This window comes from Cornus florida, unplaced genomic scaffold (genome assembly GCF_030987335.1).
Source record: "Cornus florida cultivar Cherokee Brave unplaced genomic scaffold, ASM3098733v1 CherokeeBrave_3.0.0_Hap2_Chr05, whole genome shotgun sequence".
Lineage (NCBI taxonomy): Eukaryota > Viridiplantae > Streptophyta > Magnoliopsida > Cornales > Cornaceae > Cornus > Cornus florida.
This window is the reverse complement of record NW_026775575.1, coordinates 103,774,164-103,846,083: the sequence shown is the minus strand read 5'-3', so window position 1 is coordinate 103,846,083 and position 71,920 is coordinate 103,774,164. Positions and strand designations below refer to the sequence as shown.

The 71,920-nt window shown below is 36.6% G+C and overlaps 6 protein-coding genes and 1 long non-coding RNA gene across 8 annotated transcripts; 2 read left to right on the top strand and 5 right to left on the bottom strand.

Moving 5' to 3' along the window:
- Window positions 1–37,582: 37,582 nt before the first annotated feature.
- LOC132309888 (uncharacterized) lies at window positions 37,583–37,996 on the bottom strand. Its single transcript, XM_059808149.1, has one exon. The coding sequence runs from the start codon at window positions 37,994–37,996 to the stop codon at window positions 37,583–37,585; it is 414 nt and encodes a 137-aa protein (XP_059664132.1).
- Window positions 37,997–38,444: 448 nt separating this feature from the next.
- Window positions 38,445–39,047, bottom strand: LOC132309887 (uncharacterized). The gene has a single exon (XM_059808148.1). The coding sequence runs from the start codon at window positions 39,045–39,047 to the stop codon at window positions 38,445–38,447; it is 603 nt and encodes a 200-aa protein (XP_059664131.1).
- A 5,880-nt stretch (window positions 39,048–44,927) lies between these two features.
- LOC132309886 (uncharacterized) lies at window positions 44,928–46,236 on the bottom strand. Its single transcript, XM_059808147.1, has 2 exons — window positions 45,375–46,236; window positions 44,928–45,331 (listed from the first exon to the last, which is right to left on the bottom strand). The coding sequence occupies exons 1-2, from the start codon at window positions 46,234–46,236 to the stop codon at window positions 44,928–44,930; spliced, it is 1,266 nt and encodes a 421-aa protein (XP_059664130.1).
- Window positions 46,237–49,742: 3,506 nt separating this feature from the next.
- On the top strand, window positions 49,743–52,710 carry LOC132308146 (growth-regulating factor 8). Its single transcript, XM_059806148.1, has 4 exons — window positions 49,743–50,490; window positions 50,638–50,826; window positions 51,154–51,493; window positions 51,783–52,710. Exons 1-4 carry the CDS (start codon window positions 50,001–50,003, stop codon window positions 52,486–52,488), a joined length of 1,725 nt encoding a protein of 574 aa, XP_059662131.1. The 5' UTR covers window positions 49,743–50,000; the 3' UTR covers window positions 52,489–52,710.
- Window positions 52,711–56,947: 4,237 nt separating this feature from the next.
- LOC132308144 (uncharacterized) lies at window positions 56,948–61,417 on the top strand. Of its 2 annotated transcripts, none has more exons than XR_009482389.1 (3): window positions 56,948–57,052; window positions 60,171–60,233; window positions 60,853–61,417. It is a non-coding gene; the product is annotated as an uncharacterized LOC132308144 (long non-coding RNA). The 2 variants fall into 2 exon arrangements; XR_009482390.1 differs by lacking the exon at window positions 60,853–61,417 and adding an exon at window positions 60,580–60,842 and having other exon boundaries at window positions 60,171–60,492.
- On the bottom strand, window positions 57,427–60,361 carry LOC132308143 (protein IQ-DOMAIN 17-like). Its single transcript, XM_059806147.1, has 5 exons — window positions 60,128–60,361; window positions 59,717–59,995; window positions 59,296–59,541; window positions 59,078–59,215; window positions 57,427–58,995 (listed from the first exon to the last, which is right to left on the bottom strand). The coding sequence occupies exons 1-5, from the start codon at window positions 60,248–60,250 to the stop codon at window positions 58,219–58,221; spliced, it is 1,563 nt and encodes a 520-aa protein (XP_059662130.1). The 5' UTR covers window positions 60,251–60,361; the 3' UTR covers window positions 57,427–58,218.
- Window positions 61,418–66,325: 4,908 nt separating the features above from the next.
- LOC132310439 (NAC domain-containing protein 43-like) lies at window positions 66,326–67,997 on the bottom strand. Its single transcript, XM_059808612.1, has 3 exons — window positions 67,678–67,997; window positions 67,222–67,496; window positions 66,326–67,033 (listed from the first exon to the last, which is right to left on the bottom strand). The coding sequence occupies exons 1-3, from the start codon at window positions 67,859–67,861 to the stop codon at window positions 66,326–66,328; spliced, it is 1,167 nt and encodes a 388-aa protein (XP_059664595.1). The 5' UTR covers window positions 67,862–67,997.
- Window positions 67,998–71,920: the final 3,923 nt, after the last annotated feature.

The window sequence follows — 71,920 nt, the reverse complement described above, 5'->3', positions numbered from 1 at the left end:
GACTGTAAATTACTTGCTTATTATTTATATGCTATAATTTACATGGATATGGAGGATAGTATGCACCGGTATGGGATGGTGACATACTAGGTATGGTTTAACTCAAAACGCTCATTCCTACCTTATGGATTTTAATTGGTGAACAGTTTTACCTGTTCAATCAATTATATGGATTTTGTGGATTGTATGCACCGGTATGGGACAGTGGCATATTAGGGACAGACTGATTCAAAATAACTCAGTCCTACCTATTTTGGATTAAGGGTTCGAATTATAAAAACATAATTCTCCTTATATTTAAGTCTGTGCAGCTGAATAAGCTGAACGACTTATCGAATTTCCTATGGATGGATATGAATGGATTTTAAATATATGTTTATGGTACCACGAGATGAGCTTGAGTCTCAGTCTCATTGGTTAGGGTGGGTATATGCAGTGGATGCGTAGCTGGCTATAGTAGGTTGAGGTGTACCCTGTTATGTCTAGGTATTCATGCCCACCTTTGGGTGCGTTTTCTCATGTTGCCTTCTATTCAGATTGAAACCCCTACTGTAGACCAGTGAATGTCCCTTAGAGTGGATATATCTATATGTATGGACTAGATAGCTATTGTTGAGATATTTAGGGTGTATCTGCGTATCGAGTCACTGTTTGGATTGTAGTTAGAGAAGAATTTGCATGTGGGCCTGACCCACTCTTATTTTTACAGGTATTCGTTAGTTCCAGACTTAGAGCTGGATCGTGCTGAGCAGATACAGTCTTCACTCCACCGATGACCAAGATTTTATTTCATATTTTAGACTTGGGTCTCATTTCCAATCTTTTGAGTTCAGTGAGATATTTTAGGGGTCCGCTAGATAGATTCCCGAGTTGTAATAGAAATGGAGAAGTAAGATGTATCAGAATTATTCTTTGTTAATAAAATTTTATTCTGAGGTTTTTGGATTATTATTCTAGTTTCTTTTCAACAATTTATTTATTCCTGTTTTCTTATTTGTATTTTGTGTTCGATTATTGCTAATTGAATGTGAAATTAAATATGTTATTTTTATTTTTAAACGGAGTTGGGCTTGGATATGATCAATAGACTATTTGGATAGTGTAAATGGGTACAGTTTTAACCTATGAATGGATATACATGTATATATGGGTATATATGTATATTGGGTTTGTTTAATTATTAGTAAATGTTGATTATTAAATTAGTTTCATTATTTTTATATATATAATATAAGTTTTAGGGTTTTATATATATTCATTAAAATTGCTGACTTATATACTTATATGTATTTTATATTTTATTTCTGTGTTTTCTTTGCCGACTCCTCACATGAATAGAATTAGGCTAAAACTATTTTCGCCTATATATTTATATCGTTTTATGTCTGCTTAGGGTTTAAAATACAAACCCTATTCACGAACAGTGAGGTTTGAGAGAAAACAGAGAGAACGAGTTAGGGTTTGGCCAAGAATAAGGGCTGAACTGAGGAGGAGTATTGGAAGCTTGCATGTGGATTGAACCAGGAGCAATAAAGGAGTTAAGAACAGTCTTGGATTTGCCAAAAAATTTAGGAAGGCGACGTTAAGATTTCAAAATTGAAATCAGAAGCAGTTCTATTTCTTGCTCTTTTCCTTTGACCTGTGTTCTGTGCATGCCTAAATAGTCTCCAGGAACTAAACGGACATTAAAATTAATTATGTATGCATGTGATTTAGAGTTTAAACCATTGTTACATGTTGATAATTGAGATTGAATTATTGTTTCAATTGTTTTGTATTATGTAGTTTAATTGTTGTTCATGATGCATATGATGTTTTAAAAATTTCTGGGATAGTATTGGGACATAAACGGACCTCTGGGAACCTAAACAAAACATTATAGAGGGATTTTAACATTATCGGAGATGAAGACGATGATGGGAAACAGGGACAGAGCCGGCTCTCAAGGGGATGGAGCTGGCTCCCTAAGTATTTTTGTCTGTGGCTCTTTGTGAGAGAGAGAGCCGTTTCCATGGTGAAGGGAGCCGGCTCCCTAAGGCATAGAACCGGCTCTAAGGGTAGGGGAATTGGCTCTCATGGGTACAGAGCTGGCTCTCAACTTTTGAGAGCTTGCTCTCTTGCCTAAATGCATACCGAAAGTTGTTTTAAGTACTGTTTTGATCTTTTTGGGGTTCTTGAACTGTTTTAGGTTAATATTGAGGGTTCTAAATATTATTTCATGTTGTAATAAAACCTCATGTTGCATAATTCATATCTATATGCTAATGAATTGAACAGTATGAAAGTTTAAACAATTTTGCATATTGTCAACGGATATAAATGATTTAATTGTTTAGTCTTATTTTATTAATTTAAATGACTGGAACATGATTTTTAAGTCTTGTATTAGATGCATAATATGGTCATATACATATTAGACTTTATTTATGCTTATTTCTGAGTATGATTGATAATAAGCGCTGAATACTGTATATTTAAGCGCCCTAAATTACATTAACAAAGTCCATTAATTGATTATTTTATGTAGATTAACTCCATTTGCATGTTTTTATGCATTTTCAGGTTAAAGTGTAAAAAGGAAGCAAAAATGTTGCCTTGTGGAATTTTGAACAAAAAGGGTGCCAATTCTGAATTTCTGGCAGCAGTAGAACCTGACTTTTGTCACCATTTTCGACCTAGCAAACTCAAGAACTGGACTTCCATCAAAACATGAAAGATTTAGAGCTCTGAATCAGCTTTCCAAATCTTCAAGCGGTTCGTCATTCAGAGTTCGGAGCAGAGAGTTATGATCTTCTTAACAGAGGTGCACAGAACTGCCTGGCAGCACTGAAGTACTGCCTTTCTCCCCATTTTCGACCAACCAGACTTGAGAATTGGGTCTTCATCAAAACATGAGATTTTTAAAGCACTGAATCAGCTCTCCAAATCTTCAAACAGATCATCATTCGGAGTTTGGGGCACAATGTTATAGCAGTTTTACCAAAGTAGGTCAGTGCTGAGCAAGAAGAGCATGTTGCACATTACACTAATTTAGAGTGCTCGAGACCACTCTTCGAGTGCTCGAAAATCAGGCAGATTGCACTCGGAAATGGCTCAATTTCAGCCACTTGCACATTGGTTTCCTCAATGCCATCTTCCTTCTTTATGAAGTGGTTGGAGGTGTTCCTTGGAGGAGAGAGAGGGTTTTGTTGGAGGACAAAAGGCAACCAAAGGCCACACATTTGACATCCTACATTTTCTATAAGATTAGAGGAAAGAGAAGGGAGCAAAGGAGGTGTGTTCTTCAAGTTCCAAGAAGGTTGCACGAAAATGGCCATGAAGATGGAGCTTCTTCCTTCTTCTAGCTTAGCAATGGGTAACTAATTCTTTTTCTAGGGAGGTGATGAAGTCCCTCCCTTGTAAACATGTCCTAGGATAGTCTATTTTGGGGATTTGCCATGTATATTTTATGGTCTTTTCATAACCAAGAGCACCTCATTTGTTGTAATGAATGTTGATACATGTATGGATGATTTCTTTAAGTTGATTATCTTGCTTTAGATGATGTCTTAGAGTAATCATATTGCTTGAGTTTTTCATGGTGAGAGTGGAAGCAAGGTTATGAAATGGTTTCATGGCATGTTGATAGGTGACTTTGATAGACCATTGCTTAGGAAATCCTTTGATGGTGTATGCTTAATCTCTAACTCCATGTGCTTTATCATTTTGTCAAGAACTTGATAATCTCTCATTTAAGTAAATGTGTATAGCTACACCTTAGTTAGGTAGTCTAAGCATGTTTATCTTTTGATGGATTATATTTGTTTGAGACCTAATGTACCTCTTGATTACTTATATGGCAACCATGTGTTGCTATGTAAGTCTTGACCATCATACGTTGTTTTTCCCCCAATTTAGGTCTAATCTAGCATATGTATAGGGATGGAGGCGGATTCACTTCCCTAGTCTCCTCTTCTCTATTGTTCTATTTCATCCTAAATTCCTTGCAAATTAGTGTTTTATGCACTTTGAATTCCTAATTTAAGTGACAACAAACAAAACCTTTATGAACACCCCCTCATCATTCTAGAAAGATTCTAGACACTAAGGTTGCCGTAAGACTAGCGCAGTCCCAGTGGTTCGACTTACCCGACCAATAGCCCTATTTTACAATGATTCGTGCTATTGCGAAGGTTGATGTTTAATTGACCAACCGATCAATTTTTGGCGCCGTTGCCGGGGACTTGCAAACGGTTTAGCAACCAAAGTCTAGGGTTAAATTTTAGTTTGATTGTGAATATTGTGTTTTGTGAATATTCCTTGTGTGTTTTAATCATCTTTAAGTTGTAAGTGAGATTCTAGGAACTCGAAGCTCACCGTGGGAATGCTAGCAAATTGTAAGTCTAGAGGACCCCGGGTAAGTCTCTTGACCTTCTAGTTTCGAATTGTGAATATCGTGCATGTGTTAAGCTTAGAAGTAGATAAATTGCAAGCCCTTGTCGAGGCTAATCTTTATTGTGTATTTTCAATTCCAAGCATCGGTCCTTGTCGTGGCCAATTTAATTTTTGTCTTGATAATTGAGGAGAAAGGGAATATCATATGTGGAGGTTATGGTGATGAAGTGTTGTATTGATTGCTTTGTGTGTTGTTGAATTACTCCTAGATGGAGGATAATTATCTCCCAACTCAATTCTACACACCACATGCGTTTTGTGCTTTTTGCTCTAGTAATTCACATCATACAAGAGATTGTCTTCCAACGAGACAATTCTCGGATTTTTATCTAGAGCAACCAAATAAAAATTTCTTTGAACCGGGTAGTGATCCATACTTCAATGGTTACAACTCGGGTTGGGGAGACCAACAAAACTTCTTGTGGCATGACATAGGAAATTCAACCCCACAATCTCATATGCAACCTTTTTAACCCAATGATCATTATTTCCCGCCCTCTTCTCCTTTTCCACCGTCTCCATTGGATGAGCTAATTGTTGCTAACAAACAAATGATGGAGTCTATGCACACGCAAATGATGGACTCCAACAATCAACTATTGGTTTCCCTTGCTAGCATGCAATCCACAGTAGAGTCTATCAATCAAGTGGTACCATATCACCAGTCCCAAGTTAGTGCAATGATAGATGACCAAATATCTCAAATTCAACAAAGGATTAATGCTAAAAATCATGAAGAGGAGGAAACATTTTCATTTGAATTTATGGCCAATCCAAAAGAAAATTCTATGAATGATGAGATTACTCCTAGTAACTTTCATCATGAGAATGATCAAGTGGTTATTACATGTGAAAATGATGAAATGGTGGTTGAAGATCAAATTGTTACCACTCATAAAATGGAAGAATTTGTGGTTAAAAATGAGGAAAAAGATGATGAGATTGCATCATTTAAAACTTCAGAACAACCCCTAAATAATCCTTTGCTTGATGCACCTCCTTCAATGGAGGATCCTCTAAAAGCTTGTATGGCTCATTTCAATTGTGAGGATTTTAATGTTGACAATTCCATTTCGGAGGTGAATTCTTTGCTTAATATTCATCCACCTATTCATTCTCTTCCTTGGTCAACATCAAATGTATCTCTTTCTTGGGAGCTTACATCTACTCCCATTCCCTCACTTGAGTTGTCTCAAGTTGTTGAGCCCGAACCGCCGGATAAGTGTGAGGAGGATGTTGAAATTTTGAACGATAAGTTGTCGAGCATTCCCGTGCTCAATATGACCCTTCAAAAGCCTTTGCTAGGTGCACTCTCACCTACTCCATCTTCCTATAATCCAAATCAGCCCCATAGTCCAAAGTTCTTCATTGAGGATGAAGAGTGGATTGAGGTCTATCCATTACCTCTTTCCAACTTTTGTCTTCAAGCTCTTTTTCTTCTGCTTCCAAAAGAACTTTCTTACTTAGGGAAGCTTGAATCTCTAGAGAGACATGGTATAGGGTAAGGAGGACTAACCTGATCTTAGTGTGTCTAGCTATCGAGATTTTTGAGGATTAGTGCCTGCTCTAACTTCGTCTAGCTATCGACATTAAATTTAGCAAAGCCAGGGAAGCAATTCTTTCAATTTCCAAGCTTCTCTACCTTCTTAAATTGCTCGTGCCTTGAAATTTTCTAGGAAATGGTTAAGAAAAGCCAAAAATTTAATTTTTCTGGAAATCTCTTCAGTCGTGTTCCAAAATTTTAGACTGGCTTCTTAGACCTTCTCAACTCTAATTTTCATTCCCGGAAGTTTCCATCGCTTTCTAGCAATTTCACCGCATCTTGGGAATGCTACTCATGTGCATAATGTCTCATTTTTAATGCATTTTTGAAAAAATTTCCCAAATTCCATCCATGCATTGAAACTCTTGCACCGTTTAAAATTTTTCCATGCATTTGCAATGTTTGAAAAATTTTCAATATTCTCCATGCATTAGAGAAAAATTGTAACTTGTGAACAATTTTCAAAATTTTTCATGCATTGGATTAAAATGAAGTTGCAAAGTTTTTTTTTTTTAAAAAAAAATTTCCATGCATTTGAGATGATGTGCAATTTCAATTTTTCCCTCCTTGCATTAGAATGGACTGAAGTTCAAAAGTTTGAACATTGTCCATGCATTAGAAAAAAGTTAAAAAGTTTTCAAAATTTTCCATCCATGCATTACATTGGAATGAATTTGCAAAGTTTTAAAAAAATTTCTGAAATTTAATTCATGCATTGTGTGATGTTACAAAGGTTTAAAAATTTTCCTACATTCATCCATGCATTGGAAATGTGTTACATTTTGAAAAATTTTCCAATTATATTCATGCATTAGCAAGATGTTGCAAAGTTTGACACATTTGTTTCAGCAATTGCATCCACTCAAAATGCTCACTGGGCCAAGATTTTAGTGCTCGAATGATCTAACCAAAATTCCATGAGCTACTACCCATTTTGGAGCACTCTAAATTCCATTTGGATTGCTCCAAATGTTTTTACCATCAATCCCAAGCTCACTGCCCATTTTTGGAGCACTCTAGCTTCCATTTGGATTGCTCCAAATTTCAGTCCTCACAGCCGAGCTCACCCCCTAGCCTATTGAGCCATTTTCGAGCACTCTAAATTCTAGTATGAGTGCTCGAATTTCATGTACCAACCCACCCAACTCACTGCTCTCAGTTCGAGCACTCGCCGAGCCTATGTGGAGTGCTCGAGCTTCCTTGCATTTTTCCTCGAACTCTCTGGCTTCATATGGAGCAATCTAAACTCCAATTTGGAGTGCTCGACCTTGCTTGAAGTTTTAACCCCAAAGCTGCTGAGGCTACTGTCCCATCTTCGAGCACTCTACTTCCATGCTTAGAGTGCTCGAACAGTATGCATTAACCCCTCTCCAACTCACCTTCCTTTTTGCTCAAGTCAACCTACAACCAGCACAACTCCTCTCGGCCACCTTCACTTCCCTCTCATCCTCATCTCAAACCCACACCCTGCATGCACCTTCAACCACCTCCAAACCTCTCTCTCTCTCGGCAACTTCAAGCTCCATCAACCATCTCTCTCTCACCCAACCAACCCACACTCCATGCAAACCATCATCTCTCCTCATCAACCTCTCAAACCCGAGCCACCCTCATACCCACTTTAACCCCCCCATGCATGAAACACCAAACCAACCCTCCAACCTTCTCACTATCACACTTCTCATAACCAACCTTCTCTCTCTCTCGACAACACAACAACAACCCACTTCCTCAACCATGCATGCCCATGCATGCCCCCAACAACCAACCAACCCCCACTTCACACACCACCTTACCACCTTATACATCAACCTTCCCTTATCTCTCTCTCTAACCTACACACCTCAACTCCACAACACCCCCATGCATGCATGCATGCACCAACCTTCCTTCCTCTCTCTCTCTCAACCCCAGCTTGCAAACCATGCACAACAACCCACTTCCACAACCCACCATTTCTCTATCCTCACCACTCTCCAACACCAACGCACCACCACACTAACTCACCATCACCCCCTTTCAACCAAACTAACCCTCACCTCTCTGTAATAATTTCGAGCACTCGAAGCCAAGCTTCGAGTGCTCGCCAATGCTCGAACTCTAACACACCCAACAGCTGAGCCCACTACCGGATTTTTGAGCACTCGAAGACACCCTTCGAGTGCTCGAACCAAGCCTCTCTATCTCTCTTTTAAAACCAAACCCCCTCACTCTCACTCACCCCTCTCGGCACCATCCCCACAACCACCTTACTCCCCATGCATGCAAGCCCCATGCATGCACCTCAATCTTCCCTCATCTCCCATCATCCACCCTCACCATCTCTCGGTTTCTCACTTTCCAACACCCACAATGCATGAACCACCCCATGCATGCCCCTCTCGGTTCTCTCTCTTCAACATCACCCACCTCAACTATTTTCTCAACCCACATCATCAACACCCAAACCAACCTACCCCTTCTCTCTCTCATCCCCACCACCCCATCATCTCACCTCCCTCTTCCTGCCTTCTTTCTTGCTCTCGGATACACTGAAATTCAGGTCTGTGTCCTCTTCATTTGTTTTTCTTTTCCTTTGTTCATTCATGGTGTTTTACAAGGAGGATGGGCTTGTAATGTTGGAGTTTGGTTCTGTTGATGCTTTATTGTTGATTTGTTGATGATAGAGCTTGATTTGCTTGTCAAAAATTTTGGGCTTCATCATCCACCCCACTCATTTTCACCTTCTCCTTTTTGTGGTGCACGCCAGGTATTTGCTGAAATTCCTCAACCAAGTCCACCTCTCTAAATGTCTCGTGCCGGTCCTTCTCGCCCTCCTAGACCCTCTTTGGGTGCCCGCGCTGTCAATCGTGAGCGACCACGTGATCCTTGGGATTGCAAACAACTCAACTACGAACTCTCATTTCCGCTCACGGATGCCTTTGACATTCTACCCACTACTTCGTGGGCTGTCGCCGAATTGACTAACCGGCGTCTACAGCACATTTGCGCGCCCCTTGCCAGGGTTGCCTACCCCCGTGTAGTGCTCCTCTTCTACCAGAATCTCCAATGCCTTGAAGAGCCACCCATTTCTCTCACTACATCCACTGATGGCACCACCTATGCTTTCACTATGACTGACATCATTCAGGTTTCTGGTTGCCCTATTAAGTGCCCCGATGACATTGTCAATCGTGAAAATCTCCCTTTATATGAGGAGCCAGATACATTAACTGTGGAGCAGATTGCCGCTGCCATTTGCACTGTTGACGATCCTACCAGGCCCCGGTCTTTTATCCGCAAAACCAATCTTCCAGAACGCCTCTGGTTCATTAACACTGTCTTCAAGCACAATGTCTGCCCTTTAGTGCATAGCACCGAGCGTCGGGGCCTCCTTTTGCAAGCCTTATATGCCATGGACTAAGGCCAATGGTTCTCCATCCCAGAGCTCATTTGGACCACATTTATGAAGTTTTGGCATGACATTCATAATGCACGGGTTCCGCGAGTTGAAAATCGAAAATTGCCTTTGCCGTTTTTCATCACTCGGCTCCTTCAGCACAAGGGTTTCGTTGTTCCTCCCCATGAACCGAAAGGCGAAAAGATTAAAATTTTTACCAAGCGCCGGTGGATCAATGTTCTTAGCCATTCTAGTACCCCTCAGCCTGCTGCCCCCCTGTTCATCCAAGCTCCACCTCCTCCTCCTTCTGAGGATGCTTCCACTGCAGCAGCCGCTGCAAGGGTAGAGCCTCCGGTCGACTCTCACCAGGACCAGGCTTTCATCCGGGCTAGCATTGCCGGTATTCATGAGCGACTGGATCGTTTTGAGAATTCTTTGTCCGCATACACTCGGACTCTATGTGAGACTTCTTCACGTGCTGAAGAAGATCGTCGTCTTGCTGCTGAAGACCGTCGTGTCGCAGCTGAGGAACGTCGTTTAGCTTTCGCTGAACGGCGTAAGACTCAATCTCTCCTCCATTCCATCCTCGCCCGTTTACCCTCTGGACCGTAGCTTGTTGCAAGTGTTGGCCCTTATCTTTTTGTTTCATATGTAACTATTTCTCTTGTATCTTTTGTTTTCCTTTTGAACTGTAAGAATTTGCTATGTATAGGTTGCTCTAGTAGACATGATCCCTGGACAGCTTTTTTTGTAATCATGTAAACTCTTTTTGAAATGCAAATTCTTTCTGTTCTGTTAACTTTCGGTACATTCTTTTTCTGTATTTATGCTTGTACTATTAATGCTGTTTGTGGTTGTTTCTTTTTGTTCTTCATGATGCTCTCCAGGTTGCGCAGTCCAATTTAAGTTTGGGGGTTTTTGTATCACCATGCCGTTTCCTCCTCCTGGGTATTGTTGTTCCTTTTTATACTCTTTGTCATTTTTGTCTCTAACTTACATCCATGTCCCACATTGAGGACACTGTGTAGTTTAAGTTTGGGGGTGCATCAAAGCATTCTTGGCAAAGTTTTGGTATCATATTTTTGTAAAGCAATGATAGTGTAACTTGGAACTTGTCGGAGACAAAGCATATGTTTAATACCTTGTGTATAGAAGCAGTTGAAAAATTTTTGAAAATAAAGAAATTTGAAATTAAAGTGATCATGCAAATACAATGTAGTCTGTATAAATGCCTCAATTAGATTCTTGCTGGATTTACACTCTTATAAGCTTCACAATGCACAGATGCACATTGGAAACTTAACTGTGAGGCATGCAACTTGATCGACCTTGACCTTGGCCTAGTTAATTTGATTTGATGAACCTGATAGATGAATATCTTTGGCATGATTTAAGTTGGACCTAATGTAAAAAAAAAAAAAAAAAAAAAAAAAAAAAAAAAAAAAAAATTGATTGAAAAGATGACCAGTTGACGTTCGTAACTTTTCCAACTCGAGCTATTAAGCCCTTTGGAGTGTCTCTACACTTAACACCCTAAAGCCATCTGGTTTGGGAGTTGTTGGCCTAACGCTTGCTACAAGGGTTGGTTAGAAAGCTTAAGGGACTTAAACATTGCACGGTCATTCAAAAAAAAAAAAAAAAAAATTTGTAATAAACATAGTTCGCTAGAGTTCGTAACCTTTCCAACTTAAGCTATTAAGCCCTTTGGAGTGTCTCTACACTTAACACCCTAAAGCCATCTGGTTTGGGAGTTGTTGGCCTAACGCTTGCTACATGGGTTGGTTAGAAAGCTTAAGGGACTTTAGCATTGCACAACCATTCTATGTTTCGCTAATGAGTTACAATAAATTGTCAACAGGCAACAAAAGTTGCCTTGAAAATAAAATCATGCCTTAGGGACTTCATGTAAAGGGGAATCCATTGATTTGAAAACTTGTGCCTTGGAATTGGAAAAGAAAGTAAAAGCCGCATGTTGAGAATTCAATTCACTTTCACTGGAGTTTGAGTTATTTCCATTTAAGAGATGACAATTGAATTATTTATATGGACTATGATGTTGATGCATGCATGTTGAAATGGTTTTTCCCAATTTTTGTATCAATGCTTCATATATGCAAGGTAGTCTTCCCAATGATCCCGTCTCCAGCTCTTTATCTGTTTCAAGTTGTATTTGAGTTATGTTTATGTTTATCTTTGCCATGGTGAATATTTTTGTAATAGCATTCCTATGTTTTCATTCCATTGAGCTTTGCATTTTGGTTTTGCTAAGGAACTAGCAAAATGTAAGTTTGGGGGTGTGATAAGGGTTGAATACTGTATATTCAAGCGCCCTAAATTACATTAACAAAGTCCATTAATTGATTATTTTATGTAGATTAACTCCATTTGCATGTTTTTATGCATTTTCAGGTTAAAGTGCAAAAAGGAAGCAAAAATGTTGCCTTCTGGAATTTTGAAAAAAAAGGGTGCCAATTCTGAATTTCTGGCAGCAGTAGAACCTGACTTTTGTAGCCATTTTCGACCTAGCAAACTCAAAAACTGGACTTCCATCATAACATGAAAGATTTAGAGCTCTGAATCAGCTTTCCAAATCTTCAAGCGGTTCATCATTCGGAGTTCGGAGCAGAGAGTTATGATCTTCTTAACAGAGGTGCGCAGAACTGCCTGGCAGCACTGAAGTGCTGCCTTTCTCCCCATTTCCGACCAACCAGACTTGAGAATTGTGTCTTCATCAAAACATGAAGTTTTTAAAGCACTGAATCAGCTCTCCAAATCTTCAAACAGATCATCATTCGGAGTTCGGGGCACAAAGTTATAGCAGTTTTACCAAAGTAGGTCAGTACTGAGCAAGAAGAGCATGTTGCACATTACACTAATTTAGAGTGCTCGAGACCACTTTTCGAGTGCTCAAAAATCAGGCAGATTGCACTCGGAAATGGCTCAATTTCAGCCACTTGCACATTGGTTTCCTCAATACCATCTTCCTTCTTTATGAAGTGGTTGGAGGTGTTCCTTGGAGGAGAGAGAGGGTTTTGTTGGAGGACAAAAGGCAACCAAAGGCCACACATTTGACATCCTACATTTTCTACAAGATTAGAGGAGAGAGAACGGAGCAAAGGAGGTGTGTTCTTCAAGCTCCAAGAAGGTTGCACGAAAATAGCCATGAAGATGGAGCTTCTTCCTTCTTCTAGCTTAGCAATGGGTAACTAATTCTTTCTCTAGGGAGGTGATGAAGTCCCTCCCTTGTAAACATGTCCTAGGATAGTCTATTTTGGGGATTTGCCATGTATATTTTATGGTCTTTTCATAACCAAGAGCACCTCATTTGTTGTAATGAGTGTTGATACATGTATGGATGATTTCTTTAAGTTGATTATCTTGCTTTAGATGATGTCTTAGAGTAATCATATTGCTTGAGTTTTTCATGGTGAGAGTAGAAGTAAGGTTATGAAATGGTTTCATGGCATGTTGACAAGTGACTTTGATAGACCATTGCTTAGGAAATCCTTTGATGGTGTATGCTTAATCTCTAACTCCATGTGCTTTATCATTTTGTCAAGAACTTGATAATCTCTCATTTAAGTAAATGTGTATAAGCTACACCTTAGTTAGGTAGTCTAAGCATGTTTATCTTTTGATGGATTATATTTGTTTGAGACTTAATGTACCTCTTGATTACTTATATGGCAACCATGTGTTGCTATGTAAGTCTTGACCATCATACGTTGTTTTTTCCCCAATTTAGGTCTAATCTAGCATATGTATAGGGATGGAGGCGGATTCACTTCCCTAGTCTCCTCTTCTCTATTGTTCTATTTCATCCTAAATTCCTTGCAAATTAGTATTTTATGCACTTTGAATTCCTAATTTAAGTGACAACAATCAAAACCTTTATGAACACCCCCTCATCATTCTAGAAAGATTCTAGACACTAAGGTTGCCGTAAGACTAGCGCAGTCTCAGTGGTTCGACTTACCCGACCAATAGCCCTATTTTACAATGATTCGTGCTATTGCGAAGGTTGATGTTTAATTGACCAACCAATCAATTGATGAACTATTTATTCCTGTTTTGTCAATTATACGGATTTTGTGGATTGTATGCACCGGTATGGGACGATGGCATACTAGGGACAGATTAGTTCAAAATACTAAGTCCTACCTACTTTGGAATAAGGGAATGGATTAACAATAATGTTACATCCTACTTATATATCGTGTCAAGGCAACGAACAGTTGAGCGGCACTACTTTGAATGTGGATGGACTTTAAATATATATTTATGGTACCACGATATGAGCTTGAGTCTCAAAATCGATGGTTAGGGAGCGTATATGCATTGGGATGCATAGCTGGCTATGATGGTAGAGGTGTACCCTGTTAAGTCTAGGTACTCATGCCCACCTCAGGTGCGTTTTGCATGTTGCCTTCTATTCAGGTTGAGACCCCCTTTGTAGCCCAGTGAGAGTCCTGTAGTGTGGATATATATATTTATGGACTAGATAACTATTATTTTAAACATCTAGGTTGTATCTGCGTATCGGGTCTCTATTTAGACTGTAGTTAGAGTAGAACTTATTCGTGGGCCTGACCCACTATTATTCTTTTAAGGTATCGGACGGTTCTAGCCTTAGAGCTTGTTCGTGTTGAGCAGAGATGGTCACTCATTCTTCCAATTACGTAGGCCTGCTGTTTATGTTTATGCTTTAGTTTTGGATTCTTTCTTTAGTTCAGTTTTTCAGTTGGATTTTGTTTAGGGGTCCACTCGATGGATTCCCGAGTTGTTTAGATATTGGAGGTTTTGGATTATTGGATTTTAATTATTTAATTTTAAGGATTTATATTTTAAATTTCTTTCAGCCTTTATTTATTTCTTATTATTCTTTTGTATTCTGTGTTCATTTATATACTTAATTATCTAGTAGCCCTCGGATCTGTGCTCGAACTTGATCACCCGTGACTCTAAAATCGAGGGGTATCACGTCACCCATTCACGACCCTATAGAAATTGTAAACTCTAAGTCTACACCCTCATCTTCCCCTAGTCTCATTAGGGTTCCTCCTCTTAGGGTTTCTAACCCTCCTGAATCCACAAACGATTTGACTGTGCGAATGGGTGATTCTCTTCCCCAAGCTGAAGTGTCTACTTTCGGCGGATCAAATAGTATTTTCTCAAAGAATGAGAGAAAAATGATTCTGTCCATTCGGCATATCAAGTTCACCATCGAATCTGTGATGGAAGAATTTGAAATCCCTAAGGAGGTAGAAATTACTGCGTACCCTAAGAAAGCCGATTTCACTTCAGGTGAAGGGGTTGAGGAGAATGAGTTACTTTTATCGGTTGGGCATCTTCATGCTCTTCGTTTTCCTCTTCACCCTTTCTATCATTTAGTTTTCAATAGGTTAGGTATTGCCCCTCTTTAAGTCAATCCTAATTTTCTTCAAATATTCTTGGCTCTTCTTGTTCGCCGAAGGCTAGAAAGTCTTGACTTGACTCTCGCGAACCTCTTGATTACTTATTCCATTTCCAGACATGGGACCGAGCCTGGCCATTTTTATTTTACTTCTTCTCACCAGCAAAGGATTTGCACGGACCTCCCTTCCTCCGAGAAGAGGTGGAAAGAAAGAATGATAATTATTAGGGGAACTGGTTTGTATCTCTGTCGAATGAACTCCCTATTCCTAGCAAATTTGGGAAGCTAGGTATAGAGTATTTTCCCTATCTTCATAGGAAGTGCTCTGGTTGCTTCCTATGTTAAGTTTTACTCTTTCGTCACACTTACGAATTTCTTGGTGTTTTTTCGGCTACATTTCCCTCCTCTGCAGCTAAGATAAGGCTTGTCTTTCTTGAAGAACAAGTTTGGAGTCATCCTCTTTTTGTTGAGGACTTGCTTTCTTCATCCAACCTTAAGGAAATTGTCTCCAATGCTTCAGCTACTGATCTTATGGATTTGACACTCCCTTCCTTTGACAGCTTCCCTCTGATTGACGAGGAGAAGAAAAGAGCTGAAGCTCTTAAAAAGAAGGCGACTGAGGACCAACCCCTTGTTGTTATCCGTTCAACTAAGCAGGAAAAGGAGATTGAAGAACCTCCTCTAAAAAAGAAAAAGCCGAACCCTCCTTTAACAAGCAGGGGTAAGGGTGCCAATTCTTCTAAGAACAAAGGGAAGAATGCTGAAGAAGCTGACCCTGAGGAAGAGGTTAGGGCTTTTGTCTTAGCAGAGGCCGGAGAGCCTTGGAGGCCCACTTTCTCCAAAGCTGACAAGTCAATTCTTCACTCTGGAGATTCTATAGTCACGGACCCCTCTACAGCTCTGGCTGTAGCTCGTGGAATGTGGCTGCCCAAAGATGAAGAAATTATTAAAAAAATAGGGCTGAACCAACTGTTTCATTTTGCCCCTGTGTTTTACACTATGTTAATTTGTACAGAACATGTACCATATTATGGCCCTGTGTGCCACTGCTGAGGCCAAGTCAATCTTTATTCAGAAAATAGAGAAGGAACTAGAAGCTGCTGAGAAGAAACTCTCCCACCGCTCAAAGATGCAAAGATGGCTTACAATGCCAGAGACACATACAAGAGTTGGCTTACTTCTGCTGAAACTAAGGTAAAGGAGTTGGAGGTTAAGAACCTTCGGTGGAAGGATGCGGTAAACACTTGCACAATTGCTGGAAAGCAGATACATGAGCGCTACTCCTCCTTAGTGCGCCTATCAAGTGCGAAGGCTTTCCGGTCCGGCCTTAACCAAGGCTCAGGCGATAAATTGAAAGACCCAAACGCTTTTGATGCTGACATGGGGGTGTCTTTTTTTTATGCCGAGGGTCCAAAGGCCCAAGAAGCTGAGGTATTGTTTGCTGAGATGGTGAAGTCTCATCAAGGGGATCTTCCAGCGCTGAGTTCCTCAGCTACACCGGTTCCAAGTCCTTTACTTCCTTCAGCCTCAAACCCTTCAACCCCTCCAGAAACTGTTTCCAACCCAAATGTGATTGATGCTTTTGATTCTGCTCCTTTTGACCCAAAAAGGAAGTAGAGTTGTGTAATTTCTTTTTATTTTGAAATAATACATTTTGAAACAATATATTGTTGCTCTTGGACAGTAATGATTAAACTTATTTTAAGGCGATTTGCATATCTGTGAATGCTTTTGAGTTGCATATAATTACTGAGTAGTAATGTTTTCACGTCTTTGAGAAAACTTCATTACCTGAGGGCTTCGAACTCTTTATGGTCCGAAGTGAAAGCAAAAAGGGTGGTAAGAAGGAAATTCTTATGACAGTTCGGCTACTATCTGAGGATTGTTTTCCATCTAGTAACCTAACCATCAAGGGAACCCTTCTTGCCATTGATTTGTATGGAGTGGGTATATCCATACTTTCTTTTCCTTGTACTATTTCGATGTGAGACAATCTACCTGATTGATTCAGTAATTGCCTTGATCAAATACATGGATTTTGAGAATAAAACGTCAAAGAATATATCAACCTATGTTTAGGTTTTGGCTAATTCATCTGGGTTTTGACCCATTTATTTGTATTCAGACTCCTAGTGTCTGAAGCGTGAAGTTCCTTTTCTTAGAGGGATGTTTTTATAGCTTTGGACTCTTAAGATTCGAGGTACGTGCTTGACTGGTATCTTCAGACTCCTGAGGTCCGGAGTGTGTACCTCCAAACTTGGGGCCTTTGAACTCCAAACTTGTTGGAGTATATGCTGCATTCGTATTATCATGATCCGAGGATTTTGAAAAGGATAGGCTCCAGAAAGAGGGTCCCTTGATAATTTGGTCTCTGATTGAGCGATTTCACTTGAAGACCTATTTATCAAGAGGCACCTTTTTTGGCGATCAATAAGTGTAAGATTACACTATATATTGCACTCACGTTTTTCATTTATTTTCGATATGGGACAAAAGTTTTTATGGTTCGGACACTATTGGGCCAAGTATGGTGGCCTGTAAGTGTGACAGCCATGAAGAATATTTGCCCCCACTTGAATTCAAACCTTATTAACGTAACTTCAGACTCAAAGCGTCTGAGGTGGTAGGTTCCTCGGCTATGAGCCTGAGAGGAATTGCATTGTACCGGACTCTTGTAGTCCAAGGTAATATATTCCTTTGCAATGAACCTGAGAGGAATTGTATTGTACCAGACTCTTATGGTCCGAGGCATGTAATTCCTCGGTTATGAGGCTGAGAGGAATTATATTGTGCTGAACTCTTATGATCCGAGGTATGTAGTTCCTCAGCTATGAGCTTGAGAGGAATTGTATTGTGCCGGACTCTTATGATCCGAAATATGTAGTTTCTCGGCTATGAGCTTGAGAGGAATTGTATTGTGCCGGACTTTTATGGTCCGAGGTAATATATTCCTCGACTATAAGCCTGAGAGGAATTGTATTGTGCCAGACTCTAATGGTCCGAGGCATATAGTTCTTTGGCTATGAGCCTGAGAAGAATTGTATTATGCTAGACTCTTATGGTCCGAGGTAATATATTCCTCGACTATGAGCCTGAGAGGAATTGTATTGTGCCAGACTCTTATGGCCCGAGGCATATAGTATCCTCAGCTTCCTGCTTTAGAGGAATGTTGTTGATGTTTTTAGATTCGTAGGTCCGAGGATTCAAAAACAAAAGAAGGCCAAAGAAAAGAGTGGCAGTGACCTAGCCAGATTCCCAAGCGTTTGGTTGGGACCCTTTATTTCACGATCACCCCTTCCTTGGCGTTCGCTTTTAACAAAATCCGCTTATATTAACCATCCCCACTCCTTATTTCTATTCGATGTGGGAAAAAAGTAGAATTCGTATTTTGGGCAAGATAATCCGGGGTTTTGCTTAAAAAAAAAAAAAAAAAAAAAAAAAAAAAAAAAAAATTTATTGCAAAGAATGCCCGCTGGTACTATGAATTACCTACGGGCCCTCTTTGTAATACACCCACATACTTTCATTATTTTTTATATAAAGGAAAGCTTAAAGTTATGTCTAAGCGATGTGGGACCACAACAAAATACATGCTTTGGGCTAAATACATTTGGGCTTTGTGTCCAAGATTGAGAGAAAATATTGCAAAGAGTGTCCTTTAGATATATGGGCTAGGTACATGCCTTAATTTTCAATGGGCACTCGTTGCAGTATACGTTCATGCTAAAGGATGCCCCTATGTAAAAGGACTTGCAGAATAATAGTTTATCAATGTGAGATAAAAGTACAACCAAAAAGCGAAAGAATATAGTTTCGTTTGTCGGAATATCTTTCTTTTGTCGTAATATCAATAGTAATATCAACAGTAGGGTATATATGTTGCCCCCTATGACGGAAAAGAAAGTAACACCAAGTAATATCCCATATTATTAAGTTGTTTAGAAAAAAGGTACAAAAAGGTGTAGTTAATAAGAATCTTTTATTATGTGGGCCTATAAGCAACCATTTTTGTAGAAATGGAAGTTGACTAATGGTCTAATGATAGTACCTTTTAGGTGTATTGCATTCCATGGGCGTGCAATTGTATGCCCATCAGCTTCAACTAACCGATAAGCTCATTTCCCTACCACTTATGTGACTCTGTAGGGTCCGGTCCAATTGGGTTGCAACTTCTTTACGTGTGCGGTATTCTGCTTCAGCACCTAATCACCTACTACAAAGCTTCTGAACCTTACTCACTTGTTATAACTGTTACGCAACTGTTGTTAGTATGAAGCGAGCCTAATCGCTACAGTATCCCTCTTCTCTTCCAAAAGGTCGAGGCTATGCTCAAGCTGTTAATCATTGTTCCCCTCGAACAACAAATGTGTCCGAAGAGTTGGTACTGCTAACTCCATGGGGATGACAGCTTTGCACCCATAGGCCATTGCAAAGGGGCTTTCTCCCGTTGGTCGCCGTGGGGTGGTTCGGTATACCTAAAGTACCTTAGGCAGATACTCGTACCACTTTAACTTGAACTGCTCCAACTTTTTCTTCAGACAGCTGAAGATGGTTCAGTTAATTATTTCAGCCTGCCCATTCCTTTGTGGATGACTTACCACGGCCAACTTCTGTCTGATCCCATGCTCGTCAAAGAACTTTCTAGTGCTTCTATTGTCCAAGTTCTTACCGTTGTCCATCATAATAACCTTCGGCACTCCGAATCGGCAGATTATATTATTCCATAGAAAACTCTTTACTTGCTCAAGAGTCACGCTTGAATAAGCTTCTGCCTCTACCCATTTCGTAAAGTAATCCGTGGCTAGCAACACGTATTCCTTTTGCTCCACAGCTTTAGGTAAAACCCGACCATATCAATCCCCCATTGTGCAAATGGCCAGGGATTTGCCACTGCATGCAAATCTTTAGTAGACTGATGTTTCATTGGGCCATGTCGCTGGCATTTATCGCATCTCCTGGAATATTCTTCAGCATTCCGAGCCAGGTATGGCTAGAAATAACCTGAGTTAAGACCTTATGTGCCACGGAACTGCAGCCGGAGTGGTTGCCACAATCCCCTTCATGGATTTGCTTTAGTATTACGAGGGCCTCAGTGGGGCTTAAGCACTTGAGGTAAGGACCTGAGAATGACTTTCTGTATAACTGATTATTGATAATGGAGTATTCGGCTGCGGCAAACCTGATTTTCCTTGCCTCGACTTTCTAGTTCGGAAGAGTTCCGTTCTTGTGGTGTAATACCCCTAATTTTAAAAGGATAGTAGCGGTATTTATTTATTTGTTTTAATTATATTTTTAATTATTTAATTGACTATTTGACTAATTGCTTATGTATTTAATTGAATTAGGTATTACTTGATTATTTGATTATATATCTATGTATTATTTGTATTTGTCTATGTGTTAATTGTTTAATTAGATTATTTGCTTAAATGGTGTTTTGATTAATTGTAAACTAAATGTTTTCTTTTCTTTTATTATTTTATTTTATTTTTCTTTTATGGTTATAGTTAGTAGTAATGGGCCAACCAATTGGGTCCCATGGACTTGGATAGGAGGTTTGATATATATGAATTATTACCCATGGATAATTGTGTATGTATATATATAGATATATATTATATATATATATAAAAAGAAAAGTAATTTATTAATTACTTTTATGGTAACTTTGGTAGTAATATTTAATCTGATGTATATGTTTTATATTTAAATAATAAAAATATACATAGATTTGATACGTGTTATGTTTTAAGTTACTTTATAATATTATGGTAACTTAAGTATTATTGGATAATCCATTAATAAATAATGGAATGTGTATAATTTATTTATTTAATAAACATATACATAAATTATATACGTAACATATTTTACTTACCTTTTTAATATTTTTATTTTTATTTTTTAAGTTAACTTGGATTGGGAAAAGGGTTAGTGTTATTTTGTTTAGCCTGTAAATATATAGCTATAGGTTGTAAAAGGGGCTAGAAATATTCACGTAATATATTCTAGAGAGAGAGAGTTAGAGAGGAAAGGAGAAAAATTAAGGAAAGAATGAGGAGAAAAACCCTGTAGAGAGAAGATCAAGGAAACTTTCGATCCGAAAGTTTAAGGCAAGTTCTTCTTCTATCTCTTTCCCTTTGGTTCGTGTTTCTGTACATGCCTAGGAAATTTCAGGATTTATTAAACACATAAAATTAAATAATTATGCATATTTAATTGGATTAGAACATAGGTTTTACGAATTTGGTTCATATCTGTTCTTGTGTTATGAATTGATAAATGCATGATTTTTATTTGATTTCCGGTGTGAATTTTTACATGTTTAAATTATGTATTTTTCATATCTGTGGAATGATGGAACGTAGAAACATGCCTAGGATTCCTGAACATTAAATAGGAACTAGGTTTGGGTTTAAATAAATTTAAATAGACTCAATCATAATGATGCTTGCTATTTGAATGTTTTAAACAAACGAATGGATTTAATCTTTTAATATGTTTTAGCAATTGAGATTAAATGTGTAGGATAAAATGGATATGGAGAATACTTATTTGACGGTATAATAAAATATCATCATATGTATAACATTCAGTTTATGTAGGATATATGATATAGGAAGCTTAAATAAATAATAAGTCATTCCTATTTTGGGATAACTTGATATCATATTATCATAGTTATTTCTAGATTGTTTGATGTATTTCCTTAATCGTTACATCAATTGTTGGATTGTGTGGTTTAATGCACCGGTATAGGACGGTGGCATTCTAAGGACGGATTAACTTATCAGTTAAGTCCTACCTATTTTATATAAGGGAATGGATTAACTAAAATGTTAAGTCCTACTTATATTCAAGTCAGGTCAGCTGAACAAGTTGAATGACTTATGGAGAATTAATTTATTATATAAGGGAATGGATTAACTAAAATGTTAAGTCCTACTTATATTCAAGTCAGGTCAGCTGAACAAGTTGAATGACTTATGGAGGGTTAATTTATACTGAATAGGATGGTTACTAGATTATATATATATAAGTATGATGCCATGATATGAGCTTGAGTCTCAGGATCAGTGGTTAGGGTGCGTATATCGCCAGGGATGTGTAGCTAGATATAGTGTAGTTGTGTACCCTGGTAGGTCAAGGTACTCATACCCACTATATGTGAGTTTTGCATGTTGCTTACTATTCAGGTTGAGACAACCCTATTGTCTAGTGAGGTTCCTTTAGTGTGTATATATATATATATATACGGACTACGAGTTACTGTTGGATTGACTAGGATGTATACGTGTATCGGATTTCTGCTTGGACTGTAGTAGAGTAGAACTTGTTTGTGGGCCTAACCCACCATTATTTTTCAGGTGTTCGTTAGGAGTAGAGGTTGTTTGTACTGAGCAGGGATCAGTCTACTTCATTCCTCCGATGCTACATAGGAGTTCCTTTATGATTCAGTTTCCTGATTTAGACAGTTATTGCTGTCATTGGTTTAGTTTGGATTTTGTAGGGGTCCACACAGTATGGATTCCCGAGTTGTATTTTGGAGGATCAGTTGTATCAGAAGAGTTTATTAATTAATGGAAATATATTCTGAGATCTATTATTAGATTATCATTTTAGTTTCTTGTCAGCATTTTATTTAGTCTTCTTTATTCTTTTGTACTCTGTTCGTTTATTATCAATTTGTTTTTGATATCCTCAGGTATTCGAGCGTGGGCCTGGCCAACCCGCATTCGGAAATCCGGGGGGTATCACAGTCGGTATCAGAGCACTCCAGGTTCAAGTGTCCTTAGAGTGTCTTTCGTTATGTGACTTCCACGTTGCGTCTCTTAAAACTTAGAGCCCGTATTAGGATTCGTTGTACTCTATTTACGGTTTGTTAGGAGGAGCTGATGTCAATTATATTCTGTAGTCATAGAATGGTTAGCACTGGGAAAAGAAAGGGTTCAAGGCGAAAGCAATAAAGACCCAAAGGAGTAAAGGAGTACGTTATCGATTTTGTTGCCAGAAGGCAGAGTTAGGGGTCGATAGTTTAGGTTCGTTTGGCGTTACTTTAAAAGTATAAGCCAAGGAATGATTTAGGTGCACGTGATACGTCACCGCATATCGGGGCCAATACGACTTCAGTTGATCTCAAAAAGGAGACAAGTGAGGAGTAGGAGCCGAAGAGGATCCTAATGAAGGAGATTTATGTGCATCCAATAGAGAGAGTACTAAATCTTGAAGATGGATGATAGCGCAAGGTGATCTGAATTGCTAGTAGTATAGCAAATGTTATTAGTAGAATTGGGGTTGATCAATCTACAAATAATTAAGCTTTCATATCATCTCTAAAAGAGGTATATAAGAAGTATTGTTCAGGAGTTTGGGGATCGGATGTGTTTTAATCAGAACGAAATACATAATTTTTAATCACATACAAGAGGGCATTGGTATTATGTTGTGACGTTCTAATTCGCTTTGTAAAGCTAAGTTAGACGGTTTACATTCCGCATATAAAAAGGATGAGGGTTAAGCTCTTAGTATTTGCTTAGGCAAACATTTGTGTTTTTAAGCGATGTTTTAAAGGATATGTTTCGAGGTTGGATGATTATTTACGAAACTATAAAAGAAAATTTTGAAACAATCTAGTAAGGTTGATTTCAAAGGAGACTTTCTTTTCTAGAAATAATGATGTCCTAAGTAGAAATATATTTTGTTTTATTGTGTTTATTATACGTGTTTTTTTATTTTATTTTTTTATTTTTGTTATTTACTCGGGATTTGGTATGTGGTTTAGTTGGGGACATAAGTGTGTGATCAGCCAATTATTGTTTTAATAACATGGTGTAATAGCGCTATTTACACTAGATTTGTGAGCATACGATCGTAGGATTTGGTAAATAAACATAAATCTGGCCAATCTGTTGGACCTGGACATATGTCATTATGGTGTGTTTTGGGATGGAATAATTAAACCATCACTACGAGTCAAACAATCTAGAACGAATAGTTTGATATACTTTACGTTAGGTATGGATTCGTATCATATTACAACGCCATGATATTGGTAGTTGTTAATGTTTCGGTAAACGTGAGGTAGTGGTAAATAAAGATCAGTGTAACGCCATGATGATTTATCAGAGGTGCTGGATTTGCTGAACATCTTCTTGAAAATTTTAGAAGTTGTTACCAAGTCGGAAGGATGATTTAGTACTAGATTAAGTACTTATTGGAATGACACCGAGTGAGGATAGGAGACTGAATAAATATTCATTAGTAAATTCTTAATCAAGAATTTATTCACGAGGGTGTGTCATTAGGAGGAATTTACCGGTGTTGCACATGAAGGAGGAAACTAAGTCTCTTCATTTCCATAAATAATATGGAATTATTTTTTAGACACAATTTGCAACAATTAGCTGTTGCTAGGAAATTGATAACTTATGTAGAGGATGGAAAGATTTCATATTCTTTTGAAGTTAGACAAAGAAATCGGATTGTCATTAACTTGTCTTAAAGAAGCAGGGTGTGTCAAAGACAAGATGGTGAAACCAAACACTTATATAAAGATGAGGTGCATGGTATGTATGGAAAGGTCGTAGTTTGTTGACTTTTGTTGAGTTAAAGTCATAGTTGACTATTGGTAAATGGAATTACCGATTGATTTTCAATATCGGCAAGTTTATCACGGATCGGTGGTGGATAGATTTAGTTACAGAATTCCCTTTTGAAGATGCTCCAATTTAAACGTTGGATACAGACGAAAGCTGGTGGTACCGGACTAACGGTACTTTCTATAGACAAATTGGATGGAGGATGCACGGACTGAGTTTCACAACTTTTAGTTCTTCATCCTGGTGGAAACATGATGCTTCACGATAGGCAGGAGAAGGGACATAGTGATTTTTCTCCAAGTCTAATATTTATTAAATAGTAGAGATGGACCATCAAAGATCACTAGATCCTTTGCAGCCATTTCCTATACTAAAGTGGAAATGAGAGAGCATTTTACGGATTTAGTTGCGGGATTTCTGATTTTACACAAGGGTCAGGATTCTGGATGGGATATTGGTTCACTGATACATTAGGTCAGCTTGATTCTTGTCTATTTCGAACTGGTAGGACTTTAGTTCATATGAATATAATGTATCACGAAACAGTTTAGATAGATTACAGTGGTGATTCACACTTTATATCAAGTTCCGTCTGGTGGAAGCAATAATGTAAATGGATACTCTCAACAAACGATAGAATATTTAAATCTTTCGGTTAGTTGTTGAGTTATCAGATGTATTTATAACAAGTGTAATAATAATACTTGTTATTACTACGGTAGTTGAGAATGTCAACTTTGAATATTGGAACTGACCTTGGAGACGATATTACCTTACTCAGATGGAGTTTAAGGTACTCGAGGAGGATTTAGTAGTTTCTGTAAATAGTGCTATGACGATCGGGCGACTGAGCTGGAAAGTTTATAATTTTTCTCGATGTGCTCAGACGGTTAGAAGGTACATTATGACATCAAATGTCGGTTTTGGTGAACAGATACGGATAAGGATGCATATATAATTGCCTTAAGTGTAAAACCTGCTACAAAAGTGGAAAGTTGATCATCGGATATCATAAGAATCTTTAGCCACTTCCTATAACAAATATGGAAGTTGAATTAAATAGGAGTGATGGTCGATGAGAAGGATCGATATTGATTTGGAATTTCAATTTTCCATATGTAATCAGAGTGGTGGATTGAGAAAGATCGCGTGAGGACAAAAATTTGAGTGATGCTTATTTTAGAACTTCATAGTAGTTCTATAGTTCAGTGATAGTGGTGTTATAGCATGTGGATGTCCATATTAGTGGATGCAAAGTGTTATTTCGAATGAGCTTTATTAAGATTTTGGAGCAGCAGCTCTACTTCATATCTATAGACGGATGAATTAATCGAGAGATTAAATTAGACCATACAGGATATGTTTAAGGCGTATGTCCTAGATTTTTATGGACAGTTGGAAGTGTTTACTTCACTTGTCGGAATTTTGTCTGTGTTATTGTTGGCACAAGGAGGTTAGTGTGGCAACTTTGGAGGTTTTGTATCTTTCACAATGCATACCTTTCATTTGTTGGTTGGAAATGGAAGTAAGGGTTGTGTAATCAGACCTCGACTTCATTTAAAAATATGCCGGAAAGAGATACTTCCCTTTGTATTGAACTGCGCGCGGTTGGGAGGCGACAGTGGGATGCTGTAAATAGTTGAACTCGTATACTAGAGTTTTTCTATCAGCGAGTAGTTTGCTCGTTCTTTTTCTATGTAGGAAGAAGTGCGATTTTTGAAGAAAGGTCAATTTTACTTATTACATTGACTTTTAAAGGATTGTGTTTCGCAATTGAGACAGTCGCCTCTGAATTAACGTTACCAAATTATTAGGAGTTTGTGCGTATATTCTATGGCACTTGGAGGTATGTAAATCATTACCTTGTCGACATGGGAGGATTACGTTGATACAACCTACGCATCGTATGATTATTGTGTTTTTCACAATATAGGAACCCTGTATACCACTTGGTATATTGGAGTTAAGTGGAGCTCTTATAGTGAGGTTGCGTCTACTTGGGAATAGGAGGATGTTTTTTCGCTCACAGTTTCCAAGCATAATGGAAGAAAGTAAGGGCAAATTCCGAGGACGGAATTCCTTTTGTTAGGGGGGAAGAATGTAATACTCCTAATTTTAAAACGATAGTCTCGGTATTTATTTATTTGTTTTAATTGTATTTTTAATTATTTAATTGATTATTTGACTAATTGCTTATGTGTTTAATTGAATTAGGTATTACTTGATTATTTGATTATGTATCTATGTATTATTTGTATTTGTCTATGTGTTAATTGTTTAATTAGATTATTTGCTTAAATGGTGTTTTGATTAATTGTAAACTAAATGTTTTCTTTTCTTTTATTATTTTATTTTATTTTTCTTTTATGGTTATGGTTAGTAGTAATGGGCCAACCAATTGGGTCCCATGGACTTGGATAGGAGGTTTGATATGTATGAATTATTACCCATGGATAATTGTGTATGTATATATATAGATATATATTATATACATATATAAAAAGAAAAGTAATTTATTAATTACTTTTATGGTAACTTTGGTAGTAATATTTAATCTGATGTATATGTTTTATATTTAAATAATAAAAATATACATAGATTTGATGCGTGTTATGTTTTAAGTTACTTTATAATATTATGGTACCTTAAGTATTATTGGATAATCCATTAATAAATAATGGAATGTGTATAATTTATTTATTTAATAAACATATACATAAATTATATACGTAACATATTTTACTTACCTTTTTAATATTTTAATATTTATTTTTTAAGTTAACTTGGATTGGAAAAAGGGTTAGGGTTATTTTGTTTAGCCTATAAATATATAGCTATAGGTTGTAAAAAGGGCTAGAAATATTCACGTAATATATTCTAGAGAGAGAGAGTTAGAGAGGAAAGGAGAAAAATTAAGGAAGGAAGGAGGAGAAAAACCCTGTAGAGAGAAGATTAAGGAAGAAGAAGTGTAACTTTCGATCCGAAAGTTTAAGGCAAGTTCTTCTTCTATCTCTTTCCCTTTGGTTCGTGTTTTTGTACATGCCTAGGAAATTCCAGAATTTATTAAACGCATAAAATTAAATAATTATGCATATTTAATTGGATTAGAACATAGGTTTTACGAATTTGGTTCATATCTGTTCTTGTGTTATGAATTGATAAATGCATGATTTTTATTTGATTTCCGGTGTGAATTTTTATATGTTTAAATTATGTATTTTTCATATCTGTGGAATGATGGAACGTAGAAACATGCCTAGGATTCCTGAACATTAAATAGAAACTAGGTTTGGGTTTAAATAAATTTAAATAGACTCAATCATAATGATGCTTGCTATTTGAATGTTTTAAACAAACGAATGGATTTAATCTTTTAATATGTTTTAGCAATTGAGATTAAATGTGTAGGATGAAATGAATATGGAGAATGCTTATTTGATGGTATAATAAAGTATCATCATATGTATAACATTCAGTTTATGTAGGATATATGATATAGGAAGCTTAAATAAATAATAAGTCATTCCTATTTTGCGATAACTTGGTATCATATTATCATAGTTATTTCTGGAATGTTTGATATATTTCCTTAATCGTTACATCAATTGTTAGATTTTATGGTTTAATGCACCGGTATAGGACGGTGGCATTCTAGGGACGGATTAACTTATTAGTTAAGTCCTACCTATTTTATATAAGGGAATGGATTAACTAAAATGTTAAGTCCTACTTATGTTCAAGTCAGGTCAGCTGAACAAGTTGAATGACTTATGGAGAATTAATTTATTATATAAGGGAATGGATTAACTAAAATGTTAAGTCCTACTTATATTCAAGTCAGGTCAGCTGAACAAGTTAAATGACTTATGGAGGGTTAATTTATACTGAATAGGATGGTTACTAGATTATATATATATAAGTATGGTGCCATGATATGAGTTTGAGTCTCAGGATCAGTGGTTAGGGTGCGTATATCGCCAGGGATGTGTAGCAAGATATAGTGTAGTTGTGTACTCTGGTAGGTCTAGGTACTCATACCCACTATATGTGCATTTTGCATGTTACCTACTATTCAGGTTGAGACAACCCTATAGTCTAGTGAGGTTCCTTTAGTGTGTGTATATATATATATACGGACTACTAGTTACTGTTGGATTGACTAGGATGTATACGTGTATCGGATCTCTGCTCGGACTGTAGTAGAGTAGAACTTGTTTGTGAGCCTGACCCACCATTATTTTTCAGGTATTTGTCAGGAGTAGAGGTTGTTCGTGCTGAGCAGGGATCAGTCTACTTCATTCCTCCGATGCTACATAGGAGTTCCTTTATGATTCAGTTTCCTGATTTAGACAGTTATTGCTGTCATTGGTTTAGTTTGGATTTTTTAGGGGTCCACATAATATGGATTCCCGAGTTGTATTTTGGAGGATCAGTTGTATCAGAAGAGTTTATTAATTAATGGAAATATATTCTGAGCTTTATTATTAGATTATCATTTTAGTTTCTTGTCAGCATTTTATTTAGTCTTCTTTATTCTTTTGTACTCTGTGTTCGTTTATTATCAATTTGTTTTTGATATCCTCGGGTATTCGGGTGTGGGCCTGGCCAACCCGCATTCAAAAATCCGGGGGTATCACAGTTGGTATCAGAGCACTCCAGGTTCAAGTGTCCTTAGGAGTGTCTTTCGTTATATGACTTCCGCGTTGCGTCTCTTAAAACTTAGAGCCCGTATTAGGATTCGTTGTACTCTATTTACGGTTTGTTACGAGGAGCTAATGTCAATTATATTTTGTAGTCATAGAATGGTTAGCACTAGGAAAAGGAAGGGTTCAAGGCGAAAGCAATAAAGACCCAACGGAGTAAAGGAGTACGTTATCGATTTTGTTGCCAGAAGGCAGGGTCAGGGGTCGATGGTTTAGGTTCGTTTGGCGTTACTTTAAAAGTATAAGCCAAGGAATGATTTAGGTGCACGTGATACGTCACCGCATATCGGGGCCAACACGATTTCAGTTGATCTCAAAAAGGAGACAAGTGAGGAGTAGGAGCCGAAGAGGATCCTAATGGAGGAGATTTATGTGCATCCAATAGAGAGAGTACTAAATCTTGAAGATGGATGATCGCGCAAGGTGATCTGAATTGCTAGTAGTATAGCGAATGTTATTAGTAGAATTAGGGTTGATCAATCTACAAATAATTAAACTTTCTTATCATCTCTAAAAGAGGTATATAAGAAGTATTGTTCAGGAATTTGGGGATCGAATGTGTTTTAATCAGAACGAAATACATAATTTTTAATCACATACAAGAGGGCATTGGTATTATGTTGTGACGTTCTAATTCGCTTTATAAAGCTAAGTTAGACAGTTTACATTCCGCATATAAGAAGGATGAGGGTTAAGCCCTTGGTATTTGCTTAGGCAAACATTTGTGTTTTTAAGCGATGTTTTAAAGGATATGTTTCGAGGTTGGATGATTATTTACGAAACTATAAAAGAAAATTTTGAAACAATCTAGTAAGGTTGATTTCAAAGAAGACTTTCTTTTCTAGAAATAACGATGTCCTAAGTAGAAGTATATTTTGTTTTATTGTGTTTATCATACGTGTTTTTTTATTTTTATTTTTTATTTTTGTTATTTACTCGGGATTTGGTATGTGGTTTAGTTGGGGACATAAGTGTGTGATCAGCCAATTATTGTTTTAATAACATGGTGTAATAGCGCTATTTACGCTAGATTTGTGAGCATACGATAGTAGGATTTGGTAGATACACATAAATCTGGCCAATCTGTTGGACCTGGACATATGTCATTATGGTGTGTTTTGGGATGGGATAATTAAACCATCACTACGAGTCAAACAATCTAGAACGAATAGTTTGATATACTTTACGTTAGGTATGGATTCGTATCATATTACAACGCCATGATATTGGTAGTTGTTAATGTTTCGGTAAACGTGAGGTAGTGGTAAATAAAGATCACTGTAACGCCATGATGATTTATCAGAGGTGCTGGATTTGCTGAACATCTTCTTGAAAATTTTAGAAGTTGTTACCAAGTCGGAAGGATGATTTAGTACTGGATTAAGTACTTATTAGAATGACACCGAGTGAGGATAGGAGACTGAATAAATATTCATTAGTAAATTCTTAATCAAGAATTTATTTACGAGGGTATGTCATTAGGAGGAATTTGCCGGTGTTGCACATGAAGAAGGAAACTAAGTCTCTTCATTTCCATAAATAATATGGAATTATTTTTTAGACACAATTTGCAACAATTAGCTGTTGCTAGGAAATTGATAACTTATGTAGAGGATGGAAAGATTTCATATTCTTTTGAAGTTAGACAAAGAAATCGGATTATCATTAACTTGTCTTAAAGAAGCAGGGTGTGTCAAAGACAAGATGGTGAAACCAAACACCTATATAAAGATGAGGTGCATGGTATGTATGGAAAGGTCGTAGTTTGTTGACTTTTGTTGAGTTAAAGCCATAGTTGACTATTGGTAAATGGAATTACCGATTGATTTTCAATATCGGCAAGTTTATCACGGATCAGTTATGGATAGATTTAGTTACAGAATACCCTTTTGAAGATGCTCCAATTTAAATGTTGGATACAAACGAAAGCTGGTGGTACCGAACTAACGGTACTTTCTATAGACAAATTGGATGGAGGATGCACGGACTGAGTTTCACAACTTTTAGTTCTTCATCCTGGTGGAAACATGATGCTTCACGATAGGCAGGAGAAGGGACATAGTGATTTCTCTCCAAGTCTAATATTTATTAAATAGTAGAGATGGGCCATCAAAGATCACTAGATCCTTTGCAGCCATTTCCTATACTAAAGTGGAAATAAGAGAGCATTTTACGGATTTAGTTGCGGGATTTCTGATTTTACAGAAGGATCAGGATTCTGGATGGGATATTGGTTCACTGATACATTAGGTCAGCTTGATTCTTGTCTATTTCGAACTGGTAGGACTTCAGTTCATACGAATATAATGTATCACGAGACAGTTTAGATAGATTACAGTGGTGATTCACACTTTATATCAAGTTCCGTCTGGTGGAAGCAATGATGTAAATGGATGCTCTCAACAAACGATAGAATATTTAAATCTTTTGGTTAGTTGTTGAGTTATCCGATGCATTTATAGCAAGTGTAATAATAATACTTGTTATTACTACGGTAGTTGAGAATGTCAACTTTGAATATTGGAGCTGACCTTGGAGACGATATTACCTTACTCAGATGGAGTTTAAGGTACTCGAGGAGGATTTAGTAGTTTCTGTAAATAGTGATATGAGGATCGGGCGACTGAGCTGGAAAGTTTATAATTTTTCTCGATGTGCTCAGACGGTTAGAAGGTACATTATGACATCAAATGTCGGTTTTGGTGAACAGATACGGATAAGGATGCATATATAATTGCCTTAAGTGTAAAACCTGTTACAAAAGTGGAAAGTTGATCATCGGATATCATAAGAATCTTTAGCCACTTCCTATAACAAATATGGAAGTTGAATTAAATAGGAGTGATGGTCGGTGAGAAGGATCGATATTGATTTGGAATTTCAATTTTTCATATGTAATCAGAGTGATGGATTGAGAAAGATCGCTTGAGGACATAAATTTGAGTGATGCTTATTTTAGAACTTCATAGTAGTTCTATAGTTCAGTGATAGTGGTGTTATAGCTTGTGGATGTCCATATTAGTGGATGCAAAGTGCTATTTCGAATGAGCTTTATGAAGATTTTGGAGCAGCAGCTCTACTTTATATCTATAGACGGATGAATTAATCGAGAGATTAAATTAGACCATACAGGATATGTTTAAGGCGTATATCCTAGATTTTTATGGACGGTTGGAAGTGTTTACTTCACTTGTCAAAATTTTGTCTGTGATATTGTTGGCACAAAGAGGTTAGTGTGACAACTTTGGAGGTTTTGTATCTTTCACAATGCATACCTTTCATTTGTTGGTTGGAAATGGATGTAAGGGTTGTACAATCAGTCCTCGACTTCATTTAAAAATATACCGGAAAGAGATACTTCCCTTTGTATTGAACTGCGCGCAGTTGGGAGGCGACAGTGGGATGTTGTAAATAGTTGAACTCGTATTCTAGAGTTTTTCTATCAGTGAGTAGTTTGCTCGTTCTGTTTTCTATGTAGGAAGAAGTGCGATTTTCGAAGAAAGGTCAATTTTACTTATTACATTGACTTTTAAAAGATTGTGTTTCGCAATTGAGGCAGTCGCCTCTGAATTAGCGTTACCAAATTATTAGGAGTTTGTGCGTATATTCTATGGCACTTGGAGGTATGTAAATCATTACCTTGTCGACATGGGAGGATTACGTTGATACAACCTACGCATCGTATGATTATTGTGTTTCTTATAATATAGGAACCCTGTATACCACTTGGTATATTGGAGTTAAGTAGAGCTCTTATAGTGAGGTTGCATCTACTTGGGAATAGGAGGATATTTTTTCGCTCACAGTTTCCAAGCATAATGGAAGAAAGTAAGGGCAAATTCCGAGGACGGAATTCCTTTTGTTAGGGGGGAAGAATGTAATACCCCTAATTTTAAAGGATAGTCTCGGTATTTATTTATTTGTTTTAATTGTATTTTTAATTATTTAATTGATTATTTGACTAATTGCTTATGTGTTTAATTGAATTAGGTATTACTTGATTATTTGATTATGTATCTATGTATTATTTGTATTTGTCTATGTGTTAATTGTTTAATTAGATTATTTGCTTAAATGGTGTTTTGATTAATTATGTTTTCTTTTCTTTCATTATTTTATTTTATTTTTCTTTTATGGTTATGGTTAGTAGTAATGGGCCAACCAATTGGGTCCCATGGACTTGGATAGGAGGTTTGATATGTATGAATTATTACCCATGGATAATTGTGTATGTATATATAGAGATATATATTATATACATATATAAAAAGGAAAGTAATTTATTAATTACTTTTATGGTAACTTTGGTAGTAATATTTAATCTGATGTATATATTTTATATTTAAATAATAAAAATATACATAGATTTGATACGTGTTATGTTTTAAGTTACTTTATAATATTATGGTAACTTAAGTATTATTGGATAATCCATTAATAAATAATGGAATGTGTATAATTTATTTATTTAATAAACATATACATAAATTATATACGTAACATATTTTACTTACCTTTTTAATATTTTTATTTTTATTTTTTAAGTTAACTTGGATTGGGAAAAAGGTTAGGGTTATTTTGTTTAGCCTATAAATATATAGTTATAGGTTGTAAAAGGGGTTAGAAATATTCACGTAATATATTCTAGAGAGAGAGAGTTAGAGAGGAAAGGAGAAAAATTAAGGAAGGAATGAGGAGAAAAACCCTGTAGAGAAAAGATCAAGGAAGAAGAAGTGTAACTTTCGATCCGAAAGTTGAAGGCAAGTTCTTCTTCTATCTCTTTCCCTTTGGTTCGTGTTTTTGTACTTGCCTAGGAAATTCCAGGATTTATTAAACACATAAAATTAAATAATTATGCATATTTAATTGGATTAGAACATAGGTTTTATGAATTTGGTTCATATCTGTTCTTGTGTTATAAATTAATAAATGCATGATTTTTATTTGATTTCCGATGTGAATTTTTACATGTTTAAATTATGTATTTTTCATATCTGTGGAATGATGGAACGTAGAAACATGCCTAGGATTCCTGAACATTAAGTAGGAACTAGGTTTAGGTTTAAATAAATTTAAATAGACTCAATCATAATGATGCTTGCTATTTGAATGTTTTAAACAAACGAATGGATTTAATCTTTTAATATGTTTTAGCAATTGAGATTAAATGTGTAGGATGAAATGGATACGGAGAATGCTTATTTGACGGTATAACAAAATATCATCATATGTATAACATTCAGTTTATGTAGGATATATGATATAGGAAGCTTAAATAAATAATAAGTCATTCCTATTTTGTGATAACTTAATATCATATTATCATAGTTATTTCTTGATTGTTTGATGTATTTTCTTAATCGTTACATCAATTGTTGGATTGTGTGGTTTAATGCTCCGGTATGGGACGGTGGCATTCTAGGGACGGATTAACTTATCAGTTAAGTCCTACCTATTTGATATAAGGGAATGGATTAACTAAAATGTTAAGTCCTACTTATATTCAAGTATGGTCAGCTGAACAAGTTGAATGACTTATGGAGGATTAATTTATTATATAAGGAAATGGATTAACTAAAATGTTAAGTCCTACTTATATTCAAGTCAGGTCAGCTGAACAAGTTGAATGACTTATTGAGGGTTAATTTATACTGAATAGGATGGTTACTAGATTAGATATATATATATAAGTATGGTGCCATGATATGAGTTTGAGTCTCAGGATCAGTGGTTAGGGTGCGTATATCGCCAGGGATGTGTAGCTAGATATAGTGTAGTTGTGTACCCTGGTAGGTCTAGGTACTCATGCCCACTATATGTGCGTTTTGCATGTTGCCTACTATTTAGGTTGAGACAACCCTATAGTCTAGTAAGGTTCCTTTAGTGTGTATATATATATATATACGGATTACTGTTGGATTGACTAGGATGTATACGTGTATCGGATCTCTGCTTGGACTGTAGTAGAGTAGAACTTGTTTGTGGGCCTGACCCACCATTATTTTTCTGGTGTTCGTCAGGAGTAGAGGTTGTTCGCGCTGAGTAGGGATCAGTCTACTTCATTCCTCCGATGCTACATAGGAGTTCCTTTATGATTCAGTTTCCTGATTTAGACAGTTATTGCTGTCATATGTTTAGTTTGGATTATCTAGGGGTCCACACAGTATGGATTCCCGAGTTATATTTTGGAGGATCAGTTGTATCAGAAGAGTTTATTAATTAATGGAAATATATTCTGAGGTTTATTATTAGATTATCATTTTAGTTTCTTGTCAGCATTTTATTTAGTCTTCTTTATTCTTTTGTACTCTGTGTTCATTTTTTATCAATTTGTTTTTGATATCCTCGAGTATTCGGGCGTGGGCCTGGCCAACCCGCATTCAGAAATCCAGAGGTATCACATGTGGTAAGATTCCAGCGGATCCATCTAGCAGGTTCTCGTGGAATGTCCGGGATCACCATTATCTCCTGCCGAGAACTTATACTAGGTTCGTCCAGGATGTCAATTGGCACTTTCCGGACTAAATCTTTGTCTGTGGAAGATGCTGATGTGGCCAGTTGATCTGCTTTAGAGTTCTCCTCACGAGGTACTTGGTGGAATTCGATTTAATCGAATCCACGTGTAGCACTCTCTACAGCCTCCTTGTATGCTTTCATTCTTTCTTCTTTGGGTTGATATTTGTCTGTCACCTGATTCACAATGAGCTGGGAGTCACTAAAAACCTTTAGACACCTTACCTCGAGTTGGTTTGCCAACCGGAGCCCGGCGAGTAAGGCCTCATACTCGGCTTCGTTGTTAGTGGCAGGAAAAGTCAAACGGATTGACTGCTGTAGCTTGGTGCCTTCAGGGGTTGTAATAACGATTCCAACTTCTGCATTGGTTAGATTCGAGGAGCCATCTACCCGAAGCTCCCATTGTGGTTCGGAAGACTCAGGCTTGTCGGGTTTATCTTCATATTCCAAGAGAAAATCGGCCAAAGCCTGTCCCTTGTGTGACACTTTTGGCTCGTAAGATATATCGAAGGAACTGAGTTCGATTGCCCACTTAGTTATTCTTCTGAACAAGTCTGGCTTGGAAAAAATAGCTTGCATTGGGTAGTTGGTTAGGACCACGATTCTATAAAACTCAAAATAGTGCCGAAGCTTCATCTTTACATACACCAATGCTAGTATGATCTTCTCCATTTTGCTATACCTTATCTCAGCATCCGTCATCGTCTTACTTGTGTAAAAGATCGGATACTGATTCTTTCCTTTTTCTCAGATTAGCACAGCGTTAGTGGCTATAATGGAGATTGTTAAGTACAAGATGAGGGTTTCTCCAGGCTTCGGAGCAGACAAGATTGGTGGTTTAGCCATGTAATACTTTAACTGATTGAGTGCTTTCTGCTGTTGAGCACCCCATAAATCCTTGTTCTTTGATCTTATGGCATCAAAAAATGGCTTACACTTATCTGATAATCGAGATATGAAGCGGCTGAGAGTTGTGATTAGGCCAATTAGAACCTGTACTTCCTTGCGAGTTTTTGGTTCATGATTTTGTATGAGGGCCTGAGCTTGAGCCAGGCTTACTTCTATTCCTCTCTTGTTGACAATATGGCCGAGGAACTACCCTGAAGAGACCGTAGAGGAACACTTGGAAGGATTCAACTTCATGTTATACTTTCTCAAAGTATCAAAGACTTCCTGGAGGTACTTAAGATGATCCTCTTTCTTCACACTTTTAGCCACCATGTCATCGATGTAGGCTTCGACCGTCCTTCCCAGCATCTCATCGAAGATCTTATTAATGAAACATTGGTAAGTTGCCCCAGCATTCTTAAGTCTGAAGGGCATGACTTTGTAACAGTATGTGCCTTTCTCTGTTATAAAGGCGTTTTTCTCTTCATCCTCTGGATTCATAGGGATCTGATTATACCTGGAATACGCATTGAGGAATGTGAGTCTCTCATAGCAAGTGATAGCGCCAACCATCTGATCTATCTTGGGTAGTGGAAAGCTATCATTGGGGCAAGCCTTGTTGAGATTGGTAAAATCTATCCACACTCTCAATTTTCCATTCTTCTTCTGAACCACCACCACGTTTGAGAGCCATTGTGGATAGTGCACTTCCCAGATAAAGCCTACTTGAAACAGTTTGCTTACTTCTTCAGCAATGATTCGATTGCGCTCAGGAGCTAACCTTCTGTGTCTTTGCTTAACCGGTTTGAACGCCGGATCCACCTTCAGGCTATGGCATGAGATTGACGGGTTGATTCCTATCATGTCTGAATGATCTCAGGCAAATGTATATGTATTCCGTCGAATGACATCAATTAATACTTCTTTCTCTTCGGTTGTAGGGGAAGAGCCCATATAAGTAATTTTTTGAGGATCGCCGAGGATAACTTTGACGATTTATAGAGATTCCTCGGTAGGCTTTGTAGATTCGGCTTCCTCCTCTGCTTTTAGATACTTGGGCAGAAGGCTCTGTAATTGCTATTTGGAAGTGCCTCCGGGGATCACATCTGGCTAGGTCTGCTTGATCATCTTCTTTGCTTCATTCAGTGTCAGCATGTAGCATTCTTTGGTAGCGACCTGATCTCCCCAAAGATTTATAACCTCCTTACCGTCCAGAGACAAGCATCGTATCATTTGATGAAGGGTAGACGGGACCCCATTCATTCGGTGGATCCAACCTCTTCCCGTAATGAGATTGTAAGAAGGATGGATTTCTGTTAGAACAAAATCTTCCTTCAATATCCTTTTTGCCGCAGTGACGGATAGATCAATCACCCCAATGGGGTCCACCTTTATTCCATCGAACCCCATCAAAGAACTAGATATGGGTCGAATTAATGATGACGGGATCTCCAGTTGCTTAAAGACTGCCTTTGTAATAATATTGGCGCTGCTGCCTGGGTCCACCAAAACTCTTTTGATCATGCAATTTGCCACCAGAAGACTGATGACTAACGGATCCTCGGGGGGAAGCTAAACTCTCGATAAATCGCTATCGCCGAACCCAATACTGACACTGCCTGAAGCGATAGTGTTTACCGAGGACAGCTTCCTTAGCTTGTGAGTTGTCCTCAGTCTGGATCGGTGCACCTCTTCCGACTCTTGGTCGTCTTTTGACCTCCCATGTATCGCATGGATAACCTTTACTTGATTCCCCTCTACTTTCCGAGGATTGACCTCCCTAGGCTTTACGTGCTCTTTTGGTGTGAGGTAGTCTGCTAACTCACCTCTAGTTATCATGTTTTCCATTTGCCGCCTAAGGGATCTACAGTCATTGGTTATATATCCGTAATCCCTACGGTAAGCACAGTGTTTGCTTTTGTCCCTTTGCTCCAAGGGTTACCTCATTGGCTGAGGGGCTGTAAACCTTATCTTATTTTCTTAGAATAACCGATCCAGGGTTGTACAAAGGGGGTGAACCTCTCCTCTGTCCTTGCCTCTTCTCGGGTACCTGGGCAACTGGTGTTGTAGCGTGCTGGTTTCTTTGACTTTTTGCACTCGAAGCTTTCTCCCGAAGCTTATTTTCTACCGTGACAAGGGTGGCGTGTTGCGCTCGATGGGCTGCATTCTTCTCAAGTCGAATGTAGACTTGTGCCCTAGCATTGAGAGTTTGCATGTCCGGAGGGGAATATTTGACTAGGGAGGTATGGAACTTGGTTCCCTGAATCATACTGATGTTGAATGTTTCTATTGCAGCCTCAGGATGACAATTTGCTATTTCCGAGGCCTCCATGTTAAATCTAGATAGGTAATCCTGTAGCGTTTCTCCTCTCTTTTGCCTTATGGTGAAGTACATAAAGATGGTTTTCTTCTGCTTCTTGTTTCCACAGTATTGTGCTAAGAACATAGCGCACAAAGTTTCATAGTTTGGGATGGATTTGTATGGCCTATTCTTGAACCATTCCAATGCGGCTCCCGTTAAACTAGTCGGGAAAACCTTACACATGAACGCATTATTATGATTATCCAAAGCCATCTTCTATGAATAGTGGTAGAGGTGACGAGAAGGATCTCCCGTACCATCAAATTGAGTGAAAGAAGGTATGGTGAATTTCTTAGGTCTGTCAACACGGTATATATCGTCGGTGAACGGAATCCTTACTAGAGAGTTTTTATGCTCTCTGACCATCTCGGCGGGTGTTTGAATCCTTAGGAGCATCTTCTCATCAAAGGCCACCTATATGCCAGCATTATCTGGAATACCATTAGACCATACCGTAAACTTACGGCTGAACTTGGCTTGTTCGTCCTGCGTGCGACGAGGATGATTGTCCGAAGCAACCACCTCAGTTCTTGTCCTCTGCTCTTGCTGAACTTCGTTAGGCCAAACCTGATTAGGTCGTACCTCATTGGCCTAAGGTTCGTTAATTAGAGGAATGTTTTGGTTGGGGAGAGGTGCTGTCGCGTCACCAGGTGGTGGTTGCGGTGCTATCTGAGCCGTCGCCGTTTGAAGGGCGTTGTTTTTCTGCTGAAGCAACGCAATCTGAGCTATGCTGGCCTCATTCGCTTGACAAAGCGTTTCAAATTGGTGCAAGAACTCTTTTCGCATCTTTTGCATCAACTCCATCTGCTGATCAGCTGCTGCTGCGGATCCTCCGATTGACATTCCAGATCATAGTAACATAAAAGATTTGAATCAATTGTGGGAGTATATTTTTATACGTTTCCCACAGACGGCGCCAAAGTGTATATGCAAAATTTCTCTTATTCAAAAACGAATTAAAGAAAAAATACAATTCACTCAAGAAAAATAAATATTAACAAGAACTATAGAGAGAAAAGCGTATATTGCTCGATATCTATTATTGGAGGACTAAACCTCTATTTATATACAAAAAGGTGGTGGAATTATGGTAGGACTCGCCTTACTTGTCCTTCAATTTATTCCATATACATCATTCTTTACAAGTAGAATTCTTCCCTTTTACAATTCTTTCCATGCCAGACTTTCCCTTCATCGAACTTTTCTTCTTTGTTGAATCATTTGATTAGCAGGACTGGTTCCTTCTTTAAATGAATTTGGGTTAAATGCGACTTGGTCCAAATGACTTTATTAATGGGCCGGAAGTTCGACATTAACGATCTTGGGCTGTCGGTGACTTTATCTGGGCTTGAACAGGGTTGGGCTTTTGTAACCCATCAAGAGATTAAAAATAAAACTTCTATTGTGGCTACGTGGATGACTTTTGTTAGAGGGGAATTTTTCCTCCCATAGCAACATAAGAGTTTTGAGGCATTAAAAAAAAAATATTAAAAAAACAGGTCAATAATTTTGGAACCGAGGAACTATCTAAAGGGGGAGCTCTTAGAAACAAAGAAAACCATATTCAAATGAAAAGTTAATTTAAAATGTTATGTCATCGAGTCCCAAATTCCCGATGCAATTCCATTATATTTAAACTTTTTGAAAAATTATGATTTTTTATTCCTTGGCTATCATATATTATATATTCAACCCTAAAACTAATTAGGGTTAAGTGTAGAAAATTCTCAGTAATATAGGTTTTGTGCATAAATAGTCCCTTATTTTTAAAAATGTGCATTTCAATTCATAAAATTCAAAAAAGGTGCAAATAAGCCATTCCGACCACTTTTTAGCAACAAGTAAATATGAAAACCCAATTTTACCCTTTTTGCCCCTAACACAATGTGCATAAACCCCCCTCCCCTAAACCCATTTCATTCACCTCTCTCTCTCTCTCTCTCTTCATAACAAACTATTACTTTTCCTTTTTGTGTCACTATATGGTATTGCTGATTATATATATATATTGGGAAAATTATACTTGGATAGAGTTAGAAACCCTAAATAACAAATTGATCTATTTCAAGAGTTTGTTTTTCACTTTGATTGAATTTAGTAAAATAATTACATATGCATCAAGAACTGTTGTTCAGGTCCAAAATATCCTCCAAAATCTTATTTTAAAATACCAAATCATCCTTCTAGAATTAAAAAAATTCATTCACTCAAATTTCTTTAAAAATTATTTAATTTAAGAAGGATTATATGATAATTCGTTTTGCTCAAAGAAAGTTCACTATTCGTTCCTTAAATTATCATAGTAGTACCTCGGGTTTGTACACTTATAATAGATCATAAAGTTGGCAGCAAGATGCTTAAAACAATGATAGTAAAGAAACACAAATGATGCTGCTAATGAAACACTTATTAAAGTATACAATGGCAATTCGAAGTTTAACAGTTTTCTTATGACCGGTAACATTTCATCGTATGCAACGTTACAACCATCTTATAATTTAGGATTAACCTGATTTCATAAAAGAGAATTTTGAGTTTATTAGCAATAATTCTGTATTCTAAAAAAAGTGATAGCATCATAAATTTAGGAATTATTTGATTTAAGAATAATAATTTGAAATTTTCTTTCGCTCAAGAAAGTTGATTAATGTTTTCCTAAATTTGTTGAGCGAAGGAAATACTGAATTTCAGAAGGATAATTTAGTATTTTAGAATAATAACTATGAGGGCATTTTAGTCCTAAATAATAATTCTTAATGCACATGTAATTATTTATCTTAATTCAATCAAAGTGAAAAATAAACTCTTAAAATATACCACTACGTTATTTAGAACTCCAAACTCTACTTAATTGTAGTTTTCCCTTATATATATTATTTGTTTGTCTCAAAAATTTTATTCATTTACTTCAAACATGTCAAAATTTTATTATATCCGGGTTTGGGTTTGTTTGGTTTAGCTTATCCCAATCTTGTACAAATCGAAGTCTATTTTATTGTTTTCCCAAACAAACACAAACCTACACAAATTGGATAAAATGATCATTTCACATATCCCGTATTTATACTTATTAATTTATTCAACTGAAATAAAGGTATTATTGTCATTTTAAGTCTCTAAGGGGACTATTTGCACCAAATTAATAATATAAAAATATTTTACATTATACATGAACTATTTTACACTATATCAAAAGTAGCAGGAGTTTTCTCCGCTCTACTCAACCAATTAGGAAGTATTTAAAAAAAAAAATTATATATTTTAATAATTCTATGAGCTTACGTGACAAGAGAAATGGGCAGCAATAACCATGCAATAGGTATTGGCGTTGAAAGGTGTGCATCTTAAAACGAGACTCGAGTTGCTACATGACTCATCCTCCTCAAAGTTACTACTATTCAAACCTAGTTTGAATAGTTAAGTCAAAAGGCCTCTCCTCCTAATTAAAATTTAATTTAATCCCATCCAACGACCAAATATTCACTTATTTATTTATTTTCCTATGTGACATGTGACTGTACAATTATATAATCCCATCCAACGACCAAATATTCACTTATTTATTTATTTTCCTATGTGACATGTGACTGTACAATTATATGGATGCTCAAACAAGGCACCAAAAGCTTGATTCTTGAATATTTTGACCACAAAACACAACAGCCCTAATCTTGGGTGAAACAGAGGCTAGAACTAGAAGACTCCACCATCATATCCCACACCCTATAACTCTACCAATTTTAAAAATCACTAATGTGCTGCCTTTATGGATGTGTCAGAGAGGCCGTACCGCTTTGATGCAAAACCATTACGGTGGTCCATATGCAACAATTTGGACCGTCAAATATTTAAACCATAGCTCTAGACACCATTTTTTTTTTTTTTTATTGTGAGTGTTCGATTTTATCATGGTGACCAATTCTGGATTAAAAAAAAGAAGTTCTTTGCAAAATTCACTAGGCTTCATTTTGAATACCTAGGAGAGAAAAGAAAAGAAATTATTATAAAAGAAAATAAAATAAAATAGAGAAAATAATAGTTATAATTTATGTTTATGTTTGGATAGATAGGAGAGAAAAAAAAAATGAATGGATAATATTCTTATTTAGATAACACAAAGGAAAGAAAAGAAAGAAAAATAATAATTAAAATTACTATTTTACCCTTTTGTGAGGTTAGTAGGGCAAATCATTTCAGCCACCCCAAATGCCTCCATCTCTGTTCTCGCTACTCTCTCTCTTTCTCCCTCTCTCTCTCTCTCTCACACACACACACACACTCTCTCTGCTAACTTGTATGTAATGGGTTTTGTTTTAATTTTTTTTTTCTTTCTAAATCAACTAACCAAGTCTGTAATTTATAAGCCCATGGTCCATGGATGATGGCCACCAGAAAATATATATATATATATATATATATTTAGGGCAAATCATTTCATACATATATTTAGGGCTAATCCCCCCCTCCCCCCGGCGGGTAACTGCTAACTTGTAAGTTGTATGTAATGGGTTTTGTTTTAATTTTATTTATTTATTATTTTTATTATTTTTCTAAATCAACTGATCATGACCACCAATATATATATATATATATATATATATATATATATATAGGGCAAATCATTTCATCTTCCCCAATCGCCTCCATCTTTATTCTCGTTCTCAACTCTAAACCTACCCTCTCTCTCTCTCCTCTCTGCAACTGCAAACTACAAAATCTACAAGAATCAGAAGTTCAAAACCCATATATTTCAGTATGTCTATCTGTCAAATTAGGGTATATATATATATATATATATATATGTATCCCTTTGTGTATGTGTGTATATATATAAAGAAAGCAAATCATTTCAGCCTCCATCTCTCTCTCGTTCGCAACTCTGAACTTGCCCCCCCTTCTCTCTCTGCAACTGCAAACTGAAAATATACAAGGCTAATTTTGTCTTTCTCATAATTATACTGAAATTGTTTCTTTCCCCTCAAATCTTCTCAAAATTGGAAGAATTTGGTTTTACTGTATTGAAGGGATTTGGAGTAATAGGCTATCCCTCCAAATCCTTCCCGATCCTTTCTTTTCTCTTCTATTCCCTCCATCCAAACACACCTATCCCTATCTTTATCCTTCCATTTCTTTTTTCTCCAAATCCCTATAAATCCTTCCATCCAAACGAGGCCTAATATGTTGTAATTATATGTAATGGATTCGAACGAATATCGATATAAAGTAATCGGTTCATTAAGGTATATAACGATATCATATCTTTAAAAATAAATTATGATCGATACGTTGCATATTAATCGATACAACGAATCATATTACCAATTGTGCCTTGTTTGAGCATCCATATAATTTACATATATTTCATTTTTTTTTGTGAAAATAGACTTTTTCGTAAGGAATTATATATTTTGTTTCCATTAACATGGAACTCAAACATACACTCACTAGAGGACTTGAATTATCAATTTTTATTTATTTATTTTGGAAGGGAAAGAAGTATGACCAGACTACATCTCTTAGTACACTGAGTAATTGTTAAGGATGACAAAGTTTGATACGATCCGTCAATACGACTCAAACACGACACGAGATAAGTGATTTTGGGTTGACCTTAAACGAGTTCGGGTTGTAAATAGTTTGACATGATTAACTCGACTAATTAATCGTATCGTGTTAAGGTTGATGGTTCAATTTGTGTAATCCGTTTAAGTATGAACAATTAAGTCATTTTAACATAAAATTCTCACAAAAATATACTTTAGCTCCTTAACTGTCATTATTAATTAGGTTACGTAACAACTATCTAAACTAGTGCCTTTTATGTATTATCTTGTATGCAAGAGACTATTTATAATTTGGTTGGATTCAGGGGCGGACCCAGGATTCAATGTAAGGGGGGGCCGAGTATTAACAGTTTTACTAATATAATATAATAATATTTTAAGTCAAAAGTACTTTATGATCGATTAGATGCATACAAAAATATATTTAGCCAAAATTTGGCCAATTTGTTTACAAAATAATACTTGGTCTATATCTAGTCAAATATGACATAGATAAATACAAAAAGAAACCTGAAAGACCAAACAACTACTACAAAAGCTGAGCTCGACGATCTTTTAGAGAAGAAAAATCATCTATAATTGAATCTGTACTAAAAGTCTGAGCAATTTCTTTTTCAATACTAACACTCAAGTAATCTGCAAGAAACTCATCCTCCATCATGTTGCGCAGTTGTGTTTTGACAAGTTTCATAGTTGAAAATGCCCTTTCTATAGTTGCCGTGGAAACGGGAAGAGTCAAGACAAGACGAATCAACCTATCAATCAAAAAGTAGATTTTTGACTTCTTTGTTTCCACTAATCCTCTACATAGTTCAGAAATCGTTGACATATTTTTCAAATATAAATGAACAGGCATTTCAACCTCATAATGTTGCAATTGGAATGTCAACATAATCCTCTCTTGGTCCGTGAAATCTTGAGGATAAAATTTATCTACAAGCGTGCAAATGTCTTCAACGTTAAAGAACTTTGTAACCATCTCTAGGATCCAAAGCTGAGCTGAGAGTAACAAGTTTCATTGCCTTTTCACTAAATCTGTTATTCAACTCTTGCAATTGTGAATCAATTGTGCCATAAAATATATCAATCCGATAGTGGTGCTCAAGTGTAATATTCTCTTGTGGGTGACGTGACTGGCCCTTAATTTTTTTGGTATAAAGAACACTCAAATCAGGCACATCAATGTTGTGGCACTCACAAAATGATTTAACAATATCAAGTAACTTGTTCCAACTATTTTCTCTCAATTTCAGAATGATTTGTTTTGTACTCGAAACCAATTGCATAGCATTTACGATGTCTTGATCCTTTTGTTGCAAAGCTTGACAAAGGATATTAGTTATTCCCATGATATCTTTTATCAAATGCAAAATAAACACAAACTGAAATGATCTAAGAGTATTAAAAGCAGTATCAGCATCTCCCCGGATCTTGTAATTACATCCATCTTCAATGAGGTTGTTAAGAACTGAACATGTTGGACTAAATAACCTTATCAAACTACAAACAGAATCAAAATGGGAGCTCCAACGAGTATCTCCAGGTCGTTGCAAGTTACCAATCTGATTAGCTCCTCGACCGGTTTCAAGTTCATCAAGATCTATCAAATGGGCAATTTCCATAACTTTAGCATAATGTAATTCATCAATTCGTTTGCAAGAAGCTCCGATGTTATTGATAATGAAGTTCAAGTTTGAAAAGAATTGATGGACAACGATTACTTCTCTAGATGCGGCAACTAATGCTAGTTGTAATCGGTGAGCTAAGCAATGCACATAATATGCATAAGGACAATCATTAAGAAATAATGCTTGCAAACCATTCCATTCACCACGCATATTGCTAGCACCATCATAACCTTGACCTCGGAGATTGTGAACATCAAGATTATAGTGAGAAAGAACCGCACAAAGATCCTTTTTTAAATTCAATGAAGTTGTATCTTTGACATGCACAAGATCAAAAAAACGTTCTTGTAAAAAACCATTCTTATCAACCTATCTTAAAACGAGAGCCATTTGCTTTCTTTTAGATTCATCACGAGCTTCATCAACAAGAATACAAAACTTGGCATTGCCGATATCTTCACGAATCTTACTTCTCGCTTTTCTAGAAACAATATGCCAAATCTCCTTTTGAATTTGTGGTGAGGTATACTTGGCATTTTTTGGAGCATTTTCAAAAACAATTCTAGCGACATCATCATTATATGACGCAAAAGCCTTTACCATTTCAATGAAATTGCCTCGATTACTTGATTGAAGGGATTCATCATGCCCTCTAAAAGCACAAGCTTGATAAGTAAGCCATCGGACCGCATCAATTGTGACCTTCAATCTCAATCGATTATTTGAAACTTGTTCGGAAGTTTGTTTAACCATCACTGTATCAATATGACAAGGTTGATTCATTAAGTCCTTACATGCTCTCTCAGCAATGCTATGAGCAAAACATGGACACTCCCACATGATTTAAGAAAGCACACCTATTGCCATCATTAACTTTCTTCCAACTTCGAAATCCTTCACTAGTAAATGCATTGGTTCCAGGACGCCCCGTTGGTTTCGCTCCAAAAAGAAAGCAAGGTAAGCAATATGCAGCATCCTTTGAAGGAGAATACTCTAACCAGGTAGGAAATAATTTAAACCGAGATGATTGAAATCGACGACGATGCTTTTCCGATCCAGAAAGCGGATATACTGAAAGCACAATTTGATATGGTTTCACTTTGATATAAGCTCGTCGAACTTCATCACGTTCGTCAATAGGATAATCCCATATTTGACGACGTAATCCTGGATCACGTTCTAAAAAGGTAGGATCAACTTTTGTATGTTCAACTCTTAGAGATTTTGAAGGACGCTGGTTATCATGAACCGAAACATCGACATTAGAAGCGGAAGCCACGGAAGGCACATCATTTTTTTAAAAAAAACAATCAATAGTTCTTTTTGGCTTCACCATCGTATAACACTGTACCTAAAAAGGGTAATTCAAATATAAACTTTTAATACCAAGGGTTTTACATTGTAATTTAAACCACCGATCCTAAATTCCTAATAAGCATAATTGAGTAAAAATAATATTGCACCCTCATTGCATATAAAACAACTAATTTAAAATATAAAAAAGTTATCACCCACAATTGTGCGTCTGTGCAGTGTCTAAAAAATAAATCGTGCGCCTGTGAAGTGTCTAAAAAATAAATTGTTCGCCTGTGAAGTGAGCTTAGAATTTGTATATATAGCAACACTTACATGACTAATTTCAAGTGAATTTCAGAAAAAATAGGAAAAGATAAGTTTTAGAAGAAAAAAGTGTGTACCAATTAAGATTTTCAAAGCCTCCGTGTCAGTCCGTGATAGTTTCCCTCGGAATATTATGCAGTTTTACTCCTGAGATGTAAAAAGTTATAAACATCAGTACCATCGAGAAATTGGTAAAAGAATTAATACAATTGCTTCCAAAATTTGTGGACAGTGGATAATAAAGCAAGATTTGTGTACAGTGAACAATAAAGTTGGTAAGAGAAATAACAAAATTGCTTCCAAAATTTGTGGACAGTGGTCAGTGGACAATAATTTAATAAAGCAAGATTTGTGGGCAGTGGACAATAAAGCAATTCAAGATTCAAGTCTAAAACAATCTCAAAGTCCCACAGTGGGTCCGATTAAACATTTAAACTCCTTCATTTTATCTATATATGTTGACTAATGTTGTTATTTAACTACAAATAAAAGGCAGAATACATGAATTCAACAAAGCAAACATCAAGATTGTGTGCTAAGAACAAGTGAACAACGCCCTACTGCCCTAGACTTTGATGAAATAGCTATGCAAAATTTGTATACCAAGCAAGATTCGAAAAATATTGAACAAACGGGCCAGTAAACGGTTACGTAAAACAGAAACACTATCAAAGTATCAATTGAAAAAGAAAAAATAACAGAATAAATTATAATGGATGTGAATTCTCTTTGGAAATTGGAATTACCAGGTAATCAATCATGATTCGAGAGTCTGACAAAGAGAGAAATCGAAAAATGTGAAGATCAAGTGGCTAAGTAGTGTACCAATTCAATGAATTCATCAATTCCTACAAACAGTCTCAGCGGAGGAGAAGGTAAAGAAAAGAAGGTTAGGGCAAGGCAAGAGGGGTGGGGGGGTCAGTGTACTAAAAAATATATATATATATATATATATATATTTTATGTGTATACTAATAAAAAAAAATAAAAAATTTTGGGGGGGCAGGCCCCTGCTGGCCCACCCCTCCCTCCTGGTTGGATTGTGACTCATATATATATATATATATGTTAAATTATAATTATAAATAATTTAAATAATATATTTTATGATTTTGATATATAGGTCATTAAATAGGTTACCACGTGTAATTCATTTAACAAACAAGTTTAGTGTTGGGTGTGTTTATTACAATTATTAAATGGGTCATTATCGACTTAATCTGTTTAAAAAAATATTTTTAAATTGACACAATACAATACAATTATGACTTACGAACACAAATTGCCTTTGTAAACATTGACATGTCTAATTGTGAAACAAAACCATATTAACCGGTATTGATTGATTTAATTTAGCATCGTGCGTTCAAAGCTGCTCAAACTAAGATTAAATGAGACCCATTGTATGACGTTCGGATTCTTTGGAGAGAGTAGGAGATCCCAACCCAAGTCCAGCCCATGGACGTCGACAGCTTCTGGTCCCCACTAATATCCCTCGCACAAAAGCCCAGCGGGCCTCTAGATTACAGCTCCCGATGCCCGAAATAGCAAACGCCGTGCAGAACCGAAAGCGACGTTTCCTGACGGTGACCGTCAAATCCAACTTCATCAATGATGGACCGACTTGGTATCACCTCAATAGTTCTGTAAATATCTTCAAAATCCATGTAAAATAATAATAAAAAATAAAAATAAATTATTTTTCTTGATTCAGTTATTCTACTATTAGATACGGAGTATAAGTATGGTAATATTGGTGAGAAAATTATTGTAGAAAATTCATATAATAACATTTATCTCTTAACATGACAGCTCTTTTCTCTCCTGTAAAATCACAGTCCAATCAGCTGCCGTCTTTTCGTAGACAAAGCAAAGTCAAAGCAAGATCTGATTCACTTTCCCATTTTTGCTTTTTTATGATCAGATCTAGCTGGTAACTTTAATTCACTACACTGGTTGACAAATGTGAAGAGATATGTTAGAATTTAACACCGTTAACCTATAACGTTATACATATGCGTGTCTATGTATATTTACACACCCAACAATTATGAGAGAGAAATGGGGACCCCTATTTTTATCACTTTGTCCGTATTCCGCAAGGGGGACGAATGTTGGAAGCTTAGGAAGCAAAGCCAAAAACCATTTGGCTAACAATGGCGGCATCTTAATCCCAAAATCAACAACACACTTCTATATAGATATATATATACATATAGAGAGAGAAAAAAAAAGAGAGTTCCAAGAATAGTTTTTTTTATTATTTCAAAGGACGGAAGCTTAGATTATACCAAAGGTTTAAAGGAGGAATTGTTACTTTTGGGGTTGCGTTTAGTGGTGTGGGTGTTGTGAAGATGGGGAGCGGAAATAGAAGTGGCGTTATGGGTGGAGGAGGTACAGAGAAATCAGAATCAGAATCAATATCATCAGAGTACAACAACAACTACTGTTGTGATGTTGGGTTGGGTTTGAAGGTGCAACGCACCGAATCCTACCCCAATCCCAAAAGGACGATGGTGATACCTCACCATCTTCCTCAGTCTCAGTCCCAGCCTCATCATCATCATCATTTTCCTCCTTCTGCCGAGTCTCAGAACACTATGATGAGTAATAGTACTAGCGTTGTGGGTTTGGGTTTTGCTTCTGGTAGTGATAGTGCTGGCGTTGATAGTGGGCCCATTTATTGCAACACAAGTAACAACAGCAGGTTCGCGTGTGTGACCAGCGATATATACGATGTTGTCTCTGATTCCTCTCTTACCCTTTCTGCTGGTGCTGCTGCACTAGTATTGCCGAGGACTTTCCACCCTTTCACATCTGATTTTCCTTTCAAATCCCCCTCAGGTCAAGAACACACCCTTTATCTCTCTCTCTCTCTCTCTCTCTCTCTCTATATATATATATATATATATATATTTGTGTGCGTGTACACACACTAAAGGGGATAGATAGATAGATAGGGGGTGATTATATTTTGGTGTTTGGTTGCAGGAGGAAGCATGCCAGCTCCTGTGGAAGTTCCTTTTACAGCGTCTCAGTGGGAAGAGCTGGAGAGACAAACAATGATCTACAAGTACATGATGGCCTCTGTCCCTGTTCCTGCTCAACTCCTCCTACCCATTGCCAGAACAACCACCCCGGCCTCATCAAATATTGTTCCTGCTACTTCCCAATCTAACAGTAATCTATTTGCTTTTTGTTCACATCCTATCTACTACTACTACTACTTTATTTTTTAATCTTAATACCCACTTTAGTTTTTAACTTTTCCATGTGCCCTTGTTCTGTCTCTTTCTCTTTTTCTATCCCACACCCACCTCTCTGTCTCTTACTTTGTTCATATAAATCTATTAATCTCAATTTTGTTCCTTATTTAATACCAAGTGAAGTACCTTTTTTCCGTTGAGATTTGAGTTTAAACCTTTTCTGGGTTCTAACTATATTTATAAGCAGGCAAAGATTGTTAATTGTTTACTAATTAATTTATTGGTATTGTATTGTTTGTAGTGTCTGGTTTGGATATGAGGTTTTCAAGTGGTTCTGATCCGGAGCCATGGAGGTGTCGAAGGACGGATGGGAAGAAATGGCGGTGCTCCAGAGACGTGGCTCCGGATCAGAAGTATTGCGAGCGCCACGCCCACAAAAGCCGTCCCCGTTCAAGAAAGCTGGTGGAATCACAACCCCACAACACCACCACTAGTAGTACCACCACCACCACCAATCTCAAAGCCCGACCACTCATCAACCTTCAAGCTAATGCTACACCCACTACTCAGCCCTTTCAAAAGCCTACTTTTAATCACTTCCCAACTTTGCTCCCAGCTGCTTCGACATATGACCAACCCAGGTGTGTGTTTGTGTTTGAAATTTTAGATAGTTTGAACAATTGGGTGTTTTGATTTGTAAGTTGAATTAGATTGAATAGTTCGATTGCTTATCCTTATAAGACCCACCTTAGTCGACACATAAGATTGATAGTCCATTTGTGACTAAAATTTGTTTCATTTCATATTGTTTGTTATTTGTTTTTCAATTTTGTTCTTATCCTAAATATCTGATGTGGGGTTTGCTGGTTTTTTGTTTTTGTATTTTGTAAATAAATTTGTGATTTGATTTGTGTGTTTTGGTCACCGAAGGTGTCCTGAATGGTTCACGAAAAGGGACAACAGCCGTGTCTCTATTAGCATGAACCAACAATGGCAGCAACTGATGCAGTCATCGTCAAGAGTGGGATCGAAGAGAGACAACACCGAGTGTAACAAAGAAATGTCATTTTACCAGCTCTGCTACGGAGAAGGAAAAGAACCAATGAACCAAAACTCGTATATTGGGGATGGCCAAACACTGCAGAATCAACAGCTGAATGATCAATTAGTGTCTTTCCAAGCAAGTACTTTAGGTGGTGAAACAACACACACAACAAGGCACTTCATTGATGCTTGGTCTTCAGCGGATAGAGAGGAGATCAATGAAATCAGCAACAAACGCTCCGACACTTCAAGGGGGAAGCCACCACTGTCATCCCTGACTCTTTCGATGCCGGGTGGGAATGGAATTGATGAAGAAAGTGAATATGCCCAAATGGGGCTTGGGATGATGATGGACTCGGAAAGAGAAACCGGTGGGGGTTTCAAATCGCAGTGGCTCAACAACCCTGTTTCTTGGATGAATTCACCCCCTGGTGGACCATTGGGTGAAGCCTTGTGCCTTGGCATTGCCAGTACTGCAAAAGCCGGTTCGAACTTGCCATCGCCTCGGGGCTATAGCAACAGCACCACCACCGGCACGAGCAGCAAAAGCTCTTGTGAGGAAAGTGGTCATGGGCTTCACTTCATGAAGTGAGATGATCATTGCAGTGGCCATGGATGGCAGCTCTAATAATTTAACCAACAGCTAAGTGAAAACTCTACGAATGTGGTGTTTTGTTTTGTTTTTTTCATTTATTTGTTTTATTCGCTGCATATAAAGCTTTGTTTTGCTAATGTTTTTGCCTTGCTATACCAGCTTTCTTTGTGCATATAAATTCTCCTTAGCACAAATCAAAATGGTCTGCCTTGGTTGCCATCCTGTATCACTTAGATTTTGGAACCAACAAGATTTCGAATTCATGGATAGACTGATGATCTTTATTTGGATTTAATTCATATAGTGAGTGGAGGACCGAAATTTAGAAGAACCGCCAGTCACAGTGCTTCATTTGTGACTCTGACAAGTATTGCCCCAACATTTAAAGTCCATCCTTTTATTTTACCTGAGAAGATAATTTGCTAAACTCTAAAAGAGCCAGATTGAATGGGATTCAACAAAGCTCAATGTTATATTTCGGTTGAACCATGTTGCAGTTTTCATTTGGTCATACAATAAAGGTCAGTAGAATGTTTTATTAATATTAGTCCATGACACTTGAGACCACGAGAATACCAAATAAAAGTTAGAACTTAGACACCAGTGGGTCTAACCATACATAGAAGACATCAGAGTGCTATTGAAGTTTTGATTTGAACAGAATTTCAATCTATTTGAGTTGTAAAAACTGCCCTTGCGAACATTTCTTACTTAAGGTCGGTATTTAGTTAGTCAGTGATACAATGCCATTAGTATCATCATTGTATTAAAGTGTGTGTGTGTGTGTGTGTGTTTTTTTTTTTTTCCCCCCTCCTGTATGAGAGTTTTTTTTAGCAATTAAGAAATTGAGCTAAAGAGAAACCATAAATGAACTCAGCTTTTCCCCTTGATACGTTCTCTATCTGAAAATGATTCCTGGTAAAGCATTTATATAGCCTTATGTTATAGATATACCAAGAACTGAGAGAATTAAACAAAGATAAACAAAGATTACAGAACAATGAGACATTAGTAAGGTGAAAATTTTTCTTTTATGAAAAATAATAGGTCTTCCAATTTCAATTACCGACTCTTTTTCTGAATATAACGTGGTTGGGAATAAGTTGAAGAAAAATAGATGTTTACGGAAATTTTTATTTTTATTTTTGGAGTCGATAATTGAGGTCGTTAGGCCTATCATTTCTCTTCTTTTATTCACTTGGCAAGTGCATCTCTCAAACACAAGCTCACAGCATATGCATATATATAAATATATATATTTATATATTTATATAGTGCTTCAAAAATGGACTTCTATTATAAGCTAGGCAAGGAGCTTTTCTTGTAAGTTATGTGATAATGAGCTTTCTTTGTGAGTCTGTAACCTAAGTAATGAGTTTTCCTTTTAAGCTAATATGAGTTGACCCCACTTATACAATGAGTTTTCTTTTTAAGTAATATGAGTTGATCCCACTTATATAAGTGGGAAAAACTAATGCTTATATAAGTGGGGTCATCTCGTATTAGCTTAAAAGGAAAACTCAGGACTTATATAAGTGGGGTCATCTCGTATTAGCTTAAAAGGAAAGTTCAGGACTTAGCTTATCAGATAACTTTTCTTTTTATATATATATATATATATATATATATATAACAATTTAATATTTGTTTGTACATCTGGGTGGAGCTAATAAATAATATGAAGCAAAAAAATGATGGACTAGTCAAAGTTGGTTTGTCCCAAATCTCTCTCATAAGAGTTAGTGCAAAGTGCTAACCACAAGATATATAAGGTGAGACTGGGAAAGAATCTGTATGGATGGGTTTTGTGCGTCGTAAGGACTGTTTTCAATTTTTTATTCCCCTGCTTTCTGTACAATAAACCACTGAAAAAGAGAATAAACAGTATTGCGGAAGCATATTTAGACTTCGTTTGGATGGAGGGATTAGGAGAGAAAAGAAATGAAATAATAGTAATTAGAGCGTTTAGATAGAAAGCTAAAGAGAGAAAAGAAAGGATTAGGAGGGATTTGGAGGGATACTCATTTGGAATCCCTCCAAAATTGACAAGATTTGGAACAAATTACAGAAAAAGCAGTTGAGAGACAGCCGATTATATATACATATATATATATTTTACAGTTGTCGAGAGAGAGAGAGTGGGAGGCTGAGAATGAGATGGAGGCTATTGGGGAGGCTGAAATATATGTATATATATGTGTGTGTAGTTTGCAGTTGCAGAGAGAGAGAGAGAGTTGCAAAACAATAATTAAAGACCTTGATTAGTTGATTTTAGAAAAAATTTAAAACAAAACCCATACATACAAGTTAGCACTTGCACAGAGAGAGAGAGAGAGAGAGGGGGGGGGGGGGGGGGGGAGCTTGAAAGATACGGGTTTTGATTTTGGGAAACAATATGAAATGATAGGCGGATATGGGTTTTGATCTTTTGATTTTGTAGTTTGCAGTTAGAGAGAGAGAGAGAAAGAGATGGAGGCGATTAGGGAGGCTGAAATGATTTTGCCCTACTAACCCTACCAAAAAGGGTAAGATGATAATTTTATTATTATTCTTTTCCTTTTTTTTCTTTCCTTTGTATTATCCAAATAACAATATTGGCAATTGATTTCTTTTCTCTCGTAATTATCCAAAAATGAATATAAATTATAGCTATTATTTTTTTCTTTTCTTTTCTCTCATAATCTTTTCTTTTCTTTTCTCTCTTGTGTATCCAAACGAAGCCTAGTAATAAAATTTTAAATTTCTTTTGGTTAACTAATTGTTTTAAGTGTCACTCTAATCCTGTTACCAAACGCACTAAAGCATTTTCTAAACCTTTTCCACGTAAAGTGAATATTTTTTTTTCTTTTTGTTTTCCGGTGTTTGGGCATAAATCACGATCATAATTTTTTTGAAAAAAAAAAAAAACTAAACACTTGTTAAAAGAGTACAAAGTGAAGATTAAGGTAGCTATAAAAGCTGAGTTAAGAATTGATGGAAAATCTCAAGACGGGGATGTTATGCAGAAGTATATTCACTTGTATCCCAACTAGATGATGGTCCATGGCAATTCAACACTGGACCATTGCTAGGAATTGCAGGTTACAAGTGGTATATGCTATATCAACTTTCCTTTAAGTTCGTATTCTTACCAATATTTAGCAATAAATGATCAATTAAATATGGCATTAACTATTACGAGCTCATATACAATTGACCATGGACCGTAATTAGCTCTTGTACAAATGATATAACAAAATTTATTAGAGGAATATTTTACTTGGTTTATTGTAAATGAAAATTGATAAAAATTTCAAAATCGTTTTAGTATTGATTTGAATACTTTAAACGCAGAGAGACTTTATCATTATTCATTACTAATTTAGAGTTTTTGCTTAGCAGTAATAATTTCAGTAGTGAAAAAAAATTAATAGTCAAGTATAGCACTACTCATTGTAAAGCCAAGCATTTATTTATAGAAAATATTTTTAAGTTAAAACAAATTAATCACTTACTACTAATGACGCCTTTGAGAGCATCAAATGGACAAAGAAATTTGAATTCAATTTCTTCCAATACTAATTCTGAGCCACTATACAATGCTCGTAAACATTATTCAAAGACTGAAAGTGGTGAATTTATTTAACAAAGATATATTGCCATTAAATTATACTTTGGGAGGCTAGTTTTACATATCTAAAAATAATATATAAAAAAAACTATAAAAAAATATTGAATTTAATTACTTTTACCTATGTCATGTTTTTTTATTTTTTCCCGGAAGGTTACCCATGTCTATTTCCTAAAAACAAAAGACTATCATGAGAAAGTAGTTTCCAAATACCCAGCAGGCCCAAACTCTCTCTAAATTTCTATTGGCAAACTAACCTCTTTTTAGTGGTGACAATTTGTGTTGGTAGGTCGTATTCATGTCAACATAATTATGACATAATTATTAATCGTGCCTAAAATTCTTGACACGAATACGACACGATTATTACATATGTAATACGACATAACACGCGTAACCTGTTTAATAAATGAGTCAAACCTTGATACGACACAAAAAGACACATTTAAATCATTTTTTTACGTGAACACGATATATTTATTCTACACATTTAGCTAAATAAGTCATTTTTTACACAAACCCTACACTTTTATCTGACACGTTTAGTTAATCGAGTTAATTATGTGATAATCGTGTAGGTCAGACGCAAACACGATACGTTTAGTTAGTGAATGATCTGTGTCGACATGATTACAACACGAACACAATTAATCCAAACTCAAATTATCTTATCTCATATCGTGTAAGCGTGCCGTGGCAATGCCACCCTAGACCCTCATTGAACCCTTGGTTCATTATTGGCCCAACACTTGTAGGTCTTGGAACTCGACCCACATGCTCACTCGACCTTTTTCGCGTACACTACACGCGTTTTCCACAACTGATACATTGACCCAAAAACAAGAAGTAGTTTTGCTGTCCTGAGTTGCTTCTTTGGGCAACAGGACGGCTTGACTTGCATAATATATTATATACAGGAAGCTCTCTCAGAATCATTTGATGGGCTGATTGGTAATCACAAGAAACTCTATTTCTCTTTTTTACTGCTATTTTCTGTTTGCGTTATTTCTGATTTGAACATACCGAGATGCGTCTTTGTGAATTCAACTTCTGCTATCCGTATAGTGACTACCATGTGTTTGATAATATGTTACTGCATTGCGTTATCATTCGATTGCTGTTCATGTTTGTTTGTTGTCTCTCGTAGTTCTGTTATACAATTTAATGGTTTTTTTTTTTTTAGTATCTGTTAGATATTTATATTAATCAGTTTTGGTTGTCAAGATATGAACTTATTGCATCTCATCACACTTTCTTTTTCTTTTTTTTTCTTTTTTCTTTTATCTCTCGTCTAAGTATTGGTGTATGAAACTGAGTTATTGTGAATCTAGTCTTCTTTTTTTTTTTTTAATACTAAAAGTAAATTTTGTTTAAAGTCTATTTGAGATATTAGATATGGTTGTCAAGATATGAACTTGCTGCATTTATCTTACTTTGTTCATTTTAATTTTGGTAGTATTCAGTAAAACATAGGTAATTTTACTTGATTGTCTCAAAAACTACCACTGTTCATTTCTATGAAACCAGCAATCATACAATAATAATGCTCCATTTGATGGTCTCAAATCACCTGTGTAAATTAGGTAATAGAAAGGTAATGTAGAGCCTTTTTTTTTGTCAAGAAGATTTATTTGTAGATTGCAATCCTAGCTTCTACATTTGGTTAGAAAACAACCATAACCTTGATTTTTATTTATTTATTTTATTTTTTTGTTGTGGCAAAAACGAAATTTTATTCAAACATTTCAAGAGGGTGTTACAAAATCATTCTCAACTGCCTCCATCACCGACATTATAGAGAACTGACAAAAGTATAATTAAATTTTCTTCTCACATCATAATGAGTTAAGAACATGTGCAGCCTAGCTCATTACAAATTCTAGGTCCCATGACAGGGTGATATCTCTGTTTTGATGGAACAACCATCTCATCGTGTCTCCAGCTACCACACCACAGAGACTTGGAATTGTCCGCCAATTCATATTATTGCTTCCTCTGCACGTTCCAGTCTTAATTATCCCCAGACCTCGGTTTCTGATGTATCATTATGCAACAGATTGATTATTACGGTCATCACTTTCATCGTTCACGAGTTATGCTCATGGATTCCCATTCGCTCATCTTAACCACCGTCTTAGGTAAGTGGTTGAACATGGCGAAATTTCTCCCCCAACACTGTCTGTATAACGTGAAGACATGATAAACTCCTGCTCCATTCCAACATATCCTGCTTGAACACTCTTGAAGCTGGGGCTTCTCAAGTTTTGGCCTAAACTATCATAGCCAATGCTAAAACTATTGCATGGCTCGGGATTAGGGTATGAGAGGCGTTTCTTTGCTGATCCACCTCTTTCCTTCTCTGGCGTCGAGGCCCTCCATCCTGATGCACATTGAGTCCGAATCCGAGCTTTTGCAGACTCGGTTGCTGCCATGTAGTTAGGCACAACCGTGGTGCCAGCAGCTGCACACACACCTGTGCTATAGCTCTTTACACTGCCATTGAAAAAGTTAGCGGAGCCCAAGCTTGGGGTGTCTGCCTTAGTGCCTCTTTCTTCTTTTAGGTATCGAGGGCTCATCGAACGCACTTGCAGTGGTTTCGTTTTAGTTGGAGAGGGCGTGATGGGCACTTGATGGTAGGATGCTCTGTGACGCGGAGAAGCAACAGAATATATGATTGGTAGTTTTTCTTGATGATTTTGTGATTGTAGTTTTCTGACATTAGGAGTGGAACAACTGCAAGGCTTGGACGTGTCAATGTCGACCATCTTCATATGAGTTGAAGCTCTGCCGCTGCTCTCCCATTGCTTCGTCGTCGTCCACCTATCAAGCCAGCTTGTTCTTCCTTCTATCTCTTTTTTATCTCCACCATATGGGTCCCTATCCGATGTCCATATCTTTATGGGGCACATACAAAAATACGGATGAGCATTCATAATCGAGATAAACATATATATAGAGAGAGAGAGAGGGAGGAACCTGCTGATTGAAAGTGTACTCCAGGTCCTTTTCATGCTTTTCAGCTACTTCCTTTCTATTCTGCAAGATAGCTTCCAGTTCTTGAAGTGTAAGTGCACGGTCATTCCGGTGGTCTGCACTGCAGCTTCCGTCTCTGGACTGTGATGCAAACTCCCATTAAACCGAGGAGGAGGTAATGCTTTATACTCATACCGTTGGGACTGTAGAAAACTACTTACTATTGACTTTCTCTCACGGATGTCTTTAAGATATCTGGATTCCCACAAGTTGTTGGCTTCGGCAAACATGGACTTCCTGCTCAGCTCATGTGAAAGCCTTGCGCGTTGATCGTGCAGCTGAGCCTGCACTTGGTGCAGAGCTTGCATGCATTTTAGTGTCATCTTCACTTGCTTGCGAATGTTTTGTCCTCTAACTAAAGCTTGAAGCTTCACAAGCCCCTTAAGTGCACGCAGAGCTGTCCTTGCCTTCAAACAACCAAAATCTTCTGAGAAATAATAAAATATATAGAAATAATGGTAACAATCCTCCTAGTTTTGTTTTTTTTGTTTGTTTTTTTTTCCTTTTACATGTTTGATTAATATTTTAAAAGTACTTTCTTGCTTTGAAAAACATATGGTGCACTCAAAAGAAAGTGCTTACCAGGTAGCCTCTGAACGCAGTCTGAATGACTGTAGCAGCATATTTTTCTGTAACTGAATCGGAGGGCCTAGTCAGCCGGATGATCTCCACTGCCGCTCGGGCTGTTGCGGCAGCTGCCTCAGCCGCTGCTGCAGTGGCCGCTGCCACTGCAATTGCATGCCTTTGCTCAGCATCCATAATAGGATTGGCAGACTGAGTGGTGTTTGTTACCTGCTTTGCTTCACACTGTTGTGCATTATTAGTAGGTTTCTGGAACAACCATCTTCTTTTCTCTCTTTGCTGCACAAACCCAAAAGTGCATACACACAAATGAGCTATATATATGTGTGTGTGTGTATAGAGACTACAGAGATGGTCCATTCCAACCATAAACAATGAAGAAAAAAGTGAGAGAACCGTGCATTTAATTACCTTTTCTTCTTCTTCTTGCTCATTTCCTTCTCTCCTCCTGCAGCTCTTTTTCTCACTGTCCTTGGTAGGAGACCTGAAGGCCCTCTTTACAACTGTCAACCATGAGGTACCTCCCTTTCCCATAGATATGGTAACAGAAACTGTTTACCGAGAGGAGAAAAGAGAGGAGGGTGCTATAGTTTGTGTGTGATATTTTTGGTGTCTATTAACTGTAATAAGAGAAATGAATGAGATAGAGAAAGGTCCCGAAGGTGAGTATGCATGTGTATCCGTGCAGCATCTTAGCAGAGTACGAGCTCCAACAAATCTACCGTAAGCTTAGGTGTTTTGTTGTGGCATGGTAAAATTAATACCATGTACAAATGGTGAGACTGTCAAGAAACTTTGCATCATATATATTTACATTATTACACACACACACATATGTGATGTGTGTGTATTTATTCGTGCAGCATCTAACAGAGTACGAGCTCCAATATATTTACTGTAAGGCGTGGGTGTTTTCTACTGGCATGGTGAAATGGGGAGTTGCGAGGTTGTGATATGTCTTATGTATATATTATTGATTGGGATGGTAGTAGCTAGAGGACATGATCACATGAATATGAGATAGAAAGAGGAGTGTATATAGCATAAGAATCCAAAGTCCTTCAAAATTGATGAGCTTTTATTTTACTCTTAAATATCAGCTGACGAACTCTTATGGTTTCACGTGGTGTGTGCAGCTAGCTGGAGGGGAGAGAAAGAGATGGGCTTTGTTGTTGGTGGTGTTAGCATAGTTTGTCGTTTAAGTTAAATAATGAAGAGTAGTGCTGCTACTTACTAAGTGCATTTGGTTTTGGCAAGTTTCGTTCCTCGAAGACCGCCAACCAATTCAATGCCAATTGAAGGGGAATCATTTGACTGTGGACCGGTCAAAACTGTTCTTTTTTCATTTATTTTTTATTTTTTTTTACGTTTTTATTGATTTTATTCTAAATTACGGTCGTAAAATCAAACAAGAACAGATTTTTTTTTTTTTTTTACACTTGGCAATGGTTAGATAGTTGAAGTAGTGGGGTTAGGAGGAAGGGGATTCGAACTTAGGAACGTAGGTGGGCGTAGGGGTGGCAATTGGGTAAGTTTGGACGGCTTACGAGCTGATTATGAATAGACAAGTTTGTAATAGGTCAATAATTGATTATTAGCCCATTTATAACGGTAGATAAATGGGTCAATAAACTTACACCCAACCCGATGATGAATATTTTTAGACACAAATTGTCTAAGTTATTTTGATTATTGAATACCAAAAAAAAAAAATTGTTGTTACATTAATTTTTTTATTTCAAGCATTGCATTTATTATTATTATTATTATTTTAGAAAGAGTCACTATACAATTTACTCAGCAATATTACTTATATATATATATATATAGAAAAAAATATTTTGAGCAGGAGTTCTAATGAGTTGTTGGTTATTTATTTTCATAAGTGGAAGGAAGAGTGTGGAAGGAGGGGGAGAGAGAACGGAGGGGAGGGAAGGGATGAGGAGAGAGAAAAAAAGGGTGAAAAAAAAAAAATAAATAAAAAGTACAATGCCACACCTTAGGTTAGGCACAAGGACATGACACTCTCTCAGTTTTGATAAAGTTAACAAAGAGAGTTTTGTGAGCCGGTTAAAATGAGTATCCACCATTTACTCTTAAATTATAATGGGTATTCACTTTTTACCAATTACTAATCCAGTCACTTAAATTAGTCACCCAAATAAAGTAATTTTAGTTGGACTTGATTTGAGCATAAATGGTCATCCCTAGGTGGGGACGCCTACACTGCCACACCTAAGATTTTTCATAATTTCACGTCTCTTAATTTTAGTCCTTTATGAGCAAACCCAGAATCGGGTCTGGGTTGGAGCTAGGGTCGAATTACCTAGGTTTAATTTCATAAATGTTGTCACCAAGCATATAATGCTAAATAAATGAATATCCCATTTATTAGTAAATGATTAGGATTTTTATTTTGTAACAGTTGTGTGTGTGTGTGTAGTGGGGCCAAATAGGGTGTGGCATTCTGAATGGGTTGGGGATGGAGAGTTTCTGTTAGCAGAGCTGAGCGGGGTAGGGATAGTATTCTAGAACTTTAATTTGATGAATAATTTGTTCTTCATAGATTATTTTTATCATTGAGGGGTACTTTTCAAAGGAAATTAACATCAATCACAAACCAAGAAGGAGGCCAACAAAACTAATAAACATACCAAAATGGTAAGTGGTGGGTGACAAATTTCTATTATCATTGGGGGTACTTTTGAGAGTACACAATAATTTGTCACCAAAAAGGTAACCGTGAGAAAATCAGAAAAATTCACATGATAAAAGTAAAGCAAAGTCCAATACAACTAACACATTAAGCATCAGCTGGACGAGCACTACCTTGCACTGGGGACCACAAATGGTAGTGGTGTGATGACCGAGAGAGGACCTCTCTCTTTCTCTCCTCCTATACACATTATTAATCTTCGCGCACACTCACAATTATATATATATATATATATATTCTCACAATTATAGCATTGGGCTAAATGCTCTTTAATGAGTTGATTAATCGGAAATGTATAATATTAAGAGTGTATACTAGATAATAGGTAAACTGTAAAAAAAAATCCTATTATATATAGTATGTGTAAATACCTCATGTATTTTAAAAACTCCCAACATTTTTTAATACGAGTAAATAATGACAATTCTACAATTTGAAGATTGAAAGACCTAAAATGCATTTAAGACGAAATAAAAATAAAAAATATTGAAAAATTTGCGATTTTATAAAAGTTTTTGGGAGTTTTATAAAAAATTTGGAATTTCAGCTGATTTTGGAGTTTTTTTTTTAATATAAAAAATTGGGGGTTTTTTATTTAAAAAATTTGAAGAATGAATTACCTAAAGTGCCTTTTAAGGGTATTTTGGAGTTTATATATATATATATATATATATATTAAAAAAAAAATTGATCAAAATTAATTATAGGGCGTTTTAAGAGGCCCAATGCCAATACTAGAGGAAGAGTGTCAAATTAGATTGGGATTTAGTTGATTTTTATTAGTTATCTTGTTGGAATTTTTTAGGATTTCTTTGCTATTACAAACATATATAGATATAGTCACAAAACAATCTAGACGTCTGCTTTATTCTAGCCTTTCATCTTTCCATTTCCCTGAAATCTAATTCTCTTGTTTGTGCCTCACTATATTGTTTAATGTTGTTTTGGGCCTCAAGGCCTTGTTTTTATTGGTTGCTTCTCGATCAGCTCTTGGCCTACTCTCTCTTATAGGCCCATTGTCTTGTTGAGAAATTTTTTTGGGGGGTAATTTGTTGCAAAAATGTTATTACTTGAAATTAATTGATGTCCTTGTTGTTACAATGACAACAAGTGTTTCAAAGACTCCCATATGAAGTCATCTCTGATGTGCTGGGCTGTCTTCACGAATATTACTTTTAGGTTCGTTGATTTTTAGGAATGAAAGGGTCATTTCATCTTTCATCACATCATTATCATTCCTTTCTATGTGTTGGGGTCTATTGGTAAATCGCTTAGGTCTAGGCTTGCTTGATTTTTAATTGTTTTTTTAATTTTTAGAGAATTAAAAATAAAAAAATTATACAAAAATTGTGCTTAATAAAAATGCCATCTTTTCACATAAGTATTTATATAGATCTTTGAAAATAGTTTTTACAAACCAGGCCGCCCCTTATATTTTGGTCGGACATGGCCCTAATTTTCCACACGTCATGTTGTGACTGGTCCCTTTGTTAATTTTTTTTTCTTTTCCCTCTAATTAAATGATTAAGTTAAACAGCCCTTGTATTTAATTTTCTTAAATTTAATGCCAAATGAAATTCTGATAAAACTTTGTATTTGATTGAATGTTTGAAATTTGCAGAACGGACATTCCTATTTTGCATTATTCCAAAGTTCAACGAGAAAATGGAGGTGTTGAATTGAAATGGTGATGTTGATTAGCTGTAGATTGAGAAAGCAAAAGTAATGATACCAAGACGACCACAAATTTGATCCGACCATGTATATGAAATCGTGGTATGAATTAGCTGTATTAATCAAAAAGTCTTTCTCGTAATGAACTAAATCCTAGACAAAAAAGGTCTTTTGCAACAAACTAAATGTGTTTTTTCAAATATTGTAACCACTGCCCAGAATTCAAATATATTCATAAAATGTTGTTGTTGGTATTGATTGACATGCTTATTGTTACTATCATAGGAAGTATTTCAACGACATCCCCATATGAAGTAATCTCCGATGTACTGGTATATATATATATATATTCATGAATATCAATTTTTGTTTCATCAATTAAGAGATCTGATTAATTGATTCTTTAGCGAAAACGATTAATTGCATAATAATAATAATAAATTGGTTTAGAGAGAGATCGTGTCCAACACTCCATAGTGGGCTTAACAACATTTGGGCTCGTTGGCCCAAATGCGTGGCGTACATGACTAGCCAATCAATTCAGTTCTACGTGGAGGTCAGTCGGTAAATCCTGGTAATTGTCGCACCTACCTTTTCCAGCCGTCATGTTTTAACCGGCTCTTGTGTTTCTGCTGTCATGGTAGGGTGTAAGTATTGGAGTACACCCGCGCATCTAAGCCGTTTGATTGGACGGTTGGGATGCGACCGGTGTATGGTCTCAATGTCTATTTATTTTTTTAGGGGAATAGGCACGTTGACCCTTGGTGTAACTTTTTTCTTTTCAACATAATAATTGATGGCATCTTATAAAGACATACAACTTTTTATTATTCAAAGATTTCGTCTTTCTAATTAAAACTTTGAGTAATATATTCTTAAACAATAGAAGTCCCAGTAAGGATAGCTTGTGAAAAGGGATGTTTCTCGTAGAAGCATTACTCATATATATATATATATATAAAAAGGCTAACGAATCATTTAATACATATTTTAATAAATTGCTTTAGGGAGTTTTTTTAAGAGTATTGTTCCAAAAAAAAATTAATAATAATAAAATTGTGAATTAAGGCTCCATTAGTTTTTTTTATTTTTTTATTTTTTTTATAAATGAATTACTAACTATGTTTATAGTGTGTCAACATAATGTGATAATTAATTTATTTTTTATAAGTTCATGGGTTAAATTGGTAATGCTACAAAAAATAATACTTTAACTTTTTAAATGAGACATTTATTTTGAACAACCAAAAATAAAAAAGGTTGACATTTAATTTGAAAGGAGGTAGTATAAAGAAATAGTATCCTCACTATTTATAAGGATCTGATTTACACACACATTGAATGTAGAAAGCTAATATTGAAATGGTTCTATATGCAACCTTTTTTCTTGAGCATCAACCAAAAAAGCTTAGGGGCTGTTTGGTATGCGTTTTGTTTTTGGTATTTTTGTTTTAGGTCGAGCACTGTAGCAGTGGTTTTTGTAAAAAATTCTATTTTGTAAAAAGTGTTTTATTTTGCATAGTATCAAAATGTTTCGTAAATAACGATCAAAAATCGAAACACTAATTTTATTTTTTTATATGTTTTTGTACTATAGTTATGGGTACTCTCTCTCTCTCTCTATATATATATATATATAGCAATGAATATTGAAAAATAATAATAAATAAATAAATTCTTAAATGACATTTTTAAATTAATCATTATATTTTTTAAACTTGCAACATTGTTTTACTAAACATGTTTTCATATTTTTGTTTCAAAAAAATTTCAACAAATAGACGTCACCAAAACATGCTTTCATTACTATTCAAAACAATCTACAATAAAACACATGTTTTGTTTTATTAAAAACAAAACACGTACCAAACAGCTCTAGCCTACTTTAAAGGCAATTTAAATTGGCAAATTTATTGCCACAGTACAGTCAAGGAATTCCACAGGCAATTAAGATCTCTCAAACCCTCAGAACATGATTACCGATAGAAAGATATTCCTTGATAACAATAATGAAATGGAAGATATCCTTATTAAAGTAAGGATATAATCTCGTTGACAATGCCACCCATCTAAGATATCACTCCTTTATTTATGTAACATCATGTATATATTTGACTTCAGGAAATTTTAGCCACAACACACTCACACACACACACACACATATACATATATATGTATGTATGTATGTATATGTATGATAGCTTGAATACTTCTAGCTGTTATACGGAGAAGTGGCCTAGTGCGTCAGACGACGATGAAGACATTGATTGTGTGAAACTCCACAAATCAATCTCGCTGCTGCTATAGGCTTGAGAAGCTTGGTTTGGTCTATTAGAACGTAAATGAGGTACATGTAGATCATCATCAATGGAGATGCAGAAGTCATCATTGGGCACACCATAGCTGGACAATTTCTCGGATCCCTCTACAGGACCATTGAGCTGTGAAGCCACAAGCCTGTCAAGCTCAGCCCAGTCAGTAAGCACATCATTTTGGACATGATCAATTATGTTTTTCTTGCAAGCAGTACTCATGCCTCGACGATGATCAGTGCAAGATGGTTCAGTTTCTGTGACCATCTCATCAATTGATGGCATTGTTGGAGTGCTCTCTAACCTTGGAAGACGGGCAAATCCACCCATCGGAAACTCGTAGCCGATGGCTGCAGTGGTGATAATTGGGGTCAGAAATTGCATACTATTGTCACTGTTTATCATCTCATTTTCCTCCATGCAAGACCTTCCCATGCACACAAGTATCTGATCTAGTACATGATCAGTACCCGAATTGCTAATCTGTGTCACACCCATGGAGGTAGATGAGCTTTGGTCATGACTATGTAGAACCTTATGGAAATTTTTCTTCATGAAAACGCGGCAAACCACCCACCCATCTTCTGATGCAGACTCTCCTACCAAGTCAGAGGACTGAAGTCTATTGTGAATACTTATGTGCGTAAAAGAAACAAATATGAGTAATTGAATATTAATGAAATCACCGCTCACTCATAAATTAGTTAGAGTTGTCCTACTTTTGAAATCCAAATCATTATTCAACATATATTTGAGACAATATTAATTTTAAAGAAGAATATATATTAGTTAAGACGACTTACATTGGCACAGTGGATACTAGTGTTGTCTTCCAGTCTATATTCATGCATGATCCAGTCCGATTTTTGTCCATGTGGGGCTCGTCCTTTGTAGAAGACGAGAGTCTTCCTCAGTCCGATCCTTCTGAAACTGCTGTAGATGGCCTTATCGCGACCTGTGGCCTTCCAGAACCCAGCTGCAGTGGCACGGTTGGTCCTAGTCCCTGTTGGGTATTTCTTGTCTTTGTGACTGAAGAAGTACCAATCATTTTGTGGGGTGGATCCTATTTTGCACCTCTCTTCAGAAAAACACCAACATGTACAACATGAAAGCAAAGTCATTAATCATGCATTATAAGTTCAACACAAACATATATATATATATATATATATATAGTTGATCAATCTATAACAAAATCTAATTTAACATAAGGTTTGTATATATGTACATATATATGTATGGATGGATATCGTTTTTACCTTGGATATCCCATGGTTCAAGCTTATTAAGATCAACGTCAGGAATAACGTCAAGATCTATCTTCTCAGAGGCCACTTTCTTCCTCAAATAGTAGTGAAGAAGCTCCTCTTCTGTTGGGTGGAATCGAAAACCTGGAGGGACCTGAGACTGACCATTTACAGATAAATTCAGGTCTTGAGACATTAGTCCATAAATATGTAATTAGTTTAGTTCAAACAAGGAAACAAATAAAGTGATTTTTCCTAAAGTCCTGCCTAGCTCAATTAAGAATAACGAAAGTAGGTATACTGAGGGGATGAGAAGAAAGAAAGTCGGTATCATCACAACTTAAAAGAGGTATTGAATACATTATGATATTTATGATATATATGGGCGGTAGGACATTCATATATATATATATATATATATATATTACTCCAAAAATGCATGAAAAGTTTTGGTAGCATGGCCTTCACAAATGTACTTTTAACTATCATGGAGACAGCCAACCACCGAACCCTCGAGAGGAAAATGTTAGCCATGTGGGTCCCATCTTAGGTGGTATATAGTGGGACCAACCAAAGGCGTTTGAGGAGTGTGAGCGGGAGACACGCCCCCATCCCAACTCTGACCCCCGACCTTGTGATCTCTTTGAAAAGCACCTTCTAAACCACCTCCATCCCCATTTATGGTATCTCTCCTCTCTCTCTATATATATATACCAGCATCACTCGTTTAACCACCACGATCGAACAATAGGAGGCAATTGACAGAGACATGATGGGGTCGGAGGCATTGCCTTCTTGGAAAGAAAGATATGATGCGAGTAAAAAAATGCTTTTCATTTTGTTTTGTTTTTTTCAATAATTTGGGAGTCAAAGAAAAGATTTTGCGGAGAAATGTTTGATTCTTCTCTTGTGTCTCTTTTTCAATATTTGTGTCTTTGCAAATAAGTCTGAGTTGAGACGAACTTTAAATTGCGTAAACTGGGCAGGTTCATTTGTGGGTTCAACTCACACTCGGACTTAAAATTGTGACGAACTTAACTCATCATAATTTTAAAAAAGTTGAAACTTGATTTGTTTAATAAAATAAGTTAAATTTAATATGATTTTTGTGTTCAAGTTCAGTTTAAACTCAGTGTTCATAAAGCTAACAACTACCTATGAACATTTTCAGCTAGTTAACTTACCAAACTTGCTTATTAATCTCATAAGCACAGTATCCTTCCATGAAACTTATACTAAATAGGGTAAAGTGCATTAAACCCCCTTGAACTATTGAGGTATGTGCAAGAAACCTCCTTGAACTATAAAAATTACAAAAAAAAAACCCCTGAACTATTAGGGTATGTGCAAGAAACTCCCCTGAACTATAAAAGTTGCAAAAAACCTCCCTGAACTATTGGGGTATGTGCAAAAAAACCCCCTGAACTATATATGTTTTTGCAGTTTACCCCATCCACGCGAAATGATTGACTGAAAGGGATGATGAAGCCGAGGAATTTGTTGCTGGGATCCGTGAGTCTCCTGTCATAGCTCCATCATAGCTCCATCATAGCCGTTGCACCACTCGCCAGATCCGTCGGCTATATATATCGCACTTCTCTGCACTGTTGCATCAGCCCATCGCCGTCACCGCCTTGCCCGCCGTTCAGCTCACCTTGCTAGCCGGTCCATTCCACCGTCCATTCCAATCTCGCCGGCCCATTCCGCCATCTCCATAACCGAGCACATCGCCGTCCGTGTTTCGAGCACACAGCCGTCCACAGTTCACCGCCGAGCCCCCTTGAGTTCGCCGCCGCCTCCACAGTTCACGGCCGAGTCAACCGAGCTCTCATCACAGCCGAGTCCTCCGCGCACAAGCCGCCATCATTTGAGACCGAGTCATCCCGCCGACCTCGGATTTCTTTGGTTCCTTCTCTCTCTCTCTCTAGCTCTCAATTTTGGGTTGTGTTGGGTGAAAGGCATCTTTTGGCAGAAAAAAAAAAAAATAAGAAGTGTATAAGTTAAAACGACGCAGTGTACGTGTTATAAGGGTAAACTGGTCTTTCAAAATTTTCGGTACCGGAAGCTGATGTCATGGGGGTAAATTGCAACAAAATCATAGTTCAGGGGTTTTTTTGTAGTTCATGGGGGTTTCCCGCAAATGACCAATAGTTCAGGGGGGTTTAGAGCACTTTACCCTACTAAATATACAATATTCTCATAAGATTAGTTTTGAAAAATTACATAAAATACTGTAATCATGCTCAACATTTTTATAAAAACAAGCATAAACGAGATCATGTTCATCAGTATAAATTAACCTATGCAAACTTATATTTACAAGGACCTATACGACTTGACTTATTAATTTATTAAGTTAGTTTAGAAATAGGACCCGAGTTCAACCCATTTACTTATCGCGAACAAATTAAAGTCAAGCTTTAAACAAGTCAAAGTCCAAAATATTCGTTAACGGTCTAATTCATTTGCAATACTAAATGTTTCATGATCATTGCAATAGCCAACTTTAGGACACCACGTCCTAGCTTTTGGGTTGTAAAACAAAATCTTTGACCTAGCCCCATATCATGTAAGTTTGTCTATCATCTCTGGTTGTTTTGGAATAAACAACTAATATGGTACGTTTCGGTAGTGAACTCCACTATTTGGGATTAATACGATTAGGATTGTAAATGAAATAAGCTGTGCATAAATAATTTCGGCTTGGCTTATTTAAGATTCAGTATCGGACTTGTTCGTATAGGAACATAAGTATAGGTTCATATAAGTTCGTGAACAAACAGTTTATTCATGAATGTGTTTATGAATTTGAACTTGTGTAAACTTATATAATTTAAAAAACAAGTCAAAACGATTTTGAATTCGATCAGATCAGAACAACTTTTCTTATTATTAAACGGATCGAGCTTGAGTTCAACTTTTCAAACCCGAGTTGAGTCCACAAATAAATGAGTCATGCGAACAAATTCAAGCTGGACTCGCCCCATTTCATTTGCAACTTTACAAAATAAGTTAACAGTACGATGCAATATTAAAGTGAAATAACCTTCATAATTTTTTCAAATATCCAAAACAAATGGGGGAGAAAGTATCAAAATCGGGTTACTCATTTTAATTTTTTACAAAATCAGTAGTGAGTGTAAAAAACTTAATTATGTGACGATCCTGTCGGTTAAAATCAGAAAAGCACAAGCACAATCAACAACTCGATTGAAAGTTGGAGCTGATACAAAATTATTCAAACAGTAAATCCTATCAAAACCAATTCCAACCATACAATTTAGAGTGATTTGATGCATCAGAACTTCGTTTCCTATTCATATAGAGAGATCGAAAAACCATTAGGACTGATTTGGTTCATGGTTTAAAAGTAAAAAACACTTATTACTGAATTTTGTCTGGTCCATAATTTTTCTGGTATCTATATCTAAATTTTGTCTTTCTGTCACCATAGTCTTTCTAAAATTTCTCTTTTCTCAGAAAAAAAATGTGAGAAATATTTTTCGCTGTTGTGGGATGTGGTTACATTAAAACAGTAAGATGAAGAGAGTAGAAGTATAAATTATCAATAATAATCATCAGAACAAATGATGGGTTGGATTAGCCTATCATTGGACTATCTTCAATCAGTTTATTGATTCTATGTTTCTTAAAGGATTTGATGGCTTTCGCAAATGCCAATTTCTGTTGGGTAAACCTCACAAACCATCTTGCCGACACTATTTTCCCATCATAAAACTTAAAAGTCTCCATCATCATCATATTGGAAAGAAGACTAAAAAATGGACGAAACGGATGCCATGATTTTTTGAATCCCCGAGCACGTTCTTTGCAAGCCTCATCAACGTTGGCGGAGGCGGCGGCAGAAATGGACGAAACGGTAAGTTCAGTCCGTGCATCTTTGAATCGCCGGTAGTCTCGTCGCCGCATTCTTGCCGTTCACTTCCTCATCGCCACTGAAATCCTCACAACCACCAAGTTTCCCCCTTGTCACAGTTCATTGGCCGCCGGCACATCATCGCATCTCCAATGACACAGACAGTTTTGAAGATAGAGAAAGGACAGAAAAAATAAAATAAGATGATTGCCTATATCAGCTAGAGGGTATTGGTTAAAATTGATGATTCAAAAATAATTTGCTTAATAAATAAATAAATAAATATATGGAGTTATATGTAAATATTTTTTTTTAATAAGAATATTTTTGCAGGGATTTTATGCACTTAATCCTTTATTTAATTAATTATATTTTTTT

Excerpts from the sequence above, each read along its gene's own strand:
- LOC132309887 (XM_059808148.1), bottom strand. The coding sequence starts at position 39,047 with ATGGCTTTGGATAATCATAATAATGCGTTCATGTGTAAGGTTTTCCCG.
- LOC132308143 (XM_059806147.1), bottom strand. The coding sequence starts at position 60,250 with ATGGGAAAGGGAGGTACCTCATGGTTGACAGTTGTAAAGAGGGCCTTC. Across the intron at positions 59,542-59,716 it reads CTGCGTTCAGAGGCTACCTG|GCAAGGACAGCTCTGCGTGC; the intron begins GTAAGCACTTTC and ends GGTTGTTTGAAG. Across the intron at positions 58,996-59,077 it reads AGTACACTTTCAATCAGCAG|ATATGGACATCGGATAGGGA; the intron begins GTTCCTCCCTCT and ends TGCCCCATAAAG.
- LOC132310439 (XM_059808612.1), bottom strand. The coding sequence starts at position 67,861 with ATGTCTCAAGACCTGAATTTATCTGTAAATGGTCAGTCTCAGGTCCCT. Across the intron at positions 67,497-67,677 it reads TGAACCATGGGATATCCAAG|AGAGGTGCAAAATAGGATCC; the intron begins GTAAAAACGATA and ends GTTTTTCTGAAG. Across the intron at positions 67,034-67,221 it reads CTAGTATCCACTGTGCCAAT|TCCTCTGACTTGGTAGGAGA; the intron begins GTAAGTCGTCTT and ends AATAGACTTCAG.
- LOC132309888 (XM_059808149.1), bottom strand. The coding sequence starts at position 37,996 with ATGATCAAAAGAGTTTTGGTGGACCCAGGCAGCAGCGCCAATATTATT.
- LOC132309886 (XM_059808147.1), bottom strand. The coding sequence starts at position 46,236 with ATGCGTGGTGAATGGAATGGTTTGCAAGCATTATTTCTTAATGATTGT. Across the intron at positions 45,332-45,374 it reads AGCTTTGGATCCTAGAGATG|ATAAATTTTATCCTCAAGAT; the intron begins GTTACAAAGTTC and ends GCACGCTTGTAG.
- LOC132308146 (XM_059806148.1), top strand. The coding sequence starts at position 50,001 with ATGGGGAGCGGAAATAGAAGTGGCGTTATGGGTGGAGGAGGTACAGAG. Across the intron at positions 50,827-51,153 it reads TGCTACTTCCCAATCTAACA|TGTCTGGTTTGGATATGAGG; the intron begins GTAATCTATTTG and ends TATTGTTTGTAG. Across the intron at positions 51,494-51,782 it reads TCGACATATGACCAACCCAG|GTGTCCTGAATGGTTCACGA; the intron begins GTGTGTGTTTGT and ends TGGTCACCGAAG.